The 70,532-nt window shown below is 46.4% G+C and overlaps 1 protein-coding gene across 11 annotated transcripts; it reads left to right on the top strand.

Annotated features, from left to right (window-relative positions):
- The first annotated feature begins 19,511 nt into the window (after nt 1-19,511).
- Nucleotides 19,512-63,962, top strand: IRF2 (interferon regulatory factor 2). Of its 11 annotated transcripts, none has more exons than XM_082316224.1 (13): nt 19,512-19,767; nt 24,527-24,612; nt 26,249-26,307; nt 27,487-27,708; nt 37,819-37,952; nt 38,928-39,035; nt 44,472-44,571; nt 45,184-45,360; nt 47,412-47,458; nt 51,457-51,568; nt 55,149-55,313; nt 60,676-60,722; nt 62,129-63,445. In XM_082316224.1, the coding sequence occupies exons 5-13, from the start codon at nt 37,947-37,949 to the stop codon at nt 62,438-62,440; spliced, it is 1,074 nt and encodes a 357-aa protein (XP_082172350.1). In that variant the 5' UTR covers nt 19,512-19,767; nt 24,527-24,612; nt 26,249-26,307; nt 27,487-27,708; nt 37,819-37,946; the 3' UTR covers nt 62,441-63,445. The 11 variants fall into 11 exon arrangements, with proteins under 11 accessions (XP_082172350.1, XP_082172352.1, XP_082172349.1 ...); XM_082316226.1 differs by having other exon boundaries at nt 24,527-25,015; nt 27,565-27,708; XM_082316223.1 differs by having other exon boundaries at nt 24,527-25,015.
- The last annotated feature ends 6,570 nt before the right edge of the window (nt 63,963-70,532 follow it).

The raw sequence follows: 70,532 nt of genomic DNA, 5'->3' as shown, positions 1-70,532 counted from the left end.
CCTGTCGTGGAGGTTGCTCTTCCCTTGGATTTAATAGGTTCCGGTCTTGATCCTTCTTGGCCCTTTAAAGGAAAAATGATTCTACAACTTTTCCAATAGTCTTTAAAGTAGAGCAAAACAAAATCAAAGCTAAGCTACGATGAGTAACCAGTCATTTAGGAAGACATAGAGGTAGGGCTTAGGGAAAGAGGTAATATTCCCGTCAGTCCTTTCCTCTCGGGACAAGAGCTGCATTTTACTCCAAGTCAGTAAATTCCTTCGCAGTGCCAGGAAAGCTGCTGGGTATTTCTAGCCGAGGGCTGGTGTTCCAGTCAGTGGGACTTGTGGGTAGAGACAGAGCCTGTTGGAGCAGGGAGAGGGGGAGGCGAGAACATCCTTGACCACTCACTCGGTTTGGCAAGGAGAGCTGACTAGGGCCGGTGAGCTAAGCTCATGGTAATTGGGAAAATGTGATCTAGTTGAAAGGCTGAATTTGGGGAAGAGGCAGTGGGATGGAAGATTGTAACAGAGTAAGCGTTTGGGACAGCCATGAGGAAAACAGGACAACTGAAACGGTTGTCTGTAGGGTGATGCTTGGTGTGCGAGGACCACGCAGAAATAGATGAAGGCCATAGTATAGAGGCACAATTGCCAGATAATCATTGCTGTAGGTTTTGGCTGGATAAATCACAGAAAATGGGAAGATGAAGGTAGAGGAGTGGAAGCAAAGTGAAAGGAGGGATTGCACAACGTAATCAGAAAGAGGAAGCTGCCTTAGTTTGAGTGAAGCTAGAGGAGAAAGGAGCAGGTGATTTACCCCAAAAACCTGGCAGAAAGCACATGTCAGTTTTACAACAGACTCCACCGGTAAAGGGGCAGTTGATCTTTTTACAAAAACTCATCTGTACACCCACAACAGAGCACAGCAAGACAAGGGCAGGAGGGGAAGCCCAAATAACAGCCTGCCCTGCGGGGCTACTCCAGGCCCATCACAGGAGCCATCGGCCCATCAGTGACCCGTCTCCACAAGCCCAGAGGTGCACAGGAGCGCAAGGACAGGCAGGAACCCAAATTAGGGACTTGGAGGTGGGGGCACCCTGTGTGTCCTCCCGGGGCTGTCCCAGGAGAGCCTCAGCCCCAGGATCCAGGGTGGTGTGGAACCTGGCGAGGTGGGTCAGTGCAGGAGCAGCACCTTTCATCTAACTGTGGGACGCATCACGGGATGCAGGGGAAGAGCATTTGGGGATTGCACGGGATTTATTATGGGATGTTTAGGGAAGGAAGGGAAAGGGATGGATTTAGGTGAGTTGTGGAGGAACAACTGTGGGGAAAATCGTAGAATCATAGAATCGTTAAGGTTGGAAAAGACCCTTAAGATCATCGAGTCCAGCCGTTAATCATCGAGTCCAACCGTTAAATAGAGGTGTAAGGGGATAAAAAGGGCTGGTCACATGTAAATAGTTTGCTGGTCATTATGCCCGTCTGGCCATGCGCTGAGCCTGACCAGCGCAGTCTGTCCCGACTTATTACTAAACTCTGTTTTAACTACTCTTGAGCGGGGGGCTGTGTTCTGTGGGTTTGCAGGGGGGACTGAGTGCCACCAAGTGGAGTCAGACCACAGGTCAGGGCACTTGTGGGTCTGTGGTGCAGTGACTGGAGTGACTTGATTTATGTGCCAGCAACTGGAGTAGCACCTTGGGTCACAGTGGCCCATGTGGCCACAGTGCCAGCGCTCGGAGCGAGCGCAGGTCTGGGCGCCAGCAGCAGGGCTGGGACCACAGGCTGGAGGGCCTGTGCGCCAGTGAGACCCAGCTGAGTGACACCAAGTGCCGGTCCCAGGGGTGGAAGCGGGGGTCAGAGCCCTGTGCCCATGGTGCAGCATCTGGAGCAGGTGCGGGTGTGCAAGTGTGTGCGTGAGCACCAGCGAGGATCGAGATGGGCGAGGAGGTGAAGTGGCCTCGGGGCCAGTGGTGGTGGGATGCCTACAGGCAGGGCCACAGGAGGAGCTGGATATCGGGGTGGGGGGTACCGGGAGAGTCCTGGCCAGCTCCCTGCCTGTGTGTGTCTGCGTGAGTGAGAGAGTTTGTCCCGGCACCTGGAGTGAGGCTGTGGTCTCAAAGGCTTGTATGTCCATGTGCCAGTAACTGGGGAGATTGGGATCCAGGGTCAGCTATGGGGCAGGCTGAGTGTCTATGTACATGCGTGTCCCACCAGTGGGCCTCCATCCTGCTCAGCCAGAGAGGGGAGCAGGGTGAGGCCATTGATGCTCTCTGTTCATGTGAGTGCTCTTGAGTGTCCGTCTGTTATCAGTGTGACACATGTATGTGTATACATGTGGTGATAAGTGTCCCCTGTGTGTGTGTGCCTACTGGGAATACATCAGCCTTGCCACTGGTTGGACCTGGGGACATGGAGCTGCAGTGACCTTACTTCTCTTGGGCTGTCGGATACGGCCTGGTATGTTTTTCTCGTAACACATATCTTTTGAAAAAACAATTTGGGAAGACAAACTGTCCAACAAACTTCTGAAATGTGAGGGAGACAACTGTTTCTTTTTCCAGAAGGGGAAGGAAATAAGAGATTTAAATATGAAGGTCTCCATATGGAGATCTCCAGTGGTGAAGGGCTGGGTGAAAACACGTGGATGAGAGTGTCTCGACTATACTAGCAGATGCGAACAGTTCTTCACTTCCCTGGGGAAGGCCTTCGTGCCGAGTGTAGCTGCAGTTTTCAAGCTGAGCTGGAAAGCACACATCCCTATGTTTTCACCTAAAGATACAGGTATTCGCATGGCTAACTGGTCATCAGTTAAATCACGTCCAAAAGGCTTTTTAAAAGCCTGACCTTAGCTGTTTCGCTGATTTGAAAAGCCACCAGAACCACAAGCTCTTTCATAAATCAGTGCTGAAATTAACAAAGATGGCATACGAGACACCTAACGATTTTTACTAATGTTTGCTTTTCTAGCAAAACTGAAAAAAAAATTATTTTTTTTTTAAATGCGTTTGATGCTACGGAAGGATGAAGAAAATAAAGACCCAGGCTGAAACTGGGGAGGCAATTCCCGCTGCCTGGTTTATACGAGGTCTTTTTTTATACATAATGCGTTTCTCTTGGAAGTATATATGGTTTCTCCTGACATTTTAAACTAAATTACTATATATTCATATGAAATTTATTTTTTTAACTATAATCTCACATTTATTTATTTTCTGCTAAAGCAGAAAATACAGTGTGCATATGACATCACTTTTAGAAATTTTAACAGTATGAATAATAATAGCTAAATTATAACAGTAACACCAAAAGACTTGTCTCCTCATATCCTATAAGGAATGCTTCTCATTACCTGGAAAAACTGCCTTTCAGCTGTGTGTTTCCTCCTGCCCATGACTGCAGGCAGCAGGACAGTCACAGCAGAACTCTGTTTTTTTGAGGTAACAGGCTCAGAGATAAACTACTGCTTCATCACCACAGGGCGTCACTGCAGATAGGCTAATAACCTCCCAAGCTCATATTAATGAGGAATTTAAAACCAAAACCAAAAGCCTGGTGAATGAAGCAACCCTTTCACACCACTCCGTCGTTGTTTGTTGCCTGTCAGCTTGAGTGGTTACGACAACCTGGGACTTGCGTCCCGAAGTACGTGAGAACATCACACTGCTGCTTCCCAGGAAAACCTCCCCGTCTTTCTCATCACATATCAGAGTAAACCAAAATCAGCTCATTTTGAGGCAAAAAGGGTTGTCTCTGCTGTCCTAGACCTACCAAGAGAACACTTCCAACTACGGAGCATCTCCCCCCTGTAGATCCCTGCCGTACGACTGATAGTCCTGTAATGTTTAATAAAAAAACCCACAGCACCACCCAAAAAAAGCTTCTGCCATACCTATGGTGAGGGTCTTTAAGCAGAAGGATGGTGATTGCACCATCTTGCTTTGCCTGCATCATGAAAGGCGATTGATTACTGGAAACAGAGAGAAGAACTTGCCTTGTAAGCTCTTACATTTTATTTTTACCTCTTAAAAATTGAATTCTGAAGTTGGGATTTTCCCGGATGATCATAAAACAAAAAATTAAGACCTGACTTTTCCAACCAAATGAAACATAATGTTTTTTTCTTGCTAGAGACCAAGATGGTCTGTCATGAAGACAGTCGCTTAATTAAAGCACCTCAAAAGAAAACAAGGTGCACAGCAGTCACTTTCCAAAAGTGTTTTTGTTTAGTGTTTGCAGGCAAGATTTGGCATCAGGTTCAATAGCTGGCCACTGCTGCCCCCGAGGTCAAGAGGAGCAGCGATGGTGCTCTGCCTCTGCCTGCTGCGCGCAAGACCTGAATGTTTCTGCCTAGTGGAATGTGGTGAGCTTCATAGGGACTTATCTAGTGAAATTCAATAGCATGGGGTGTGTAGAAGACCAACCCAGATGATCTAACAGGTTCTCCTGACTTCAAATTGTATACAGAAAGGGGCCATACAAAGCTGTCTCACTACCTCTAACGCAGGACCAGGTAACAGGTTTTCCTGCATATGCATAGAACTATACTAATACTATCTGAGTAGTTTGAGAGCATCTGAATCAAAGATGTACCTATGGATGAAGAGTGCCAACATAGCATTCCGCGGCCATTAAGAAAGTATTAGTTCTCATTATTTAGCCACAAGACCTATAAAGAGAGCAGTGGAAACAACCAGCGCTGTGTAATTTACACTCATCTGTACAAAAACATAATTAATACTAAACTTTGATGGTTAACTTGCAGAGGGATTCGGTTTTGTAGGATCCTTCTTAACAGACACAAGAGTTTCCTCTTTCTCTCCCTGTCTACTTCTTGTACTAAAACCAGAACATTTTGGGTTCCCTTTTTTCCCATTCAGCTAAAAGCAGCTTCCTCAAACACACAGCCCACATCTCTCCTGCATGATGCAAGGCAGAAAGGCCGGTTAAAGGTAGATGTAACCTTCTCCAGGTAGAGCGGTTCTCTGCAGAGCCCATTCACCCTTCTTTGCCCCCTCGTCCTCAGCTGGCTCCCTGTGCTCAGCTCTCCCACCTTCCCTTGGCTGAGGCTATGAGCTTTCTGGGTGAGGGCTGACCCTCAGCTGATGGCTGCTGCTGCTGCTGCTGCTGCTGCTGCTGCTGCTGCTGCTGCTGCTGCTGCTGCTGCAGGAGGTCCTGAGCCCGGACGTGCACTTGGGGGACCACGGCTTCCTCACCTGGCGTGGGTCCTCCTGGTCCCATTGGCCGGACTGCCAGTAAGACTGGTAACCCCGTGTGTGTGGCCCTCTCCATTCAGCCTGCCTGTTGTTAATATTAAGCCCTCAGGAAGGCAATAAATAACCCAAAGTGAGCTGTGGTCTCTCCTCCCTTCAGGCCTGACATTTAATGCAGACATAGGTTCACCCAAGAGTCCATAATTCTTGGTTAACCTTTTCTTGCCTGTGACAGGGTCTATACAAGATTACATGACACTAATATGATAAAAATGTCTCCTGAGATGTATGGAAGATGGGAGAAGCAGCAAAGGAAGGTACCAGCATCGAGTCTCCAGCAGCACACCAGGAGCCAGTACGACCTCTGCCATTGCTGAAGTGCTGCTGAGTAAAAGCATCTAGGGACGAAATGAAAACCAGACTCTTCCCCTGCTTTCACTGGTCCCCGTATTTTATGTTTGCAGTCCTCATGGGGGCTGTACGTGATGTATAAGCCCCCCTGGCCGGCACCCTGCTGTAGAGGGGCTTCCTGGTCTCACTGCAGACCAGCTCTAAGGGCCAGCATTGCACAGGGCTTGGTGGCCCGTGGGACTCCAGATTTCTGTATGGAAGCCCAAAGGGTGGCACTGGCTTACTTTTGTTATGCTGGGCTTGATTTGCACAGGTTTAGTGTGAGCCACAGGCACAGCTCAGCTGTGCTGGCTGCAGGGGTGGCAAGGAGGAGGGTGGATGCAGGTGGCCAAGGGGACGATGACCGTCTTTTCTGCAGCCATCATACAATTGTTCCTCACTGTGGCTGAGACATCTCTGATGACCTCGGTTGCAAACCTCATGGAAACACAGTGAGGTTTGGGGTCATGCTGAAAACAGTTAAAAAAAGACAGGTGGCTTAGTCACCCAAAGTGACCTGGGTCTGTGATGATGGCAGGGACAACACCCACCGACTGCTGAAACCCCGAGCAACAGGGAGGGACAGGAGCCTGGCGAGCATCGTCACCCATGCCATGGGTCCCCAGCTGGGTGCTGGGGGTGCACCCCTTCAGGGCTGGATGCAGGCCGGGTGAGCTGGGGAGACCCTGCTGTGATAGATGGTGTGCGGGGCTTGACCTGCTGGGGCATGTCAACGCAGGCACTTTTTGATGAGCTTTCCCCAAAGGTACCTCTGTGGGAGGCAGCGAGGGGGGCTGGGGAAGCGAGAGGGGCAGCAGTGAGGTGGGAGGCCCGAGAGGGAGGTGGCACCTCCGACTACAGCCTTTAAACACCTCCCAGCAGCTCTGGAAACCTCTGGAGGAGAGGAGGCTTTGCAGCAGTGTATGAGCTACTCTGAGTCTTTTAAGTTGGACGTTGACCTTAGGAATGTAATCAGAGAGCTGATTATAAATAGTTAGTGCAGTTGTTGATGAGATTAAAATGTGCTGCGGCAGGCGGTTGGAAGCGGAGGGTTACTCCAGTGTGTGCCCGGGATGCTGTACCCTCAGTCATCTACAGCTGCAGGGCAAGCCTGAAAAAGGGAAGTAGCTAAAAAAAATGCTCAGAAAATGGTCCCGGGGGGGGGGGAGGAGGAAGCAGCCTGGCTTACAAAACTGGGGGTGAGGGACAAAGGGGAACGGAGAAAATTAAGGAGGAGGGAGCAGAGAAAATTAAGGAGGATGGAGGACAGTCACTGCGAGTGATCGTGGTCCAGACATGGGGTGGACTTAGAGCTACAACACAAAACCATCCTGCAAGGAAAAAGACTAAACCAGCAAAACCCTAAAACCAGGGGAAAGCCCTAAATACCAGAAGTAAAAACCTCTAGGTAAACCATTGGTGTTAATTTGTGTTCAGATGGCAGTGTGTGAAAAGTTGGGAGAAAGAAAGGGCAAAGGAGGTGGGGAAGAAGTGCAAGAGGTGGGTGACCCAGCAAGTCGGGGCCCCTGCTCTAGCTGAGAGCTGTGGCAGCACCGCGAGATGGGCACAAGATGTCCCCAGGAACGGCAGATTGTATCAGCCGCGCGTTTGGGCAAGAGTTGCTGCCAGACCTGTGCTGCCCCAGCAAGTAGAGGAAAGCTACTGCCTCCTGGAAAGCCCCAAACTTTGCAACCTCAAAGACTTCACAAGTGAAGGACAGGGAAAGAGATAGACAGGCAGGTCCAGCAAAGCAGGGAAAGGAGGCAAGGAGATGGTGCTGGGCAGTGTAAGAGGCAGTGGTATCAACCGCTGTGGGGTCTTCTGCAGTTACGATGAAGAGTTTGAAGCAGAAATTGGAAAGGCACCAGGAGCTGTGCAAGATGCTGCTCTAGAGCATCATCCAAATGGGGGTGGCAGCTGGGAAGAAAGCAGAAGGAGCGCTTGTTGAGCAGCGGGGCAAGGATGGCTTTGGTGGGCAATGGGGATCAGGAAAGGCCTTGAAAGCAAAGACAAGCAGGCAATGTCAGCAAACCGTATTTGGAAGAGAACGGCGAAGCAGCAGAGAGATGCAAGAGGAACGGCGGGATGACCAGCGGTGGGCTGGGAAAGCCACCAGTACAGCCACCTCCAGGAAGCTGTTCGCAGGCAAAACAACCTGGGCAAGGCCCCAGCAAAGTATTGGTGGTGGCCGAGATGTGGAGCTCTTGAGCAAGAGTTGTAGCTGTATGGATGCCCTGGAAAGGGCTGGTCATGGGATCCTTCGCAGGTGAGTGCGTAGGTAAGGTGAGCTCTGCTGGCATGCCTCGTGGGCTGCTCCCACGTTTGGAGAGGTGCTGAGGTCCCCCACGCTGGTTCCCTGCCAGATCACAGTGCAGGCAGATTGACAGACAGGTACAACTCAGGATGGACCTGGAAGCTTCAGGCTTCCCTCTGTCCTGCCCCTGAGGACCACCTGTTTTTTTTTTTTTTTGTTTGACAGGAAAATTGCTCCTGGAGCAGAGAGTGGATCCGTCAGTCTGCAGCACAGGGGATGGAGTGGGGTTTGTGTCTGTGGATGAAGAGAGGCATGTGAGGACAAGAGGAGGAGATAAGTGCAAAGCGCCCATCGTTCACTGCTGAGAGCTGGAGGATTTGGGAGAAAAACTGCTCATCTGTGTAATTCATAGACGGGAGAATTTTGCTGGGTGAAGCAGTGAAAAAATATTATGAAGGATTAAAAGGAGTGCTCTGAGAGATGCTACAAAGCACGCTATTTTCTCCCCCTTACTTCAAAACAAAGTAGTAATCAGCCTTGTCCTGGTGACTGAAAAGCATTTCATTCAGCATTTAGAGAGCAAATGACAAATGTCATATTACTGACACCTGAGAGTATGCACCACCTAAGTGACAGCAGCAACTTTCAAAAGCTCTAAAACCCATTTAAATCAATACAAGATTCCCATTGAGCCACCCTTCCCAAGTTCTGCTGGGAGCTGTGTCCCTGCAGCGGGACTGCAGCATCTCCTGGTGTGAAATTTTAGGGCTCAGCATTACCAGGTTGTAACACTGTGGGAGGCAGAATGTAAAGCCATCCATAACCTAAGGGGACTATATTTTTCCTACCCAAGGTCTGAGCAAAGTGAGAAAACAAATGCTCTTTACTGACAAAAGACATAGCGATGGAACTAGTAAAAATAATGCTTCTATGAACGGTGAAACTTCGGTCGTCGAATTTCCTGTGGCTTTATGCTTCCTGTTTATGTTCCTTTCATGCCACGCGTACAAAGGGGTGAGCTCTCCTCAGGGCTTTTCAGGGGCTCTGCACTGCACGGTCCCACCTGCCTTGGCCGGTGGCCGTGGCGGGGCTTGCGCCGCAGCCCCCTCCCCAGCACCGCAGCTCCTCTGCACCTCCCCTCCGTGCGCTCCTCAAGTCGGACAGCTGGATGATGGAGCCGGCTGGGATGCTGAGGGCCTGGGAAAAGGGGCATTGACAAGACGCGGTCACAAATGCGGCCTCTTTTCTTTAGGAAAGCTGGCTGAAAAACTAAATAAAAGCAAAGTAGAAACCTTCATCAGAACAAATGACTCCCGTGCACATGTTTCTTCACTGGGGAGAGGGGGTGGTGACAGCTGCCATGGGTGATTTGTTCTGGCACTGATTATCACAGGGGTCTCCAGCGCCCCAGAGATTAACGTGGTGTTGAAACCGGTGCGCAGCGGAGCAGAGTGAAAGCAGTGCAAAGAGAACATGACCTTCTAGGATTCATTCGTTTTAATGCCGGAGGTGATTTAAAAACAAAACCAAACCCACATTTCACAGGATTGATAATAACCCCACTAAACCAACTGCCTTTCTTTTGCTATCTAGCGTTTCGGTTAGAAGTGCAAAGCATTGGGGAGCTCCACGGGGAGCCAATTCGCTCATTGACTTTACTCTGGGTTTAAGCTGAAAGCCACATCGCTTATAGTCAGACCTGCAGCTGAATTGTGATAGTAGGGGAATAAAACCACAGTGGTATCAAGCTTAAGCTGGGAAATGAGATTCCAGCGTGGACGTACGTGCAGGTGCTGGCACTGAGTGACGAGGCATTTCTGTGCAAGGGCCCTGCAAGAGATGGGAGCAAAACGTCACAAACCTCTGGAACTCAAAGAACTGAGTTGAAAAAGTGTAAAAATACAGAGGCAAGCTTCCTCTGCCTCAGGCTTCTTGTTTTGACTGTGTCCTGATCTCTCCATAACTGCAAGAGATAAGGTATCTGCAGTGGAGTTCACCATTTACCTCCTTTCTAAAACAGAGGATCGTTTGTTTTGCTATCTTGCAAAATGTTGCAAAACACTCCAAACACTGATTGCAGGCCTAAGTCAACAGCATTGCGGGTGCCACCCATTTCCAGGCTGCTTTTACTCCATGTCTCGGAGATGCATATGAAAGACAGTAGCACGGCCACAGCAAAACTCATTGCAACTCAACTTGCTGAGGTCCTGTGGGGGTTTTGGTTGGGAAATGGGAAAACTGAAACTCAGCTCTAATGAGATTAAAGTGAGATCCTGGGGTGGGGGAGTCAAGGAGAATTTAGCCCAGGATTTTCAACGTTGTTTGAAGGCGCAGGCAGCCCTGCCAGCCTCCCGGGCATCTTCTCAGAGCTACCTCCCGTGTCTGTTCTCTTTTGCATGTGAAACCGTTTAATGCAGCGGCAGTTGGCTTCGGCCAAGGGGGAGAAGCCGTTCAGCTGGACAGGCTGAGACTCCGCGCTTGGAGAAGTGAGAGATGTTGCTGCTGAGAGGGCCGGGTGCTAAAAATCACACCGTTTTGGACAACCAGCCATTGACCAGCATCTGCGGACGAGCAAGTACTCGCAGATGAGCTGAAATGTTCTTCTTAAGGAACAAGATTCCCCAGGTTGGGAAGAGAGGAGAGATAACGTGATGAAAACTTCAAATACCCAGTTGGAAAAAAGAGGGGAAGCCTGTGCAAACACCACCAGCAGATCTGCTGACAGCTTTTGTGTAAATGTTCTCTGCAACTATTCCACAAACTATTTAAAACTGGTTTATGTGCATTAAGTGTTGGCTTGCCAAGCAATGAAACATTACCCTTTCTTTGAAGCTGACTGGGAACTATTAACACCTGCTTATCAGGCTTCTACATATCTAGCCCAAGGTATAATTTTATAAGCCTTTCCAACAGAGAGAACTCTTGACTCTTCAGCCAGATCCGCTCCACAAGTGAAATGGTGGTGCGGGAGGAAAAGAAATGCAGTGAAATTATACATAATTGCTTTTTCTCCACCTCTATTATACAGGGAGCAGGTGAGTCAGCGTTCCCATAGAACTACTTTACTGGGAAAGAAGGAGCTCTGCCTCGGCCTGGCAGCTGTCTGCCCTCGCCTCTGCTTTTGATACTGCATACTAAAACTTTCCTGCAGGGCTGGTTGCTGCTTATCAGCACCGTAACATGCATACCTGTGGCGTACTCCTTTCTTCTTTCATTAGAAGGAGGATTTGCCACCCCACATGTAATTATGTAAAGCAAGGTGCAAACAGGCAAAAAGGAACCACAAGCATCTGAGTTGTGTTTTTCAAAATAGTCGCGCTCATTTAATGTACTACTGAAGTTCAGTTGGGTTCATGGGTCCAGGTGTCATGTCATGCCTTACAGAGCTAAGGAAGCAAGCCTTCTCCTAGCTTTAAATCACCTAAGTAGCTGCTTCTGGTTGTTGTTGTTGTTGTTGTTTATTTCTTTGAGATACTGAAAATGCAAGTAGTAATAAAATGTGCTGCTGGAGAACCACTGTACAGAGCAATATTATTTCTTGTAGCACCGTCTAAGAGCAGAGTTCCTGAGAAAGCGAGACATGTTTGTACAAGGTACTGTAAAAGTGAGTAAAGCGAGACAGCTGTTAGCTCCTGGAGCTTATCGTCCACACGGACATAAAAGACAAAGTCTGAGAGAAATAAGAGTAATGAGGAAACCTCACGGCGGGCAGGTAACGCTGGGAAGGTAACTTAAATTTCCTGAGTCTGAGCTGGCACTGACTCCACTAGCCGATATTCAGAGACCGTCTCTCTGAAGATCAAGGTTGATTGATCTCCTGGTTATTTTTTAATTTGGACATTTTAGCTCGGCCTATTTAAAACTCCGCTGCACGGTAATGGTTTTTTATCTGTCTGCCTCTCTCTGATCTACGCTTGGGAAGTCAGCAGGTAGAGTGCATCGCGAGCCTTGCTTCTGCATTGCATGTCTCTAGTGAAAGAAGCCATTCAAAATAAAGCTCCTACTCCTATTCTCTATTAATAGCCAACAGCTTTCCTCCTCCCTCCCCTCCCACGACCTCTTTCTTTTAAAGTGATAAAGCAACCCTGCCCAGGGTTTCGAGATCCCTTGCACTCAAATACCAACTCAGCACCTTTTCAGCTGCATTACAGCAGCATTCCCCAAGGTGGTTTCCCCAGAAATATGCCCCATCGGTAGCCCAGTAGCCCCATCAATACCCTAGTAACGATGGCAAATTCTGGGAACAGATGACTTAAAATTGACGTTGGCTTTTACTATGCTCTGAAAGGTTTCTTGTTCAGCTTCTGACACTGATTATCCGCTTGCCTCTGAAAGAGTCTCTCCTCAGTTATATGGGCTTAGCAAACCTGAGAGCCAGGCAACGGTCAGAGCGACAGAAATGACTTGTCAAAAGAGAAGTGCAGCAAGATGGGCTGCAGGAGAGATGAGTCATGGGTGAGTTGCGCTCCAGAAACAGCTCAGCAGGGCCAGCTGCTGCCTTTCAGAAAATGAACTTGCTGGACTCGACGGGCTAGCACTGAAGGTGCAACAGAGGAGCTCTGCTTCAGCTAGTTCAGTGCATTCAGAAGAAGCTGCATCTGCTCTTGCTTTGGGAGGACGGTCAGTTGGGTGTGCAGAGGCTACAGAGAAGCTCTCTGGAGATCGGTGTTGCCAGGCCAAATACAGGCAGGCAGGCAGCAGACAGGACTCGTTATCCAAAAACTACTCTTCTGTTAATAGTTAAACACTGATTAGGAAAGACAAAAGAGCCAAAGCTTGAAAGAGGGTGCTGACTTGGAAATGGATTTGTAACTTGCAGTGACCATTTTAACTTAAGGTAGAAGAGCCTTAAATTAAATGTTTATAATTGGCTCTTCTTTTTTTTTTTTTTTTTTTTGGAGTCACATTGGGCTGTCCCCAGGCTGTGTTGCAGTATGAGCTGGGGAGTGCACCGAAGAGGAAAGGCTGGAGCTATATTTAAGTAGCCCCCCAGACACGTAGTGTCAGAGGCTGCTGCAGGGTCAGATGAGTTGGGGGGCACACAGAGCACTGCCTGTTTTGCCAGCAGGAGACCTCCAAAGCAGGACCTCCCCTTATTGGCATCTCTCTGCCTCTGCCACCCTCGAGGGGGCTGGTGAGGTGGCCACGTCCCAGCACCTCCTGCCTCTCCTCCTGAGCTGGGCAATGGTCCCTGCCAGCCCCCATTGCCCAGCATAGGGGCGCGCTGGCTTGGACCGTGGGAGGCAGGAGTGGGAGGTGGGATGTTGGTTCACCCACGTGGGCACATCTGCCAGGTGATGCCCAGAGCAGCCTGGGAAAGGTCCCACGGGTGGGTCAGCTCCCCCTGTGCTCCCATCCTCCAGCTCTGGAGGGGAGGAAAACACCCCTAGCACGGGGTGGGACCTTTCTCCCCACCAAAGCCACGGGACCTTGGCAGGATTCACGGAAGAGTGTCGTCTGCTTCAGACGGTGAGTGATGGGGAATGTGCCTTGTGAGCATTTCTGTGACAAGTGTCCCTGGAAAGGCTTCTTTACATGTGAAAATCCACTACAAACAGAAAGTGAAAAGAGAAAAAAGTCTCTTCCCCCTCAACAAAGAGAACTGACATGATTTTCATAATAAATAAGTTTTGAATTAATAAATCAAAGCCTGTGTTTACACATGATATGAAGCAAAGCTCTTAATATCTCATTATTATCCAGAAGAAAAAGTATTTGTTCTGCTTTGTCAAGCCAATAGGCAATATATCACTTATCTTTTTATTCTACCTTAGTTTCACTGGGAAAATTGCCATAAAAGCTTCCACTTCAGCGAAACGCTCTATTAAAATAGGGCTAAGCAGGATCACTTTCAGGTAGGATCTGCTGAAGCAGCCTGGCTCCTGTCCAGGTTTTCTCTGCCAAGCTCCACTCCAGCCCTGAAATGTCAAGATGCTGTACATGTTTTTAAAGGGCTGCTTTCCTCCCTAAAATTTGCTGTGAGGGCCAAGAAATGCGAGTAACTAAAACCGTCTCACAATGCTGGTGTTAAGCAAATTTCTTGTTCCCTCTCTTCTCTCCTGCTAAAGCAAATTAACTGGGTAGAGCAGCTGAGCTGGCAGAGCCATGGGCTGAAGTACGGCAGCCAAATAAAAGCAGTGACGAGTAAAATGAATAGGCACTCTAGCCCTCAGCGGTGGTGTTCTCTGTCCTACATATGTTGTTGGCTCAGGAGACAGGCTCTCCCCACCTACCTGTCCTCCTGGAGCACCTGGGCGCAGCCAGACCAATCTGGTCGGGAAGGTATAAAAATTCCTTAGTGGAAAAGGTGTCTGTCGTGGGTTATTATTTTATCTTTTGGCTCTTTCTGACTGAATTGGCTAAGGGCTGGATAAGGCAGCACCTTAATAGGGACACTTGCCTTTACTGAAAGTGTAAGAGGCTTTGAGTTGTGACAGAAAAGTTTTATTTGGCTGGCTAGAGAAGTCACTGTTCAGAGATCTGGTCTGAGCAAATAGATTTTTCCACCCTGGAACAGTTTCCTGTAATTATTACTTTAATTATTACCAATAAAAACAAAGCAACGCTCCCACCATCTAAATTCTTAGCAATCAGAAGATCAGCACAGCTGGAATATGAGAGCTGAGAAGTACTTGCTAATTTAAACACCCTGTTAAGCCTCTCAAGGGTAGGTCTCCCCGCTGGTGTAACCCAACCGAAGACAAAGAAATTACCCCATGGATGGATTTGCTCTGAAATGCGTTAAGGAAATTCCCTTTTCGTGCTGTGAATAGCGTTGGGGTGGTGCTGCTGGCATACAGTACTGCTGCTGGGGGTGGGTGCCTGCTCAGGCCACGCTTCTGTCCCCTGAGGTGAGTGACATGGCTGAGCCCCACCAGGAACGGGCAGGGGTCCACATCCCATGGAAGCAGCCTGAGCAAGCTACACGCCACCCTACAGCTGTCAGAGCGGGAAAGAAAAGGAAGAAAGACCACAGAAAGGTCGAGTTAAGGAACCTGGGCAAAACGAAGGCAAAGAGAGCGAGCTGGGAGGCTCTCCCCATCCGCCCTCCTGGGTGCACAGGTAATTTCAGGTGTGCAAAGACTCTCTGAACTTGAGAGGAATTGCTCATGTCCTTGCATTTAAGGGCATATTTGCTCGATTGGGACTTAAGTCAGTTAGTTTTTTCCCCCCAGGTGTTGCCTAAGGAAGAAGAGTCCCAGCTGTATCTCCAGGGCTCCACGCTTGCTGATGGCCACTGCTCTGCCCGGCCCCCTCCCCATGCCACGGCTGGGGTCACCGCAAAAGCAACAAAGGAGCAACAAGCTTGAGTTTCTATTGATTTTAACAGGGGCATAAATACTTTTAGAACACTGCCGAAACACCAAAGACCAGACAGTCCTTTTATTTACAACAGTATAAACACAAAGTAAATCAAACAAAAAAAAAAAAACCTCCAACAAATAAAACTGATTTCAGAGGAGAAATTAATTACAAGCTGTTTAAGTGTTAGCCAGCATTTTTTTCCATTATACTTGGGGTGATTATTTGTGTTACAGTAATATGCAAATACTTTAAATTCGTAACTATAATCAGAAATCTCACGTTTTGTTTTGTTTTGGTTTGTTTTTTTATAACAAAGGTGCCATTACTATGTAGTATCTAAAAATACCAGTGCTACAGATTACACCAGCATCAGAATGTTTTTCGCAGGACAAATGAAAATTGAAAATAAATTTCACCATGCATCATGATTAAAAATGCGTGTAGGCATTCAGGAAGACGTGGGTAATAGTATTAAAGTAAGAATTATAGGACTCTTCCAACTGATTTATTTTCGTGAAAAGCACTGGCCTATAATGCAAATTACCAACGTGGTTTCTGCTGGAGAGCTTTCCTACTTTAATGTACCAGAAAAAGAAACAGGTCAGCTGTGGGTGAGTACATAAGCTTGAGGCCCAACTCCATGAGAAAATTCAACTGCTCTAATTCTATAGATAAAAAGTCACGATGCCTGTGACAGTGGTTTTAAGAACCAAACTGATGGTGTAGTCAGCTCCGCTTAAAGACAGTGTGAAGTCCCACAACAACAACAAAAAGAGAAAATTTCATATATTAAACTTTTTAAAATATTATTAAACTTTAAAAATAAGCTGGCTGGCTTATTTACCTTCTGGAACTTAAAGCATTCCCATTTTCAAGTTTTTTCTCACAGAAATGAAGGCCAGGCCAGAATAATTAATCTTTTGTGAAGGAAAGGCGGGATGCTAATGGAAACAACCGATTCCAGTAGCTGGATCCCTAAGGAAGGTGATTAAAAGAGTAAGTTGCAAACTTTGGCAATTCTGCAGTGAAAAAGCTGTGGATATTTGATGCTTCTGGGTTAAATTTTCTGATTTTAAAGCTGCCAGGTCTTACTGAAACAGCAAAGTCACGAGAGGTAAAAGTCTCTTTTTGGAGGGAATGAGTCACCGCTGAAAGTTAAGTTTAGAAAACAAAAGCTGCCCATTCCCATTGCCTTTCAACATCAAAAAAGAATCACAACAGAAGATTTAACTTCTGGCATATCCTGTGAACTTGTGATGCTAGAAGACGAGGGAAATGCCTTTGTTAATGCCTTGAATGCATCCCCTTGAGATCCTTGAATGTGCCCCATTGAGATCAGCTGAAGGCGGTGGGAAGAAATGGCAAGAGTGAGCTGCAAATTCTGCTCAATGGTTTGGCTAGCGTTTCTCAAGGAAGCCAACTGTGTTTTATTTGACCAAAACTAATTAATGTCATTCACGGCGTTGCCACTTGGTGAATAAGCAGTCCTCCGAGTGTGATATTAAATTATTAATACCATGGTAAGCATGTTTTCCCCACAATATCTGCTGATACATGAACTACAGTCTTTTTCACAGCTGGCTCATTCTGTGAACAAATTAAAGCACGTATTAGAAACAACAACAGCCACTGAGCATTGCAAGAGCCAGCCCCAGCCGCTCCTCCCTTTGCTGGGAGGGAGGTGTTGGAGCAGCACTGGGCACCTCCCCTGGCCTGAGCCATTTGCAGGCATTCCCAGTCAGGCCTTTTTCAAGGCTTAGGACAAGGGCATCCTCCGAACACCTTCTAGCCCCTAGAAATTAGTGGCTTAGAGGGCTGCTTGAGGCAGAGTTGGTGTCTTTACATTTAATAGCACCTCATGTTTTTGTTTTTTTTTTTTTTTCTTCTGTGAATGCATATGGGTGCTTTTTTGGGCCCCCTGTGAACTTTTGGCACCTCAAAGCAGGACGCCCCACTGTTTAATTACCTGCTGCGTGAAGATCCACCTCCTTCTGTTTGCTTTAAATCTGCCACCTGCTAGTTTCACTTGATGCTCTCTAGTTCTTATATTTGAAAAGTAAGGAAAGGAAATAATCCATCCCTACTCTTCTCTACTCGTGATTTTGTATTCTCTCCTGCCTGGCCGTTTTCTGTCGGTTATCACTTCTCCATCCTATGTAATCCTGGTCACTTGAATCCTTGAATCACTCTGACGTTGAGGTCGCTCCATATTTTTAGTTATGTTTGTTGCTCTTCTCTGGATCTTTGCCATTTCTGTTACACATGGGCCAGAGCCGCCGGAGGCAGGCGCACTGCAGCCCTCCCCGTGCTCTCCATTATGCTCCGTCCTGGCACGTCCCACCAGCTTTGCGACAGTTTCTGAGTGCCGAACCGATCCTTCCATGGAGTTAATATGACTGCAAGATCTTCTTTCTGAGTGGAAACAAGTTGGTTAGAAATGTCTCGCTTTCAATCACTTTATTGCTCTCTAATCACACCCGGCGTAGTAACCGCCTCCATCCTGGTCAGAGGGTCATTAATACCATCTTAATACTAATGTTTTCCTAGTTAGACCGTAAGTCTATAAAAATTCAGCTTTAGTGGCTGGAGTTAGCTGATTTGACTCTTTCTTCTGGCACAGAGCGTATAGCCCCTTTCCTTCCAGCCACAGCCTACTCTGACCCTCCTATACAAGCTGCGTCCTGTCACTGCCATCCCCTGCCGATTATCTCCTCTCCCCGTACATCTATTCAGTCAACATGCCAATTCAAAGCCAGGTGTCCCAGGTCCCTCATCCTCATTCCACTGTGGCTTCTCTTCTGGAAGTATCTGGGGGTATCTGCCATGTGAATATGGCCCTGCCTCGCTGCTCCTTCGCAGCTGCTCTGGGGACCTGTGTCCCTCCCCATCGCGGTGGACCTCTCCATCCTGCTGTGAGTGTTTGTGGAGAAGTTTTGGAGGAGATGCTTGATTTTACCGTCCTGCGTGGCACCCTACACCTTGCTTCCAAAACCTCTCCCTTGCCCTTTCCTACTTCGCTGGTGCACATGTGGACCACAGTCACCTGCTAGGCCCCAGCGTTTTTTGAGAGGTGGTGGAGGCGGATTCCTGACATCCATGGGTCCCTTCCAACCTAAATTGTTCTGTGATTATGTTCTCCTCAGCGCAAGGAGAGCACTTTCCAAAACAGGAGGACTCGTCACCCACAAGGGCGGACTCCCCACCCCGCCGCTAGCTCGGTGTCCTCTGCACGCCCAGGGCTGCCACCGCAGAGGGTCCTCACAGCACCTGGCACCTGGGGAACACCTCCCTCTCCGTCTGCCGTCCCGCCGGAGAGCAGACTGCTCCTTAACCACCCCCCTCTGCCACCCCCCGCACAACCCCGCCGCGTCCCGGCAGTCCTCCCACCGCTGATGGCTGTGCATCACGTATCTGCACACGTAGCTATACCGCTCGCTTACCTGGATATATGTATGTACGTACATATGGCATACGTATGGATATGCCTGCATCCCCCCATATGCAACCTTTTGTCATGACTCCATTTCGTGCCTCCCCCAGTTCCCCAGTGCTTGGGGCCTTCATTGCCTTTGGGTAAGGCTAGGAATGATGCATTGCACCCTCTCCTCAGTCAATTTTATACGTTGTAGTTTGCATCGGGATTAGCTAAATTCTGTGGAATACCCTCGGTCTCTACACAGACTCCACGACCAACAGCAGTTTGCAAAACCTGTTGAAATCCAAGAGCTTTCTCTTGAAGCAACCCAGCTGCTCGAGACTCGCCGGGTTCAAGGGACCTGGGCTGAAATTGCCCTCCTCGTAGGGCTGTGAGACAGTCCTTTTTTAAAGGCAACGACAGTCCCAGCACGCGTGTGTACCGGACCGAGACCCCTTCTCCCCGCTCCGAGGGGGAAGAGAAGCAGGAGCGATGCCGTCGGTGCTGGAGGAGCTGCAGGGATCCCCGGGGGAAGCCTGCTTCGAGCCACGGCCTTGCGCACCCCGGGACAGCGTCCCCCCACCCGCTCCCGCACCCGGCGCCGTGCGGGGGCGGCCAGCTCCAGCTCCCGGCCCCCCCCGCCGCGTTAGGGCCGGCCGTCGGGGTTATGTCACCCCCAAGTCAAGCTACGAATAAAACGTGAGATTTCCACAGGCAAGCCAGACCTTGAATTACAAATATGTAACGCTGCTGCGGCGGGGGTGGTCCTGAAATCACCACCGAAACGATCGGCCGAGACGTCAGGGGGGGCTCGGGGGGAGGAAGGGGCTACGCGGGACGACGGGGCCGGGGGGAGCGGGGCCGGGGGGAGCCGGGGGGAGCGGGGCCGGGGGGAGCCGGGCCGCGCCGTGCCGCCGCGGTGACGGGCGCAGCGCGCTTCCGCGCCCGCCGCCGCCGCAGCCCTGCCCCCGCCGCCTGCGCGGCCGGCCCGGCCCGGCGGGGAGGCGGGGGGATTTCCAAGCGCCGGCGGCCTCGCCGCTTCCTCTCCTTGTTTTGCTTTCGATCTGGACCTTTCTCCGCCGGGGCGGAGGCAGTGAACTTTTAGTTTTGCTCCCGCGATTATTCAACGCCTGTTTTCATTTCCATTTCGCGTCCCCTGGCAACGGCGGTAACCTTGAGGAATTATATAAGGGCCGCGAAAACGGGCCGGCAAGGTAATTTTTAAGTTTTTCTATTTTTTTTTTAATTTTTAAAAATTTTTAGAATTATTATTATTATTACTGTTCTCCGCACTGCTGCTGTTTTCGCGTGGGGGGCGCGGGGCTGCCGGGGGGATGCGCATCGGTTTAAAAACAAAAGGTCGGGCTGCAGCGGCCGGGGCCGAGCCCGGTTCCGCCGTTGCGTTCGGGAAGGGGCATTGGCGGGAGGGAGAGGACGGGGGGGGTTGCGGCGGAGATTGGGGATGGGGATGGGGGGGGGGGTACCCGCCGCCTCCCGGGCCGGGAGCGCGCAGACAAAGGCGGGGGCGTTGGATCTGGAGGGCCAGGGCGCGGCGCGGGCCGGGGTGGGGGGGGTGTGGGGGGGGGGCCTCCGCACTTGTTGCGGGCTCGGTGGCTACCGGTAGCCCCGGTAAGGGAGCGGGGTTGGCGCAGGGCGGGCGGAGGGGCTGCGGGCGGGGGTCGCGCTGTGCGGGGGGGGGGGGGGGGGCGCTGCCCCCGCGGGTGGCTGGGGCCGCGCGGGGGAGGGGCGGGCGCGGAGGGGTGGGCGGGGCCTCGGAGAGGCCCCGCCCACCCCTCCGCGCCCGCCCCTCCCCGCGGACGGTCCGTTACACAAGCGGCGGGGCGGTGCCTTCGCGCCTCGCCCGCCGCGGCCTCCGCCTCTCCCCGTCCCCGCCTTCCTCAGGCCCCCGGTGAGGGGGGGTGTGTGTGTATGTGTGTGTGTGTGGGATCCTGCCCCCGTGAGGGGACGGCACCCAGCGAGGGAGGAGGAGGGTTGGGCGCGACAAGATGGAGCGGGGCCCGAGGGGCCGTTAGGCCGGCGCGGGTGGGTTCCGTGGGAGCAGCGGAAGGAGGAAGTCCTGCGGAGCGCTGCGCTGGGCAGGCCGCTGATGGGCGGTGGTGTTTCCTCGCTCCTGTGCAGCAGCAGGCCTTTCCGCCTCTGTATCTTAAAGTAAACACGCCTCTAGAAAGCAAGCATTTCTGTTTTTTTTTTTTTTTTTTTTTTTCTGTTCCCCACCTACTATATGATCCGAATGAATCCAGCATTAACAAGTGCATCATTCGCACACTTAACAGCCTTGAACCGCGCTCTCCGTTCTGTTTTTTTCAGGAATAGCCTCTTGCCGCGTCGCGGCTCCTTGCGTGGCGGTTTGCAGAGCGCTGTCCTGCTCCATGCCACCAAGTGGAGGGCCAAGCCCTGGATGTCTTCCCCCAGAGGAAATTTATGAACAGGGGTTTTGTTTGTGTGTAGCGCAGAGGGTCAAATTCCAAGCGCCTCACACCGTCTGGGGTCAAAGTTGCAAGAACTTGAAGAATTGGATCCCTCAGCCCAGGTTCCCAGAGGTTTTAGGTCTTTCATTCCCATTTTGATTAGCGTGCGCACCTAAACAGCAGAGTGTTTGAGGCTTATTTGTTTAGACACAGAGCTCGGATAGAGGAATTTCAGAGTGCAGAACTTGTCTGCCTGTTAGTGTATGGTTATAATTTATAGCCCAGCTTACCATGCTAAGATCTTGCAGACAGCACTCTCTTGAATGTAGGAGCAATTGTAAACTACAGCCTCGGTTTCTGGAGATGAAATACTGCATGTTTAAGTGTATGGTTATTTTATTTAAGTCTTAATGGCTTTGCGTATAATAACCTTTGCAGAATGCCTGCGTTAGTACCATAAAAAGAGAGTTGAGTGGGGCAGCAACATTTAAATTCACCCTAATACGGAAATGGTGACATAAAAGTAGCAGAATTGATTTGTGAGGCAGGTGGTTTCCATCTGAATCGCAATCTTTCCGTGCCACCAGCCCCTTCAGAGACACCACTGTCCTTCTCTGGCCCCTGTTGGTAACGTCCCACAGGGGAATTACTTCACGTGTCCCTCGTGTGCAGCAGTTCCTTTTCACTGGTAAATGGTGGTGGAAGGTCTGAGAGCGCCGACTCCTTTGACGTGGTATTGCTTTGTCACAGTTGTATGCCACACTGCAGTTCTTCAGCTAGGTGCTGGCACAGCGAGGTGTCAGTCCACTGACACCAGTGGTGTCCCTCTGAGGCTGGGGGTCCCAGCTGGTCGGCAGAGGTAGGTAGAGCGGTCAGCCATTGTATCTGACATATGTATCTTTGTGGTGCCACCCGGTTACCTGCTGAGTGCAAAAGTGGCAGATTGCAGAAGATGTCAGGTCAGTCTCCTGAGCTGTTCATCACAGGCCACGTTATATGGAAAGGGGTAGCTAAGATGTTTGAGAAGTAACGTACAGCCTGTTAGGAAGGGGGTTAGAGACCCCAGTCTGCATTGCGTGGAGGTCTTTACTCTGATACGTGGGACCAGGTGGAGTTAGAGAGAGGCAGAATCTTAATGCACAGTTGAGAAAATGATGCAGAAAAAAGGAGCTAGGATTCAAGAGGAACTGGAAGTATTTTTTGAATAAAAAGGGTCTACATTAGAAAAATGGACTTTATGTAAATAAGTTTCCATCCAGGCTATGTTTGCCTTAAATGAAAACATATATTTATTTAGATATATAATTTATATATAAAATTGTAAGTTTTAAAACAAAACAGTGGGGAAAAGCTGACAGGTGAAAAAGAACGTAAAGTTTGCCAAGACACATACTCTCTTGGAGGGGATCATCATCCCCATGGTATTAAAGCTGGTATTAAACCATCTCCATGGTATAATACTTGGAGTATGAGAAACTTTGTGGAAGCTCAGATATTGTAGTGACCGATGGCATAGAGAGGAGAGAGTAGCTTGCACATGTATGAAGTGGGATACTTTTGGGTAAAGAGCAAATAACTGTTACGGGAAGTAACACGGGATCTTATGAATTGATGTTCCAGGCCTAAATAGGAGGAGTAGAGATGAGGGCTATATGGCTGTCTGCCCAACCAAGATGTTGACAACGACTGTCATATATTAAGGGAGGGTAGAAAAGCTACAAAAGTAGGAAATGTGATAATGGGAGGCTTCAGTTGCCCCCACTTAGATTATGTCACGCTCCAACATGAAATTTGCCTGTATACTAACTTTTTAGATGCCAAAAAAAGCTGCTTTCTAGGTGTAGCTTGTAAGGGTGCTCTGTGGGTAGCAACTCTGGACAAGGTCCTGGCCAGCAAGAATTAAGTTTAGAATTTTACATTAAAAATGCCAGCCAGCTATGACGTGACAGTGATCATAATGTACTTAGACTCGGTGTTGCTTCAGGAGCAGTAAAGCCAAGAGCTGTTGTGGCAGTCTTTAATTTTCCAAAGTAAATATTCATAAAACAAGGAAAACCATGAATAAAATGGTGAGAAGCAGCCAAAGTGAAAAATACTTGCAGGCGGCATGTAATTCTTCAGAGACACTGAAGAAAAGGCTCAAAGCAATTGCATGGCATCTGTCAGAAACACCAAAAAAGTTGAGTAGGCTGACAAGCAAAGTAAAGGAGCTCAGTAGAAGCAAAAAGACATCTTTGAAAAAGTTAAAGCTTTGTCTCCAAATGGGAAAGGTGGAAAAGAACATAAAGGCTGTGTTAAACACAATAAGGTAGGCCAAAAAGAGTCACGGAACAAGTTGCTAAAGGCATGAAAACAATTAGTAAATCCTCTTTCAAATGCATCAAAAGCAGGAAGCCTGCTGATAAGTGATCCATGCGTAAAAGGAGTGCCCAAGGAAGATAAAGTCACAGCAGAAGAGTGAAAGAAATTCTTTGAGCCTTGCTTCACTGAGGAAGGGTTTAAGGAGATTCCCTTGCTAGAGGCTTTTTTTAAGGAGTGAGCACGTTGGAGGATTTCTCCCAAAATCAAGTGTCTGTAAGAGAGGGTATCAGAATGAACCGTTGAGGAGAAGGATGAAGTAGATGGCAGGAGATGATACTTGTTCATGAGTTTTGAAGGAACTTAAAATATGAAATTGCTGATACGTTGCCTGTTGTGTGTAACTTGTTGCGTAGGCCTGCCTTGGTGCTCCAGGAATAGAAGGTGACAAATGAGTTGTCAGTTTTTCAAGGTTTCTGGGGAGACTGAGAACTCCAGGGTGGTCGTTTTTGCTTGCTCGTTTGCCAGGGATTAGTGAATGGGATTAGTGAACACGGGTATAAATGTGATACATTGACAAAGAATAGGCCTGGCTTTTATTGAGGAAGAGTTGTAAGTCAGGAGTCTTCTGGAGTTCTCTAAAGGCATTGCTGAGCTGTTGTTGCGGTCTGGTTCGTACAGTCTTTCTTAAAGCAGGGCCAGTTTCAAAGTGGGATCAGATTGCTCCGGGTCGTATGGTCACGGTCGGTTTGCTCAATGAAACGAGGTTGTCGGTTGCCCCCACGCAGAGTCTGCCCAGGGTCTATGCCGTTCAACGGATGGAGGAAGGGATAGGTGGTGGTGTGACAAGTCTGCTGGTTTTATTAACTCATTCGGAGCAGTAAAATCCTGAAGGCTGAACCGCAAAGACTCCAGAAGGATCTCATATTGAAATTCCAGCTCTAAGTTTGCAAATGAAATTCAGTATAGACCAATGTAAGTGTAATGCACATGGAAGGGAATGGAATCTTAACTTTCTGTACATGAGGATGAAGTTTTAACTGACTTTTTACTCAGGAAAAGATCATACAACACAGATAACGCTATGAAAAAATAAGTCCTGTGCCCGGAAGTGGCTAAGAGAGGAGAAGGCAGGTTAGGAATTATTAGGAAGGAGTAAAAAAAGAAATAGAAAACACTGTCATTCCACTATAAATCCCTACTGCTCCCCTATCCTGAAAGGCGTTAACAATTTTTGTTCCTGCAGCTCAAAAAGAATGTAGTGAAAGTTGATGAGCTACAGAGAACGGCATGAAAGACAATCAAGGGTGTGAAACAACTTTTGTTGAAAGAGTAAGTAGCTTGGAAAAGAAGTGACTGAAGAGGATGCAGGGATGTTCTTTAAAATTATTAGTGTCACGAAGAAAGTGAATAGGTAACAGTACAGATAAATGCGACCCAAATAAAACAATTGGGAGGCAGCTTCCAAACAACAGGTGTTTGTCCTGCAGTCCATAAACTGTGATGCTCATGGCCACTGCCTGTATGTCAGGGGTTTACATGGGTTCACAAGTGATTAGGCAGTCTGTGGGAGAGAAACTTGCTGTGCAACTTAAGAGTCAGAACAGTTCAATATCAAATTTTGGGCACTGACTGCTCACAAAGAATTACCGCACATGCCGATCAAGAACTACTTCTGAAAACTGCAAATAGAAACCTTCTCCGCTGAGAAGCATAACCTATGGTCCATTTGCAGGTAACAGAGAAGCAAGACCATGTGTTGCCCTTTGTTATGTGAATCTTGTGGCATAAGATCTTACGAAACTTCCAGCAAAAAAATGTTTCTGTGATGACCCTGTTTAATCTGTGCTTGTTAGCCCTGGACTTGCTAACCTGACACAAGTTACAGTCAGGTTAAGTGCATCCTGTATGCATTTAACATTGCATAGGAGTGGTACCCCAGCAAAACTCCTCTGATGTTTGCAGGGTTAGAACCTCAACTTACATTTTGTGGATCTTCTATTGAAAGTGATGGTCCATTTGTAGGTAAAGAAGTAAAACTGATCACGTGTTACTCTTACTTGACTCTGTGACTCGTTTGTGACGATTGCCCTTTTGAAACTCAATTCTTCAAAGGCCTACAATGATTGTGATATTGAGGGCATAAACCATAAGGTAGTGTTTACGGAAGTCTTATTACAGCTTACGGTGCTATAAACTGTGATTAGTGTAAAACATTTTCTGGTTTGTCCTTTGAGATCACAAGTGCAAAAGCAGAACAACAAATAAGCAAGCCAAAAAGATTCTGGGTACAGTGAACAAGAGGAACAGATTTATTAAGTTGCATATTCCTCAGGTATGAGTAACATTATGGAAAAAATCATTCAGTGTAATTAAATAATTTCCCGTTCTTTATTTCAGAAGTTTTGTTGGAACCGTATGAAGGTTCTTCCTTGTATTGACTATGTGTGAACTCTTTGTGTTAAGATTAAAACAGATCAAAATAGCCAGTAAGAAAAACTGGAATCAGCAATTAACAGTTATTAACAATTAGTGGAAGGGAATGCATGCTAACAGTTAAGAGTTTAATGTCTGCATATATATATATATATGCACATATACATATCTACATATATATAAAAATATAAAATTAGATGTTTTGTATATAGCATAATTAATACATTGTACAGCACTTGTTTCTTATTGATAGTGTGTAAAACAGTTTTAAAACTTGCTCTTCCGGTTAGTGCCGGATATGTTTTCAGTTTCTTGGAAGCTGATGAAAATTTACTGGTTTTTTGAATGAGCTAGGGAGAAAAGAAAGAAGTGGTAAGCAGTGAAGTAATGTTTGCTTTCTTAATGCGTAATATACTGCAAGCGCGGCTTTGTGTATATTGGAAATCTTCTGACCCCTTTGTTTGCCTGGGGGCAGATTGCAACAAATGTACAGCAGTCTTTAGTACAAGGCAGATGTTTTATCTTGTTGCAGCTTGGACACAGGCATCCAGGAGCAAATCCGCCTGCATGTGGCATGTTGTTTCACCCAAGGTACAGAACTAAATTCTAACTTTAAATTATTTTAACATTCAGTTGTTGCTATATAGGTTGCTAGCTTTCAAGGTAAGCTTGGAAGTAATAATTTCCATATTCTTGCACCTTACAGAGTAGAGCAGATTACGGTTTGATAGTTTTTCAGCTAACCTTTACAGGTTTGGTTTGTAGCTCCCAGCATCTCTGGTGTTAGGAATGGAGTTAAGCTGCAGCAAAAGCAAAAGTGTTTACATTTGTACTTCAGTTTGAACTGCACGTGACAGTGGATGTTCTCTAACCATTTCCCTTTTGCTGTAAAATTACTTTAAATACTTTTTCATTTACAGACTTACATGCTTAACATTGATATTGCACAAAAGAAGGAAGCATTGCTTACTGTTTGTTTTAAGAAAGTCTGAAAGTGTGGTTAAGTTCTGCTTTTTGATGTGTGTGGAGGGATATATGTGACTTGGGCTTGATGAGCGCACAGAAAACGAAGTCTGTACTGTAGTACTTCTATTGGTATTGGACATTGCTTGACAGCATTACGTGCAAACCTTTTACAGCTTTGTCTAAGCAAGATAATGCCTTAATTCCTTAGTAAGTTCATGTAGCAGTAAATTTAGGTCTCTGTGCATTTCATGCATATATATAACATGCATTTCGTGCGTGATGTGGGCTTTTGTGCCTTTGGTGTGCTGGCTACTCTTTTAAGGTGTTTTGTTGAATCATGTAAATGTGCTTTATATGCAACTGAGAGATTAATCTGGTGGAAAATACTAAACTACTGAATTTAATTGGATGTGGCATATAAATTTGTAAAAATGAAACAATCCCCCCCCCCCCCAAGCATTCCAAAATTGTGACAGCATCTTACAAAGTTTATCTAAAATAAAAATAATTCCACAGTAAGAAAAAAGGTGGGATAGGAGACAAATATTTTAAAATTACTGAAAGCTTTCTTGCAGGATCTCAAATCCCAACGGTGTTACATAAAGAAGTTGAAAGCAAAACTTGAGGATAAAATTGAAACCAAATATAAACAAAAGTGAAACCGACTCCATTGGTTTTCATTTCCCAGCTGGCAAAAATGAAAGAATAAACACAGAGTAAAGAAGCACGAGAGCTGAACTTAAAAAATTATTTCAGTTTTATTATTTGTTTCATCTCTTGGTAAATTTGACTTCTGCATGACAGCACTCCTTTAGCAGACTACACAGCAGGGAGTAGGAGTTGCTCTCCCTGGTTTGTCCAGCTACCGCTTTTCCCACCCAGGGGTCTGGGTGACGGCCCTGCAGTACGGGAAGCTGCGTCTTCTTCAGTCATGGAAGTAACGTTGTGAAATGCGGTGGCAAATGCGTACAGAAAGTACGGTGGAGGCGATGACATCCAGTGTGATGAAAGCGAGTAATTTGGCTGGTAGGTGCACTTGAAATTTATTCATGTTGAGATGTGAATTGCCAATAGGATCAGATATAAAATATGTGGTGGGGTTTTTTTGCCCCTCACCTTTGGGATCGTCCACTTAGATCTGGGTCAGATCAACAGTAACCAGAAGATGTTACCTGATATCAGCTTTGCTGATGACGTGAAATGACTGGGAATGGTTTCACTCCATTTCCACAGATCAGTCAGCAGCTAGAAGGTCCTTTTTGACCTTGAGAACTAGCTGCTGAATTAGTCAAAAGATGGCCAAACACTGGGTGGCCGTGGAAGCTCAAATGAATATCCTTCTCACACATAGAGACGCGTGCTCCTGGGCTATATCAACAAAAAGCCTGGGTGTTGAGGAGAAGCTTGGACGATTGCTGCGCTGCTGAAGCTGTGATAGGGTGAAATGAAAGATTTCAATTCCAGAGGTCTAATTCTCACACATTTGCAAACATTGCATTTGAGCATATCAAAACTAAATTCTTTGGATGCCAAAACCGTTCTGGAGATTTGAGATTGATGAGGGAAGCTGATGAAGACTAGCTTTGTTTAGTTTAATAATATTTATCCAGCTTAGATGAGAAATGAAGATGAGTTCAGTGGTCTCACTCTAGCTCAGTAGTATTTTAGGAAACTTCCAAGATAGAAATAGCTGCTGCAGATCAGAAATTGAGGCTGTCTCATTGCTGTTGGTCTGTGGTCAACACAAAGACTTTAAATTAAGAGCACATTTTGTAACCGATCCTATTTAACTATTCATATCTCAACATGAAAATGAGTTAAGAAGTTCCTGTATGTTCTGTGGCAGTGGAAAGAGTAGCATTTTTATAAAAAGGAGAATTACATCATACCATTTCAACAAGCATCAGTATTAAGCGTTTAATACTTAGCACTCTTTAAGTGCAAGCATTTAAAGCATATGTACAAAAGAAAGACATTTCTCTCTTAAATTCTCCAGAGTCAAGCAATATCTCTGTAATAACTAATTCAATTTATTTTTTGTGCTCAACACATCTGCTTCTTTCATGGTGCTATTTCTGTAACCGTAAATAAGTGCATGTGACAGACATGTTTCCAGCTCGCAGTGTGGATGATTCAGAGGATCCCAGCCCCCAAGTCTGTGCCTGCTGTGGTCTGTCTGTAAAGCAGGCATCTAAGTAAACTGGAGAGTGTTTTTTACAAATCCGAAATAGCATATACTTTTCTTTAATACCTTCTGTTGGAAGTAAAGGAGAAACTGCTTTCTTGAAAGGGCTGGTTTTGGTGCTCGCTGTGAGGTTAAAAAGAGGTTACGTCTTTTGCTCTCGGTTCTAGGTGCTGCACTAGCGATTAGAAGTTCGGGTAGCAAAAGTGTAGGTGTGGGTTAGCTATTAACTTCAGTGGTAGAAACTGCCCTTGCCCAGACAATAAAATGAAAGCTTTAAGCAAATATTAAATTGCACTTTAGTGTAGTGTGCAAATAGTTTTTGCTGTGAGTTGCAGAATAGTATGTTACACAAACAAAGGTAGCTGTGAGAAACAAGCCCAATCCGAGCAAGGTGGATTGCATCAAGCGCAGGTCATGGCTGGTGAACATGAAAACTCTTCCTTGAACGCATTTCTCAGTGTTAGCTATCTGGAATAATTTTTCTGCCTCTCTGAGTGCCTCTAAAATGTCATTGCCTTCTCTGCAATCCTGCCTGAGCCTCACAAGCCTCCAGTGTGGGAACATTGAGATTAAGGACTTTTTTTTTATGATGGCTGCTTTTCTTATATATAGCACCCTATAAAGCACTGACCCTGTACTTAGGCAGAAGAATGCTAGACAGGACGTGGAGATAAAGTCTGCCCAGGCTTTAAAAAGTATTTTTACAATTTAAGATCCTGATCTTGCAGGTACTTTCATGAGTGATTTTCCACTGCTTTCAGAGGGACACGTGTAGGAAACATGCTGTGCTTGTTAAAAGTTTTAGGGATGTCTCCTGTAAACCTAGTCACAGAGCACGTAAGACATAGCCATGGAGACATTAACATAGCCATTAACATAGCCATGGAGAGACTTAAATGCTGCTGAGTTGCATCAGTATGATAAAAGAAGTGATTCTTGATAATTGTTTGAGCCTTAATAGCCTTCTAGTTTTCACAGGCTGGAAAATTCTTCATGAATCAGGTGTCAAATGATGAGTTTTCCTGACAGCTTTCAAGAACACACAGGGTTTGGCTTCCGTGGATACTGGCTGACACAGCTAAGCAGCAGCAGCTATTACGTGTGGGTATTCGGGAGTGGATTCATGTGTGAGCACTTAATTCCGGAATAAAATTGATTTATTGGGGGATAACTGCTCCCCAATGCAAGGAATTAATTATTCCCTGACAACCATGCCAGCAATTTTCTTGTTGTAAACAAGCCCTTCCCAAACTTGTCTGAGTGAAGTACAGCTTTATTACTGGAAAGTCACCACCTCTCTTCTAGGCAGCTTTTCGGGGGAAATCAGACTTCCCAGATATTGAAGACAAATCTTTATCAATCATCAGATGTAACACAAAGCTTAAGAAGGAAATAAATCAGGTAAAAGTTATGGCTGCTTTTGAGACTCCTGGAGGAGGTGGCAGGGGGAGAGTTTTCTGTAATCACATGCTGTTGACTATCACTTGCATAGACCCTTTGTCATTCTGATGCCACCAGAATCTGGCATCTCCGGTCTTTGCTCCAGGCAAGACCTGTGAAACAAATGAAAGAAACCCCCAGGAAACAAAGTATTCCTTTAAAGCTGAAAGTAAAGCAATCATTTTGTACTGTCACCAGACTTGCAGACATTGATGTGTGTTCAGATGATTATCGTGGCAAGGATACAGCGGTGATGATCTTTAACAATCTATTTGTTAGAAGCCTGGGCCAGGTTCCCAACTGATGTAAGTCACGGCTACGCCAGAGAAGCGAATGGGCTCATCCACAAACATCGTGTTGTTTGAGTGTCCTGATAATGTTCAACACAGGAGCCAGTGCGAGGGAAATTTTAGTGTAGGTATTGAGAGGTTGAAGCGTTGTTTCATTACGGCTAAGTTCAGAAGCAAAAAACCAGCCTTCTGGTTCTGTTGTATTAAAATAAGATGGCTTTTCTTCAGTGCGGTTCTAGTCTGCAAATCCGAGGGCTACCTTTAATGATGCCTGAGATCACTGCAAAATAACAACTCACGTCTTTGCTGCTGAGGGAGAATAAGCTTTGCATGGAAACCAAAGGAAAGAGTCTGTTTTGATGTGTAATGTCTGAATCCCAGCCAGGGCATGTTAACACCCTTTGGGTGGAACAGAAATGCTATAGGGCTGATGAAACACACTCTGTATACAGTATGAGTTCCCATTGTACATTTTCCTGGGCATGTTTATCATGCAGTTTGTAATGCTGTTTTCAATACATATTTGAGGTATTTGCTGCCTTTGTTTTGTTTCGGTTTTTACTTTTTTCGCAGGGAATGTTGGGTTGATTGGGGTATTTTTCACCCTCTGTCCCTTGAGGACACAAGGGCTTTTCTCTCTTCTACCTTTGTGTATCTTTCTTGGGTACAGCAGCAAAAGAGGAGAGCATGCTGAATGCTTCCCTCCTCCTCCAGCTACCTTGCACCTCCCTACAGCCCAAGGTGGGTGCAACCTGGCCCCTACGAAGCAAGGGCTTGGGAAGTTGGGTAGCTGTAGCTAGCTTGAATCCATCACACAGCAGCCTGGGTTCCCAGGTGTTTCACTACCCCGCAGAGCTTTGCCCTTACCAGCCATGGTCCTGTGGTAGGCTTACCACGTTTGGTTTGGGAGCATAGGGAAGCAGGTGAAATATTGGTCATTGATTGCCCATGCAGATTCTTCCTAATGGCCAAGCTGTACCTTACACCAGTCTGCCCAGGACCTGTGCCTGCTCTCCAGTTCTTGGCTTTCCAACCTGTTTTGATGGAGTCTCCTCCTTCCTGCAGGCACCTGAGCAAATAAGATACCACCTTTCCTGCCCATGGTGAATTATTTTTCTTGGTGATGGACAGGAAGGATGTAGCATGCTTACCGTGTCTTTGCTGCTGCCACCAAAGTGCCAGTAAACAGCAGGAAGAATACTGCCTACAGTAGCTACAACGTGGATCAGGAGTATAGCCAACAGGGGAGCTGGGGCTGTGAAGCAGTCGGCCATGGGGTATGCTTTAAGGGAGCAAAAGGCAAGGGGAGCTTAGTGATAGGCAAATCTGCCAGCAGAGCTGTGGTGTTTCCCCCATCCTTCCCTGTTCAACAGGGCATCACTGTCGGAGTATTCCTAGGGAACAAAAGAGGCACCATAAATACATGCATTTAAAAGACCGGAGAGGGTAGGTTTTGCTGTCTAGCTATCCATGAATCCAGAAAGTCTTCCATAGGGTTTCATGTGTTTTCTTGCTTCGTATCTCTGGTTTTCAACACCAAGAGCTTCAGGATTTTATTTTGAACCCTTAACTCTTGCACCTCTGAGAATGGTAGTGCCCACTTTTCCTCATTTATTAATGCTACTTTAATTACGTGTTTTGATGTTGGTTCCAAAAAGTATATGGATATTTGCATAACATGGGGTTACCAGAAAGAAGGCATGTTAATTCTGCTTCGGTAGCATCAATGGCGAGATTCTCTTTCTCCTCCTGGCGGATGGGAAATGCACCGGGCAGAGGTCTGTCTCCCTGCGGGCTGCGGGCAGGAGGATTTCAGGTGTCTGCAATCAGAGCAGCTGAGTAAAGTACTGTTCAGTTGTCTGTGTTTCAGTGTCAATCTCGCATTTCTGAAGTATTTCTGAGCAGGTGAGGCTAGCAGGTTTTCTTAGCCAGGAAAAGTCTTTATCCCTCTGACTAGCTTGACTTCCAAGCAGGGCTTTGCTTAGAGTCCATATGGTTAAACATGTACTTTGAAATGGGCATCCACTGTGGAATAGTTGAAAAGAGTGGTCAAATATGCAAAATCCTGTATGAAGGCAGAGTCCGAGCTGTGACCGAGGGACAGAATTTTGCTCCAAGTACTGTTCCTTAAAATAAGATCATGTTTCCTTGTATCCTGGAACAGTCTTGGCACAGGGACAAATACAGAACCCAGTTCTCTGAATCCTAAAATTAGTGTATGGTCTCATTTCAGCATATCTGTTTGGTCACACAGGGTGATTGATGCTTTTCTGAACTGCATCAGTGTTAGCAAACAAAGGGAATACTTTAAAAGATTATCAGCAAAGTACAGGTACAAGATAACTTTTTTTAAAAAAATACTGTCAGTTCTGTATTTGCAGAGAAAAGAGAAATAGATACCACGCAATATTCTGCGCAAGTCCTCTGGAGAATGGCTGTTTTTTCACAGCTCTGGAGAAAGGCTGTGACCTGCTTCACGAATGCACTTCAAAGTATCTTATCCCGCCTTACCTTCTCACAACCGTTAATAGCATTTCCATATACTGGCAAATCTTTTAAGTGGATACTTTGTGATGGGGAAAGAAAAATTGCTTTTTCAGATTGCTTTTTTTTGACTTCCCTAGAAATTATATAGAGTAGCTTGTGTTTTTGGGATAACCTTTGTGCCTTTTCAATTATCCAGATGCTGTCAGAGGGAGTGAAACTGAAGGGAAGAGAACATCTCGTACTGCTCAGATTTAATGCCTGCCATGCTGTTGCTTTCACTTTCTGTCTACAGCTGCCATAATTCTAGTGAAGAGCTCTTCATTCTCAAAGGTTACACTTTCTGTATGGCAGGAGTGTTATCTCCATCAGGGAAAAAACAAAACTCAGACTTACTAGAATGTTTTAGCAGAGAGTAGGGAGGACTAGAAATTCTTTATTGAACATTATGCAGTGAAAATATTTATGCATATATATAGATTGCAACCATCACTTATGTCTTTTCTAATGTCTCTTTAAAGACGAGTGGCTCTTGCATAACAATCTTAGAAAAATACATCTTGCGAAGTAGTACAGAGCTGAAATTCAGTATGATTTATTGCATCTCAAGGATGCTGTGGTGACAGCTACCTGCTGAATGCCCTTTGTGTGGCTACTCCTAAAAACGTTGTTGTACCTGTGCTTCCCAATCTTACACCGTTGTGACTCTTCTTTCAGCCGTGTCTATCCTAGGAAGTTGGCTCACATGCTTCCCACCAGGCTGCTGGTGTGATTCCCATGTAGAAAGCTCATTTTCAAGTGGGCCATGTGGTAGCAGGAGTGGTGTTAATGACTGGCCTCCCCGGTCTCGGTGTTCCTAACTGGGTTATGCTGGCCTGGCTTCAGCAGGTCCTGTGCTGTCTGCCCTCCGCAGCATTCTTCCTCTGAGTCACATCTGCAGGATTAGGAGAGTTTATAGCTCGTCGGGGGGTAGCCTCCACCATGTTTTTGCGGTATCTAGTTGCAAAAAAAAGGCTGAACTGACTGCAGGACTAGCACAAATAGTACGGTAAATAAACCTTCGAGAAAGGTCAGAATAACTCCTCCATAAACTGTGGTGTCGGTGCATCTGTGGGCCATGCTTCTTGTGTGGGGCTTGGCTCCTCACAGGCTCCCGGTGGCCTCCCCTTCCAGGCAAATGCTGTTGAGTTGGGGTTAGTGTCTCACACGCTTGGCGCCTGTTTGGGAATAGTTTTATTGATGTCTTAATGTCTGTCGATACATTTAAACTCCCACCACTGAAAAGGCAACCACCCCTGACTACAGCTCCCTTTAAGAAAGAGGCAAGTGATAAAAATGGAGCAAAAAAAGAGAATGATATTCACGGAGCTACCAGCCTTAATACATTTGGAGGAGGTATGGTTAAAAATTGTGGCTCTTGAAGGTTCTGTGTCTTGTTAAGAATGGCAAGCGTTCATAAAATGAGTTCCCGGCAGGTAGCCCTACTTCCATGTCTAAATGAGCTCCCTTTTTCTTGTAGGGTGGAAAACTGCTTTCTTGGGTCCCATCTGCATTAGCAGTTGACTGTGTTTCTTGGCCATTATTCTTCCCTTCCCCCACCATGGGACAGTGCTAAACCAGAAGAAAAAACAAACAATTATTTTCGATGTAATGCCAGAAAGTTTGACTCCAGCATGGGTCTCTGGGAGTGTTAAGCATTTTCCCATGCTCTCCCCAAAGAGGTGCTGGGGTTCAGTAGAGTCCAACTTTGAAGCTGTGGTTTAAAAGCACAGGGGCTTCATTAGCGGTTTTGGATTAAGGGGTTCCACCCTATCCTCCACAGCCACTCGTTCCCACTCCCATGCCAGAGTGCCCTCCCTTCTCGGTTGTGCTGTCACGCACGTCTTTGAGCAGGATGAGAGCCATGATCCGGGTTCAAACAGACAGAAAAAGCCTTATGGAAAGAGGTATTGCTTGTAAGCCTGCTAAGTTCCCTGGTCTTGTTCACAAAGCTGCCTATGCAAAGAGCAGCATTAGCATGTGACAGAGTTGGGATGGGTCCAAAGGGTGGGGGTGATGGAGTGAGAGATGCTCCTTTGCTGCTGGTGGAGCTGGAGCTGCTCCTTCCCCCTGCAGTCCCAGCCCGCTCCGCTCCTCTCCCCTGCCAGCCCAGCCATCTCCAGCCATGGTCTCTCTGAGGCAGAGGAAGATGGTGCCAAGTGACCCAAGGCAGGCATTAAGTCATTTTTCTTCCAGTTAATCTGAGTGTGAAGGTCCAGGCTGGCAAAGGTAACCGCGCTTCTGGAGAGGTTTGCTTAGGGCAGCGGATGGGTGCCCACGGCTCAGGAGTTCACAGTAGTGGTGAAGAAAGTGGGAACTGGATGCCTTGGCAGCTCTGAAAATACTGGTAGGAGCCCAGTTGTCCTGATGCAAAAAATACAGACGCCTGCACATAGCTTCTTCTACATGTAAATGTGCAGGGGAAGTGCAGTGTTAACATTGACCAGGAATGGAAGATAGGTGCATAGGTGCTCCCAGTTTCACAGCCTGCTTCAGATTATAAACATTGATGTTTCGTTCTCTTTACTAGGATTGACTGTTCCTGCTTTTTCCTTTCTGCTGGGTACACTGGAGAGAGGCTGGAGCAAAGGAACTTGGCAGGCCTGCAGTTTTGTGTGGCTCACCTTAGTTTCTGGTTTTGTAGGTTTGCTTTATGATTAATTTATTCTGATGGAGGGTGAAGCTGGCTTGACATTAGGTGATGGCCCCTGAAACTTTACATGCCTTTGCTGCCTATTTTGGAGAATTTCAAAGGTCTTTACAAACTTGAATGACTCTTAATGGCAGAAGGCAGTTGTCCCCTACTCACTGATGGATGGACTTCAGGTTCTCCCACCTGGAGCCATCAAAATAAGACTCCCAAGTGCACTTATTTAACCCTGCTTAGGGACAGACAGAGGCTACTTTTAAGGCACTGCAGAAGTTGATGTTTCTTTCTGTAGAAATAAATCATGCATTTGACAGCTCTGGAGGGAAGCTGTAGCACCTTCATTTCCCACAGGCAATTACTCGGTAGAGTTGACTTGGTGTTTTCATCACAAGGATGTCATTGGCATGCAACTGCCAAAAAACCCACTGCATTTTAGCACTGTTGTGGTCAGTGCTGTCCTGAGGCAGACAGGTCTGGGGGTGTCTTCTGAAGGCATCGGGCTTTATTCTCTGCAGCATGTGCTCTTAGAGGAGCACGGGGTGTGTTTTGATGAGCAGAAGCATACTGTGCTTGCCTCCATGTGAAAGGTGTTCTCCCATAAGATGCCCACCGTTCCCTCCAGCTGGGCATCATTGCAGATTATTTTTAGCCAGGTTTAGTTTTACTTTCAGGTAAACAGATCTTGGGAGCCACTCCTCCCTTCTTGCAAGCCAAACCTCTTTTCTGATTACCTTGGATTGATTTGCCTTTGTGTGGAAGATGGATGTGAAGGTGTGTGCTGACAGCTGGAGGTGCTAATCCCAGAGGAGTCCCAGGGTGCCAAAAAGGAGATAAGCACTCCAGTATCTGCGGGAGAGCAGCTGGGGAAGCCCCTGGGGACGTGGGCGGGAAGAGACTGACTGGCTCGACGGTGCTGTTTTGGACAAGACCAGCTTCCTTGTAGTAGTGATGTTGGCAGCTTTCTCGTCTCCTGAAATGCATTGCTTTTGCACAAAGGCAGCTTCTGTTTCTTCCACGTTGCCTGTCCCAAGTGGGATTCATTGCTGCTGCTTTCAAGATGACTTTTCTCCCTTCTGTCTAATTTGTTCATTCAGATGGGCTTGAAATTTGTCTTAGGGGCTCATTACCCAGAAGACAAGACGAGTCCCACTGCTAAATGGGAGCACTCATGTACTGAATGCTGAAGATGATGCAATGTTTCCAAGAATTGTCTCAATGTGCATGCATCCTTAAAGATATCTTACAAAGAAATCCATCTATGATGATTGTTGCATCTACTTGTTTCTTCCTTGGCAGATGAATCGAAATTTGCTCATGTTTTTAGTACATTGCCATTTGCATTTTTCAGCTTTGACCCAACGTGTAGTGGGGGGAAGATAGTACAGATCTCCCGTACACGCTCTGCAGCCTGGATGGGAATCGTTGGTGCCAAGCAGAGGGGGCTGCAGTGGCATGGCCAGCTGCTCGCCACCATCCCAGGGGCCAAAAAAGATGCACCCATGTCACCCTCGCCCGGAAAACAGCTTCCCTCTTGAACAGAGAGGGCGTTTGCACAAGGGCTCAGGCGCTGTCAGGTTCTGGGATTGGCTGTTTCTTCGTGTCTGACGTGAATCTGAAAGGGAGCTGAGCAGTTGCAACCATTTTCAGAGCTATTTTAGAAATTCATAGTCACTGGAAAAGACTGCGGCTGAAGCGCGAATGACCAGCTCCACACAGTAGTAAATAAAATGCCAATATGTTTGGTAAGAGATTAGTGTGAGCATGGCTGCTGGTAAATTCTCTGAACACATCAAAGAGCCTTATTGTTGCAGTCAGGTTTTAATTCCTTATTAGTTTCAGGAAATACATGTCCTCAGAGCAATGAGAGGAAACTTTGAACGTTTTTCTTCCTCTTGTGCTGGGTGTGGGCTTGGTACTGCCTAATTGTTAGTCTGGCTGATGCCTGTACTCCCATAGGAAGCAAGAACCCATTTACATTTGTGTCATTGCTGTGTGCTTTCAAATACGTGGCCTACTCATTCTTTTCTCTTTTTTTTTTTTTTTTTAAGATCAAAGGTGACAAGAATAGCGGAGCAGAGAAGTTAAGAATGATGCAGAGAACACAGATGTGAAGAACAAAGGAGAGAGGAAGGAGCTGAGCCTGGTGCAGAGGGGGAGAGGAGAAGAAGCAGCCTAAATGCAAGTACTTGAACATGGAAATGATGGGTTGCAGGCTGCTTAACAGGAGTTTAATGCGTTGCTTTAATCTGCATCTAGTGCCAGTTGGCACTTTCAGAGCAGTGCCTGAGATAGGTTAATGTTTTTAAAATTTTCTGCCTTGGGTTCAAGACTTTGGACTCTTATGTCAATAATTTACAGCTCTAAACAGGGAAGTGGCATCTGGGTCACGTGTGTGTGTGTGTGTGAGAGAGAGAGAGAGAGAGGGAGAGAGAGAAAAAAGAAGTCAGTTTGAGTCTTAACTGAATAATATAATGTGGTGTGGTGCAGCTGAGGGGGCTGTAAAGCACTCACTTCCCAGCTAAGCAGTATCGAAATGTAAAATAGCAGCTAAAAGATCAGTGACTGGGTTGATCAGAGAAAGCTGGCGGGAGGGGGTCAAACTACTCAGCCAGAACCAAAGTGGTCTGATAAATTGCTATGATGTAAAATGTATTTTTCATAATTTTAGTCAAGTTTATGGGACAGAAACAGCCATTTGAAAGCACTCTCGTTAGCAGGTGCATCGTTTTAGCTAGTACAGTGATGCCTCCCACATGTGGATTTTTTTGGTTACATTTTTTTCCTTGGCAAAAAAAGGTCTTGTGCAAATGCAGGACGAGAGCCAAAAAGAGGTCTCTTCAGGAAAGTAATTATTTTTCTTTGCGGCCTCTGGTGTCCCGCCTGTATCAGCACACAAGCTTTTGCCAATATCATGTGTCTTCTTCAGGTGAAGGTTTTCCTAATCCAGGTGTACCAGAAGAGTGTTTTTTGCCATAGAGAACACTTTGTGATCTCCGTTCGTCTTAGGGGAGGCTTCTGCACAGATCCAGAGTTACTATTATATTTATAATTGTTCGATGCCTGCAAAGCTTTAATAAGTCTCTACTGTGCATACATGGGGAAACTGCCTGGGAGTTCTGCCTGGAAAACAAGTAACCTTGTCCCTTGTTCCCTGCAGCTCCTTCCCGGGCTGGTGACAATGCCTGTTGAAAGGATGCGGATGCGCCCCTGGCTGGAAGAGCAAATCAACTCTAACACGATACCGGGGCTGAAATGGCTAAATAAGGTAAGGGGTGCGCATGCACGCCTGCGTGTACATGTGCTGAAGAGGGACTTTGTAGCAGTGCCTGAGGTTTGGATAGGTAAATCAGCTCATTCCTGGTTTTCAAAGGGGTGACATGGGGAGGAAGGGCAAAGCTGAATGCTTCCTGCTGAACCTGTTCCTCCGGTGTCGCCTGCCAGATCTGTGGCACCCTGCTTTGGCCTGGTGGATTTGTGGCTCCTTTGAAAGCATTTTCCAACTCTTTGTTGTTGGAGCGAGCATTTCTGGAGACTCCGCTACCTTTTTTTTTTTTAAGCTGGGAACAGATTGCTCACCAAGTAGCATCAGAGGGATGTGAAAAAAATGCTCTCCCGAGGTGGAAGGCTATATTCTGTGTTAGACTCTGGGTTGAAGCAACGATCTCCTGTTTCAGACTTGTGTGACTTCTCTGATATTTCTCAACCTCGGAGATAACAGGGTAACTCTTCCCCTGCCAGACCCAAACGTAATATTCCTGGTCCTGAGCAGTAGACACTTTGATAGCACAAGCATGGGCTCCAAAATGTCAGCGCCCAATATGATTTTTTTTTAATTGGGTCAATAAAACCAAGGACTGTATTTGAGACTTTGAACAGTAGTAAACCCTGGAAATACTGCATGTGTTCTGCAGTATGCAGGAGAGTAATTCACCACACTGAAAAGCACGAAGCAGTTTTGGCTACAGAGGCTACTTTATATCAAAATAGGTGGAAATGCACAAAATCAGGTGCAGAAACATAGGAGCTGCCACTCTGGTTACGACACTAACCCAGTTAGTCTGGTATCCTCCCTACAGCAGTAGTTGTGGTGCTCAGGTGTTCATTTTTAGAGCTGAAAAATGGCAATTGAGATTACTATTTCTTATTTCAGCTTTCAAAGCTATAAATGCTCATGACTATAAAATTATTAGGAGCCCTTTAAATTTCAGCTACGAATCCTGTTTCTCAGGAACTTCCTGCATCAGTGACTCTCACATGCTGTGGCTGGGTAAATAAATATTGCTTTATCCATTCCCTAGTTAGCTTCCCTGTGAATTTGAGTAGGCCCTTGTTCTTGCATAATGGGGTCACAGCTGAAGAGGAGGAAGAGACCAGTTTTTACTGTTGTCTTTGTAATTTGAGTCCCACATTCAGGTCCCTATGGATTCTTCTCCTTGAGTATCTCTACTTCCGTGTCAGGTCTCTCCTGCTGACAGTCCATCTCTGCTGTCCTTTGTTGGGCATTCCTACCCAATCCTGAAATAATTTCTCTGCACTTAGTAGGGCACAGTATTTCAGATGTGAGCATATTACCCTTAAATATAATGTTGTCATCTGTAGGTTATGTTCGTATGACCTTGTTCAGTACACCCCAGGAATGTACTTGCCTCCTTTGCTCTGCAGCGTGAAAATGCTGCCACTGCGCTAAGGGCGTCATTCTTCCAAGTTCAACCCACCAGCCCATAAAGGCAGTTGCAAGGCATGTCATGTTGTTTAATGTTTGCAGCCCTCTGATCGTGGTGTTACAGCGGTTTCTGCCTTGTGCTTCTGGCATAAACTGTTTGCGTGCAGGAGTCGGTAGGAGATTTTGTCTGTAGTTAGCACATTCTATATTGACCACGGCTTGTCTCACAAATAAAGTATTTTGAAAAATCTTTTTTTTTTTTTTCCTAAAGCAAAGCCCTGGCTCCTACCAGAAACAGGATACCAGGCTAGGTGGCCTGCCTTGAGGTTTATTAAACTCTGATTCCCCACTTTTACCCTCTGATTTGGCATCATTCTGGGTTGCCTTTGTTGTGCTCAACAAACTAATTGCACTTCTGAGCATTTCTGTTTAAAAATGTTTAAACGTTCATTCCAACAATGAATCATTAAACCAAAAATATTTCTATTTTTACTGTAAATCCTGACCATAAACAAAGCCATGCATGGAATCAATGATACAGTGTCATGTGTATCACAGCCCATTTTGTACCCACAGAATTGATTCTGGAGGCTGTAGGATTTGGGGATTTGTATATTTTAATCAGAGTTTGGCAAAGGACAGTTCACAGTACAGAACAGAATGTGGGTCAGATTAGCAAGAGAATGGCACTCGTGTGTGTGCGCACAGCTTTCAAGGAAATAAGATTTAAATGCTAAAGAAATTATTACTACTCTGGGTTTGTCATTGGCTGTCTCTTCTTGGGGAATTTTTCCAGACTGAGAAAGGAATTAAACCTCTCTCAGTTAAAAATGACAAATCAGGTACAGCTGGCTTACCTAATTCATTCCCCTACTGTCAGTTAATCACGTTATACCTCCTGTTTTGTGTTCCCCTCCAGAACAGACCCCTCTCTACAGAGCTTAAAAAATAAATACTTGTGTACCTCCCTGGTGAAAATGTTATCCTGCTGAGTGGCATGAGGGAGGAAGGGAATTTCTTTACCTCCCCAGAGAGACAAAACTGGGAGGTGTGAAGGATATTACATCGTTCAGTAGAGGGCAGAGGTGGTGTGAGGAGGGGGATAATGAGACGTCAGTGTCCCTCATGGATCTGGAAAAGGAAATTAGAGTGGAAACATTCAGAGTACCTGTAACAGGAGTCGAGAGGCAACCTGCTGCTTTGATGGATGCTTGGAGTATTACCCTCCAGACGGATTCCGCTATTTAAAATTTGTCCTATGACTTTCTAGCTAGTATGTGATCCCATGGTCATTCACCTGCTTGGAGCATTTTGCAACACTAGGGTTGCAAGCGTTTGATACTATTTTCCTCTTCCTGCCTGTTTCTAAGAATGCAACACCTTTTCCCTTTTGATGTCCCCACTGGAGTTTCGGAGCAATTCCTCTTAGGCTGCAAAAGTTTTGTGGGTTGTGCTTTTGACTTAGGTGAGGCTAATTTTTAATAGAAACACAAGACTCCTACACAAATGTCCAGTGATAGAGTGCTGTACCAGGCAGCACATGGTTTTCCCAGTCTAAGAGAAAGCACTGATGAGCCTCTTCCTATTAAGGTCATTATTAGGAAGCATCGACTGAAGAAGGATATAGGTAAATGTTTGATAATGTGTGAAATCAAAAATTAGTATGTAAATAGAAAGCATCTAGGTAAACTAGAGCAGAACACAGAACCACGTGGTATTGCTGCAGTCAGCAGTCTTGCGGGATTTCAGAGAAGATTAGATATTTGATAGTTGATAAGAAAATCTGTGGTTTCTATATAGGTATGTAAAATTATCATGTATTATAAAATTACAATACATGTAGATTCTATGATTTTGTTATTTATATTAGAATTTGCTATAAGTCTGTGTGCTTCAAGACATCTGGGATTGGGAAGAACTTTCTGTAATGAGCAGAAACACTGTAATGAACACTTAAGACTGCTGTTCAGAGTGCCTTGGCACCTTCCTGTGAAGCAGTGAGTACAGCTGATGATGACAGGGTGCTACGTCTGGAGTCTCGTTCAGTCTGCTAGTTCCTATAGAACTTTTTGAATCATCATATGGAATATGAAATCCATGGTATAACCTGCGTGGCATTGTGTAGCGTTGTTCAAACCTCTCCCCATCACCAAGCATGAGAAGACTTTTTAACCTGGTCAATTCTTAAAGTTCTCGTTGATAGAAATTGTTTTCTATGGAAGTATGAATTTTTTTCCATGCTCATTATAGTCTATGGGAGAGTAAAGGCAAGGAAGCTTATTCTAGTTCTGATGAATACAGTAGTGCTGTGGGCCACAGGGTAGTGTGGTTGAGGCTTTCTTTAGACCACTTCTACTTGGGGAAAGAGGAGAGCATCTCTGTGGGATGATTTAACTATATAAAGGGGGAAGCGTAAGGAGGCAGAAGGCACATGAGAGAAGTGGTGGGAGTAGATTAAGAGGAAGAATGAGAGTGTGAGGGCTTGAAGGGGAATGAGGAAGGTATTAAATCTGTGCTTTCACCAAATTAAAGAAAAGATGAAGCCAAGCGAGAAGGGAAGAATGCAGTTCTGTACAAGAGAATGTAAATGAGAGAAAGGATTGAAGTCAAGAGTTGAAGGACGATACAAAATGCAGGCTCAAAAAAGAAAAGATAACATGGAAAGGAAGGGAAATAAACCTAACCTTGACATTAGTGACATATTAACCAGGCAGACAAGGAAGAAAAGTAGTTGTTGGAGGAAGGGGAAAGGGCAAAGGATTCATCTCACCTGACCACAGACATCTACAATGCAGTCATTTAAATGAGAGCTGGCTGCCTAGAGTTGTTTGTAGTCAATGGAGAGAAATAGGCTCATTTAGGGTGCAGTTCAGTTGGCATAGCTCAGGTGGCCACCTCTGGAGAAGGGTGCATTTTGCCCTGGAAGTGCTTTTCTCTTCACAGGCTGAGAAGTGGATCTAGTGGCAGTGTTTATAGTGCAAGATGTCTGCACGTGAAGCCAGATAAGATGTATTCCTCCCAATAGGGGAGAAAAAACAAGTGTTGTGGAACAAACTGCTTTTGTATGGCTTTGCAGAAATGAGCGTGAAGAATTCTGAAGCAGCCCTGTAGATCAGCACATAGGAATTCGTTCCCGTGTTGTATGACATAAAAGCACATTTGACCCAGCATCCATCTGGCCCAGTATCCTGTGTGCTAAGTGCTTGTGGAAGGAGTATAGGAAACATGCTGTTCAAGCTCTGAAAGCCTTTGGGCTCCCAGAGCTGGAGCTGCATCCCAAAACTATCATCTTTAATAGTCACCAGTGTGCTATCTTCCATGAGTTTTTCTGGTCCCTTTGGGAATCGGTTTATACTTCCACCACATAAGGCATGCCCTGGCTTAACTACATGTCATATGTTAAAAAAATAATTAGGAAAAAGTCTTCCTTTGAATTGCTTTAAATGCAATTCTCTTTGGCCTAAAGTTTCTAAACTAAAATACGTTCAACTATCTTCAATGCCACCACTTCACATGGGTGTCTTGTATTTTGTATCCCCACTGGAGAGATGTCTACAGTCGATACATTCATATGTCCGTTTGCTTGGCATATAAATTTGAGAGATTCCTTCCCTTCACCATGCTAGTATTTTACTGGCTGAATTTAAATCCCTTGAATTTGGTGTGTTCCTATGGTTGTTTAGTTTGATATCTAATTTTTCTAATGATAAAAGTGTCTGTGCTGCCAAAACTAGCCTTCGTTTGAATGTTTAGAAATGTGTAGCACTGCATGTTTTATCCATGTGTCAGCTTGAAAAGCTGCCAGGCTCGTTGTCTGTGAAGGGGCTTCTGAGTATTTGATATACTTAGGGCTGTATTCTGCTTTCGGTGACGCCAGTGAATATTTTCCTATTGAGTTCAGTGACAGTGGCACTGGGTTAGAAGGCAGCAAAACACTTGCAGATGCTAGAAGTGTGCTTTTAAATAAGTGACTTAGAGTCATCAGAAGATCACTCAAGTCAATCAGTGTTGGCATTTCCTGTTTGTTTTCCGTTCCAGGAGAAGAAGATTTTTCAGATTCCCTGGATGCATGCTGCAAGACATGGGTGGGATGTCGAAAAAGATGCTCCCTTATTTAGAAACTGGGCAATTCACACAGGTATTGGAACTCTTTTTCTGCAGGACAGATTTTCCCGTTGTTTTCCCTTTTAAAGTTACGTTTTCCTTCTTTCTTGTCTTTACTCTTACTAACACAGAGATTAAATTTAAGTTTCTAGATTTGTGGGAGGCTAAGTGCTTTTTTCAAGGCCTGCAATACTCTGCAGCTTTATTGAAGCACAATAACTCATTTGCATTGAGGAACACAGTAAAACTTAATTGATTTAAACGTTAACAAGATTGGGTTCAAAATTGTCGGCAGTAGAGCACACTCAGCACTTTGTAGACTTGGTCCCTTAGGCTTTTTATGCCTTTCTGTGGATTTGAGCCAGACATAATAAAGGTAAATGCTGTGCAAGCTTTTCCACATTGTTGTGGAGTCACATCTGATCTCCAGTGCCCTGGGTCTTTCTTGAGCAGAAACTGTTCATCATGTATTCTAGAAATGTGCATGGGAATGAGATCACAACACTCCCTTGCAACCTCAGCTACTGTTTGAATGCTTGGTGTGGGAACCGAAGGCTGATACCTTGAAGTTAACCTACGCTGTTATTAATTCGCCTTAGGTTTTCAGTTGCATGTTGTGTGTGCCTAACTTTCTTTTCTTGCTTAGGAAAATACCAGTCAGGAGTAGATAAACCTGATCCAAAGACGTGGAAGGCAAACTTCCGTTGTGCTATGAACTCTCTGCCTGACATAGAAGAAGTGAAGGACAAAAGTATAAAGAAAGGAAACAATGCCTTCAGGGTCTACCGGATGCTGCCGTTATCTGAAAGACCTTCCAAAAAAGGTAGAGGGGAGAGCTTGTCAACATGAAAATGGTGTTGGGGGCATTATTATTATTATTTTGGGGCCTGCAAAATGTGCCAGTTCTACTTCTGCTCTGAAGCTGGACATTTTTATCCGGATGTTCCCCAGAACTTAGGAACAGCTGTATGACAAATGGGCTACATTCAGTTAAGAGAACAAGCCACTGGGAGAGAGGATCGACGAGATGTGATACCCCCAAGATGGTGATGTGTGTAAATTGTGTTAGTTCTGGTAAAGCCGATGGAGTTGTGTTCAGATGCTAGTCCCAGGTCTCCTTCAGTGAAGGAAGATGATTAGGGGGATATTAGAGATCAGTGCATTTAACTCAGTAGGGCTCATTGAGAATACAGTGGCAGACGTTTTGGTATCTTTTTTCAAGCAAAGGTAAAAATAAACTGGCTCTCTGTTGAGCTGAGTGGGAGCATACACTCTCTGCTCAGAACATTAAGCTGTGGAACCACTTTAGTAGTTATGTAGCTACACTAGGCCATGAAAAACCAGCCCCCACAGCATGATAATGGTGAAATGGGAAACTATGTTTGAATCTGCAAATTTAGAGATTAAGACTCCCACCTACCAGGAGAGGACCTAACCACCAGGTCAATCTCATGAGTATTTGGTTTCTTATGAAGTAGAAACATTGGCTTCTTTATGGCTCATTGGCTTCCTTATGGCTTCGTTACTGGTTTATGGAGTAGAACGATGGCTTCCTTAGTCCTCTGGTGTCCTCTGGTGTCTAGGATTTTTGGACAAAAAGATAACCTGCAAACCAAATGCATGGTGTTCCTCTAAAATGCAGTTCCGTTCACCTGTAGCTCAGTTTGCCGTTTTCTTAAATTGAGACGTGAAAGGCACGTCTTCAGTTTGAAGTCAGTGTGATTAGAAATGATGAACTCTGGCATTTTTGGGGCAGAATCATACTATGAAAGGGAGATCAATCTGCAAAAGGTAGAACATTTGCTTTGAAACTGTTTCCAGTCTCTTGTCAATGGTGTATTTTGTATGTTCAGGCATATTTCCCTGAACCGTAACCTGTCCCATTGTGGTAGATTCCTCTCATAGCTGTAAGAACTAAAAAGTTCATTATGAAAGCTGAGATTCTGGAGATGGGGGCTGTAGCAGGAGAAGATTCTGCAGCAAGTCCAGTTACTATAAAACTCTGACATATTTTGGGCCCTGTATATATTCTCACATGCCCTTGCTACGTGGCATGTGGCTAAATTAATGTGTGAGTGAGAGCAAAAGAATTTGGCTGCAAACGTTCTTAATTCTCAGTGCTATCTTTTAGTAGAGATGGGAGAAATTCCTGGGACACGTCTGTGCAAACAGTGGGGTAGAGCTGAGCTTGCACCGGCACGTCTGAGCTTCCACATCAGGGTCTCGTCAGATCAGAGCAGGGGCAGCAATGCTGGGGTCTGCCAAGGCACGCGACGTTCTGTGAGGGTCATATGCTGTGTGGTTTTCTGGATTCTCAAGACCAGCATGACTGCATAAACCACTTTTGAATGAATTATAATATATATTCTGCCCCCCAGCTTGCAACTATTTACAAAAATATTTGGTGAAGCTTATTGTGATTTCTTTTCATGTTAAATCAATGAACAATCTCCCTTTTCCTATTGCTACAGTGAGAGTGTCACGTATGTGATAAGACATGTACTTTGATTTTTTTCCCTTTAAGAGTATTTTTCTCTCCCTTCCTTCTTTTTTTAACAGGCCTTGTTGCTTAGTTTGTCACTCTTCCATATTTTTCACCTTGATTTTTTTGACTGCAATTGCTTTCCTCAGTCCCGTTGTGGTTCTTTTTTGTAGCCCTTTAAAAACAAAACACAAAGCCAGAGTGTTCAAGGTGAATTTTTGACTGCCCAGGCCTTAAGGGGGTTTAAAATTAAGCAAAATGTGTTCTCCCTTTCCTAGGAGGTGCTGCCGTTTTGAGGCACGTTTTGGGGCTATTTGTTGGTGAATATAGAAAGTGTGAAGGATAACTCATGGCGCACAGGACTTTAAGAAATCTTCCTTCTGTTGTTGCAGGAAAAAAAACGAAGTCCGAGAAGGATGACAAATTCAAACAAATTAAGGTAAGAAGTGGCTGTTTAATAGTGTGAGAGCTTGTGAAAGCAATCTGTTGCAAATTTTTTTAATAGCCCCAATAGTATATTGTGGTGGATATTTGCATCTCTCTCATGCTTGTGGTTTGGTTAAGTAGCTACAGTTACATGGGATGTTTAGGTTTTTGTTTTTTTTTTTAAAAACGTGAAGGCTGTTAGAGCTGTGACTGACGTCATCAGTTGACACAGCCCTTGTGTTACAATGCCTGGAGGTTGGAAAACTGGCAGCCTCAGCAATACATTTGCCATTTGTTTGTCTGTGTAAGTAGAAATACAGTAATTATGGAAGGAATGCTTCTGAACAATAGAGCTAGCTTTTGGAGCAATTAATTTCTGTGCGTAAGGCATTGGAAATTCATTTTTGTTTAGGGGAGGGGGAGAAGTTCTGTCAGAGCTGCACCTTCTGCTCATGTTTTGTCAGTTAGAAGACCTCAGTTGTAAAGCTCCTCAGTCACTGCCTGAGATTTCTGCTTGTTCAGAGCATGGACCCAGACTGATGTTAGCTTTCCCTACAAAGCATGGTGTTTCCTAGCTTTCGCACCTCTGCCGAGCGCCTCTACGAGGTGGTGAGTATTACACACCGGCAGGATTTGGTCCGCCTTTCCTTTTTTCAGGAAGCAAATCACAAAGGTTTCAGACTTTCAGCCTTCAGTAAAGTTGGTGTTCTTTGGTTGCACGGAGCAGCTGTGTCTGCAGCAGAAGGGCAGCTTGGTCCCCTGCTGCTCGCTTGTGAAGGGATGTGCCACCCACGCCTGGACGCAGGTTCTGTACCTGCTGGCCAGGAGATTCGCTGGGCCAGATGAACCTGGAGGCCTGGGAAAACTCCTCCATTGAAATCAGGTTTGGAAGGCAGACGCTGTCCTGGTGGTTGTGACTCGTGGAGTTACACGTCAGAATACTGTGATTTTTAAATTGTCTTAAAGGAACCGCTTTTTAACCATCCTGTCAGGATGACACAGCCACGTGTGCTTGTTATAGCTCTGGTGGTAGCCTGTGTTCAGAGGGAGCCAGTAAACTCCTTTGGTCAGAGCAGAGTGGCGTGTGATGCCTGCCAAACCTGGCAGCAGCACTTCACCATTCCCTTCCTTCATAATCTTTCTTTCAGTCAAAATATTAAATGCCTAAAAAGCTACAGAGGTGCTTGAACAATCTTGTTCTCTCCATTATGATTAATCTGACAAATAGTCGTTGCTAAGGGAATCCGAGTGATGCCTGGGAGATTAGTACACATGGCGTTAGGCCTGGGAGTAGGTGCCAGTGGGGCGATGCTCACAGCTTTTGGGAGCGCTTTCGTCCAGCTCGCTTGCCCTGAGCTGCACAGAAGCCTTAGGCCAGGCGATGGAGGAGCAGTGAGCTGAGCTGGTCCTGCCTCCAGCACGTGCACCTACCAGCGATACCTGCTACAAGCATACGGCTCACCAGCCACCAACTATGGTATGGCCACTTAGCTCTTGTAGGCTTTGAGCTGGGGCCGGGTAGTATTCCTGTCTGTTCCCTCTTATTCGGACAAATGCGTACATCAGCTGGCCTCCAGATATGCCTGGATTTTAAAACAGATGCTCCTTCCATGCTCAGCTACTGTTAGACTGACTATTGAATGTTGAAGGCTATAATAGTGGAGAAGGGTGGTGGATGAATTAATGCAAATGCACATTTCTGAGCTTTGAAAGCTGCTTATAATTGATTTGCTCAGTGATGTGAATTCCTGAGGTCCGAGTTGCATATTTTGCATCGAACACCTTGCAGTTAGCCTGAAGACCTCTCTTTAGTGGAGGTAGGTGGGAGGCTGCTCCACTGTCTGCCTGGTAACTGCAATGGGGTAATATCAGCAGAGGGAGAAGCTGGGGATCTGAGTGCAGATCTGCGAAGGGACTTCAGCGTATCAAGAGTCTCACATTGAGCTCCCCGCTGTTGCCACTGCCAGACTCTGGGCACCTACAGCAGCCTCTGGTGGGGGTGAGGAGCCCTGCCAGGCCTTGCTGAGCTTGAGCAGGGTGCTCAGGGCACTTCCCTGCTTGTCCTCGTGGATGTGAGAGACTTGGGCCTTACCAAATCCCTGCTCTGTGTTAGGCAAAGGGGCCTGCGAGCAGGTCTCCCACCTCACAGGTAGATCTCTAACCACGGGGCTTTGGGGCAAACAGGGTATCTCCATTAAAATGTGTATTCTCAGCAATGAGAGGAGGGCGTAAGTGTCTAAGTAGCCTAGATAAAAATAGGGTCTTTCCTTTGAAACAAAATTAAGGGCTGAACTGCCTGCCTGAGGCTTAATTTCTGCCTTATCCTAGACTATGCCTATCCTTTTGACTATGCATGCTGCTCCCTGTTGAGACATTTTTCAAAATCTAAGTGACACCTTTCCCCATGCATTTAGCTTAGGCTTCCAGCAGGCATCTGGACACTGAAAATTTAGGTGATTTAACAGCAACTGTGCCAGTGTCCAAGTGTCCAAGTCCCTTCGTCGATCCATCACCATCACCCGAGTTGCAGGATGCGTATTTGTTTCTGCAGCTCGAAAGGGGCTACTAAATACATTTCACTGTAACCAGGCTTCAGTAAAGCTGAGCATGGTGCTGCGTGCGCAGCAATCCCATGGGGGCTGCTGGGTTTGCTGGGGCATTGCACACCACCAGAGGCTCAGGGCTCCAGTGTGCAACCCTCACCTGTCTCTGCAGTCAGTGATCCTCAGTGGATCAATAGCAGCTAATTTTATCTGTTCCGGCTCTCCAATTCTTTGACCTGTGGGTCAACACAACTGGCACAGCTCATCAAAGACCTAGTTGCCATTAGCACTAACTTTGCACTCTTCTGATGTGCAGAGAGGCCTTGGGACAGGGTACGTGTTTGCCTTGCTTAATGGCTGGGAAGCTGCAGACTTGTGTCGAAGTGACAGCTCTTTCTGAGTGGATCACAATCACAGTGTGTGGCATCCAGGAAAGACCTGTCACGCTGTCCCCGGTTTTTCATCCCCGTGATAACAGTTCATACAGTTAGTACTGTGAAGGGCTGGCACCACAAGTCTTGAGGCTCACCTTTGCCCTGCCCTAGCTGAAATGCTTTAGAGCAGTGAAAACGGGCATGGCGTGGCATCACATCCAGTTGGCAGCTCTGCACCTCTCTGCAGGTGTCTCTGGGTCAGCAGCGAGGCAGAACTTCCCTCGCAGGGCTGGCGCTGCCAGACCAGAGTAAGAGCAGAAGACTTGAGACTCTGTAACCGATAACCCGGTAAGGGAGCCAATACTGGGGAGGAGGTTGGACCTGTAGATAATCCTTTAAACGTGTTTATAGCTCTTTAAAGAAATCCTGAGTTAATGGAATTAGACTTTTTGGTGTCTATTCTGAAGGGAGTTTTTTAGGTTCCCACTCGAGTGTACCAGACCTAGAGAGATGCGTCTTATGGAAAGCTCAGTCTATGTAGAACAGGTGGTGTTTTCCCAACACTATTGCCCTGTGGTAATGTTTATGATGTGATCTAAAAGGCTGTATTTAGTGTAAACACTTTGGTTTGCTTTCAGGCATGCTGAAGAGAAAAATTAAGGCTAGAATTTAGTAATTGCTGTACAGAAACTAAGGCTTCCTTTCAGAGAGCGCTAAGAGATACAGCATGTTTGGAAGGCAATGAGGATGAATATTAAATAGAGTACTGTTTTAAAGCAATGTTTCTTCCTTGTTTGTTCCAAATGTTAATCTCTTGCAGTAAATAGCACACTAATTTCTTGCTCTCTGAAGGCTCACTCTAAATCTGAAAATTAAAAATAGCTTTCGTTTCAACGGAGAAGATTTGGAAATGGAGTAGACTCTGGCTTCTTCTCAGAGAACGAAAATATTCGTTCTAAGACTGTGTCTAGCAGAGAGCAGGGGGTATATGGCAGGCAGAAGCGATACGAGTTATTACCATCTCAGAACAAAGAGGTGAACTGAGGCTCCTAAAATAAATCATACCTGACCCAACTGTACTGTTTTCATTCTAGCAAGAGCCAGTTGAATCATCTTTTGGGATTAATGGGCTAAACGATGTCACTTCTGACTACTTCCTGTCCTCCAGTATAAAAAATGAAGTTGATAGTACAGTGAACTTTGTAGGTAAGTACTCCTATGCTTTTCTTATATGCTAAGCATACAGGTGACTTCAAAAACTTTTTTGACTCTGCCAGCTCAGCTTTCCGTCAAGATTTTGCACTTTGGAGAACACCATGGTTACAATCAGGTCAACACATTTTTCACTAGCCCAAGCCACACGAGGTCGTGGTTGCAGGTCAGCCCCACTACCTTGCAGAGACAGCAAGCAGCACTGTGGCAGCGCGGTGGTTCCCCTGAGAGCAAAGCACTTAACAGACATGTTCAGGTGGCTTTTCCTGACATGAACTTACTCCACAGGATAGTCCTCAGCTATGGGAGACTGTAGCCAGCGTCATGTGGGAGTTAAACTGCAGTTGGATGGTGGTTTCCCATTGCTCAAAGCAGAGGTTTGTGTAGGGTACCGTTTTATTTGGGTGTTTAAACCTGCAGACGAAATGGAGGAACTCGGTTCTTTTTACTGGCACCTCAGTAGCAGAGTTAGTTCTTAACGTCACTGAACTAGCAACAAGGATCAGCGAAGACTGCATTTAGAAACTGGTACATTAAGAATTAGCTGTCATCTCAGCATGTGAATAATTGGTTCTCAGTAGAATAATTGGGCTGGTTTTTGACAGCTCATTTTTGGCTGAGGTTGTCACTGCAGTGAGGGCTCCTAGAAATGTGACCATTTTCTCTAGAATTCGGCTTTTATGTATGTCGGAAAAGTGCTTGAAAGATACATTAGTCTTCTGTTTGGAGAGGTGGCAGAAATTACGTGCAGTGACTATTTTTGATGCCCATGCCTTAGGTCACAGGGCTTTGCATAGTCATTCCCCTCAAGTACTTCTGTGGCTGAGGAGTTCGTGAATGGTTTTCCTCTCTTTATGGCAGTTCATTTAATCAGCTGTTGCTTTGTAAGAGTGTTAGAATGTGGTTGTTGCTCCTACTATTAGAGAGGGTTTTATAACTTGAAGGAATAGCACTGTAGTGCTATTAGTGCTTCCTGTTTACTGACTGACTCATAAACAAATCTGAAACACTCCAAGGCCAATATGCAGTCCCAGGGAAGAAGCTTCATGCACTTCTGCTTTATTTTACGGTCTTACAGTCAAACAGAGATCAATTAACAGCAGTCTTCAGAACGTACCTAATGTTCCTCAAAATCCACTAACATCAGAGAGAGTCATTTTGCTGCAGACATCTCAGTTTTCTACAGTACAGTGTATCCTGAACTCCTGTTTGATTTTATGATGAGGTGAATGCATGTTGCACCTTAGAAGGTCTCGGTAATTTACAGGACAGGACCCACAGTGGCAACATCAGCATCTAAGAATGGTTAAAGGTCTGTTCGTGGAAACCAAGCAAGAGGTTCAGAGGAACAGAACTGAATTTGCACCTTAAGGGCTTTCATTTTTCTGTGGACTCACAGAATCCCATTTTCAGGGGTAGGACAGCAAGGCTCGGGTGGGTAACTCTCATCCAGTGTTGTTTAATTAATGGCTTGTGAAATGTGCTGCTTATCCAGACTGGAGAGAGAAGTCCGTATTTAGGACTGCAAGCAGGATTTTAATGGAAACAGGGGGAAAAGGGTAAAATAGATCTGTTTTGCAGAAAGGAGGGAAGTCAGCTGGAGGTGAGGAAAGACAAACAGCAGCTGCGGTGTTTCTGACATACGTGCAGCTCATGGGAAAGTGGTGGCATATTGCTCAAGTGAGCAGTAATTTTTGCTGTGCAAGTTATCTCTCAGGGTGGGTAAGAATTCGTCAGGTACTGAGGAGAAAGATAAAACTGTGCAGATGGCCTGCTAGTACCCTGAAGGAGTTGCACAATATTGGTTTCTCCCAGATAAAAATTAACTCTGTGTATGTGTGCTTTTGCCCCCCACACCCCACTCAATAAAAAGCAGGTTGTTTCAGAACCAGGGAAGGTGGAAATACAGGGGAAACAAAATATCTGGAACAAAATCGTAGTAATTGTAGTGATTCAACTTCTAAAAAACCACCATCCACTATTTATGTAATTTTCTTCATGCTGGAATTGTCTCGTAAAATACACATCCAGCTTTGGGGGACTTTCAAGTGGCTAGCTGGCACTTCACAAAGCAAAATGATATGCAGCTTTTCTCTGGGAGAAAAACCTGTCACTTTTCTTTTTCAAAAAGTCATGTTCTGGCCTTGTCTAAAGATAGAAGGCAGGAATGGATTGTGTGTGTATACATGTGCATTCATGTATATTTATCTTAGTTCATCCAGGAATAGATGCTATCTTTTGCTTTTTTAAAAATTAATAATTGGAGTACTTAGGTCACTTAACAGAAGAATTTCAAGATCTGCTGTGTTTCATTGCCTACATTTTTTCCTATCATGGGTCTTGAAAAAAATGTACTTTCTGAATTTCTAACAACACAGCACTGTGTTTGTACAGAATTTGTCTGTATGAAGATTGTTCCTTTGGAAGCTTTATGTTCCAGTGAAAGAATATCTATAGTCCTTCCCTTTCTCTTGGACAACTGTGGATTCAGGATAGCCATCCTCTGATAGAGCTCCATCCCTGTGTGCTCTTCAAATCTAGCTAGTGGCTCTCATCTGCGTGCTGGATTAATGCAGTTGTCATGTGTTCATACTGCTGGGATCGATACGGGAGTTTTACAAGACAGAGGGTAATTGTCTCAAGCAGCTCCAGAGAAATGAGAATCTGGCTTTCACCATAGTTTTGCTTTGCTCAGTAACTTCTTGGTACCTTGGTTTATTCCTGTTTCATAAGGGTGTTGTGTAGCACAATTAATGTCTGCAAAGCATTTCAGGACATTTGCAAAGCATCCATGGTGCCTTCACTTTGTAGAAATAAATAAAGTTCCTTTCATATTAAATATCCTGAGTCTGGGGGAATGGGGAATAGGAAAACCCTCTGTTAATAACTAACCAGGCTGTAGCTTTCAGTCATAGACCATGGGGATTACAGACTACAGATAAAACTGTGCTTTTTTACATACAATCACTGGCATTGCAAGAATCAGTGAGAATAAGCATCTAATTGGAGGAGAAATTTTTCACGAATTCATGTCATGTGTAAGTCAGAGTCCCACCATGTTTTACATGACCACGTGGCCAGTTTTTTGCATGCCAGTTCTGGTCTTCTGGTGCATAATTTACATGAGAGCATCCAGAGGACATGGGATGTTGGCAGCTTGCTGGGTGAGGATGCTTTCCCAGATTAGGAGAGATTGCTGTGGTCCGTATGTCCTGGTGAGACCATGTTTCTGGGTGGAGGAGGAGCGTGGCTGTGGTCTTCCCTGGGAAAGCCTCTGAACAGCCGCTATGTCAAGGAGGGCTCAAGGATGTTGTGTGTGAGAGCCAGGGGAGAGTTGGGCATTTTCAGTCATCACAAAGGATGAAAACGATGTCTCTGAAGGTGATGGAAACTAAATAAATCACACAGGTTTCCTTTAGAAGTCCCATTGAAAGCAGGTGGTGGGCATGGAAGAAAGTGCTGAGACAGTATTGAAGACTCACTCAAATACCAAGCAGGCTCCAAGGACAGGCTCTTAGAGATCCAGCGGGGTTGAGGTGTTATGAGTAATCAATTTTTTATTTCTAACCTCAAGTTGTAGGACAGCCGCACCTTGATGGCAACAGTGAGGAGCAGGTGATAGTTGCCAATCCTCCTGATGTTTGCCAAGTAGTAGAAGTGACAACAGAAAGTGACGAACAGCCCCTCAGCATGAGCCAGCTGTACCCCCTACAGATCTCCCCTGTCTCGTCCTATGCAGGTAAGCATCCTGGCATTTCTTTACACTGTTTTTTTGGAGATGTTTGGAAGATACCAGGGGAAAGGGGGCTCTTCCAGGCTGGCTGGCAAAGATCCAGAAATGTCTGCTTGGCTGTCTTCTGCATTTTTAATGAAACTCAAAAACTCACAGTCCTCTACTCATTTCACCTTGGGAAACAACTCGGCAGATCTGAGGTTGGAAATGTAAGCTGCAGATTTTAGCCTGTGACTAATGGAAAAAGAACCTTTTTAGATGTAATGCAGAGAGGTCTTTTCATCTTTTATTAGACAAGCATTTTCAGTGGTATAAATGATGTGCTGCAAATATAGTGTGTCCTCCTTGCCCCCTGACTTACTAAAGATTAAAGGTCTCTTCTGCTGTATGTTTCCTCAGTGCCTAGCACAGTGGGGACATAGTGCTAAGGGCTGCACTAATGGTATATAATGCAGACGTGGAGCTGAGGGCCCTGGGGGAGTGGATCTGTCTTGTTACAGATAGTCTGCAGACTAGAACAGCCGTGTAGCGACTGATAACAAGTGGTCCTGCAAGCAGCAGAGCTGTGGACGTCTGGCTTCCAACGTCTGCCTCCCATCTGCATTCTCTGATATCTAAAAAGGGGTGAGATAACAAGCTTTTCCCTGAGTCAGAGTGCTAATGGTTTCTCTTTTTTGTCTGGCCCCTTATTTTCATAAAACTGGTAGGAAGTTAAGAATCTTTGGCACTCATTTATCCCTTATCCAAGTCTGAGAGTGTGTTCAGAAGTTGTTAGGGGAGAACAGACACAAATGCACACATGGGCACTCTATATAGAGTCCCTGCAATCATATAAGCCTTATTTCCGTAGGAAAGAGGGCAAAGCCACATTTGAAAGTAGAAAAAGTTTCAGATCTAACCTGTCCTTCCTTTTTTAACATGTTGCTAACTTGCAAGCCTCGGGAGACTGGGTAGAAACACAAATGTCATCTTTTTAGGCAAACTTACGTGTTAATTGTTCCCCATGCAATTTATTATTTTACACATGGTTTTGCCTTTGACTCATTAGGCTGAAATTACTTCCAGACACATTTTTATAAAGTATGTATTCAGCAATTTTTATCTTTGGGTCTGGGTGAATAGTATGATGTTCTTTTGAATAGCCTCCAATGTTACTCACACATGTTGATAAACGATTATACTTCCCAATGTGTTTAGTCTGTAATGGCCAAAGCATTTAGAGGACGTTGCAAAGCATAAGGTAGGGGGATCAGAGTGCTTTAACTTATTAGCAGTTGGGAGACAGGGCCTTTGAAACATTTGTCCTCTTTCCATATGCTTCTTGCAAAACTTTTCACATCCATGTGAACACGACCATGATGCTTTCTTTTAACCTCAGCTATAGGATCTGAGTTCTTGGAATGCAAAAACAAAACAAAAGAAACAAAAGAAACAAAAGAAACAAAAGTCACTGTCTTGGTCTGGAAGTCATGGTGGTTGCTTGGGCTGGGACGATAGAGATGGGTGGTCTGATGACAGGAGAACCACCCTGACATGAGCAAGTCATGAGCTACCTTCCCTAAAGTCAATGCAACAAGCCTGCATAAGGAAAATGAGGCATGACTGAAGTACTTCTGCTGTCTCCTGATGTTGTCTTGGTATCCTGGTGGCCTTCAGCTGTCTTAACTTATACCAGGACCTGCTAGCCCATAACTTGGATAACACAGAGATGATTTCATGCCACTGACATGCTTTTGAATACATCTCAAGGCAGCTCTTGATCCTGGTTACTCTAGCTAGAGGCCAATAAAAAGTGGAGGACTGCAAGGGTCTGTCCTGGGACAAGTCCTATTTAATATATGAATGAGCAGAAGAGGTGTTGGAATGCATGCTTGCAAAGTTTACAGGTGACACCAAATAGGGGACACCAGTCGATATACTTGAGGGCAGGGCCACCATCCAGAGAGACCTGGAGAGACTGCAGGAATGGGCCAGCAGAAACCTTGCGAAATTCAGCAAGGACAGATGCCAAGTCCTGTGCCTGGGAAGGAAGAGCCCTTTGCAGCGATAGAGGCTGGGGCTGATGGGATGGGGAGCAGCTCTGCAGAAAGGCAGGTGGGCAGGGAGCTGAACGTGAGACAGCAGAGCACCCTCGCCACAGAGAAGGCCACCAGCTTTCAGGAGTGTGGCCAGTAGATCTAGGGAGTGATTATCCCCTCTGCTTAGCACTAGCACTACTTCTGGAGTATTTGGGCCAGTCTTGATCCAAGAAAGATAGAAACAAACGGGAGCAAGAGCTGAAAGGGGCTACCAGGATGATCAGGGGCTGGAGCACTCACTCTGTGCGGAGATACTGAGGGACTCGGTCTTGTTCAGCCTGGAGAAGAGGTGGTTTTGAGGACCTCATAGCAGCATGCCCCTACCTGCAGTGATGTTATGGAGAAGGCAGAGCCAGGCTCTTCACAGCGGTGCATGGTGGGAGGATGAGAAACAGTAGGCATAAATTGAAACAAGAGAACTTGGTCCACCTGGATATAAGAAAAAATGTCACCTTTTTCACCACAAGGACAGTCAGGCAGTGGAACAGGATACTCAGAAAGGTTGTGCTGCCTCCATCCTAAGAGGTTTTCAAGACCTGACTGGATAAGGCCCCGAGCAGCCTGATCCAGTCCTGTAGCTGGCCCTGCTTTGAGTAAGAGGTTGGGCTGTAGACGTCCTGAGATGCCTTCCAGCCCAAGTTATTCTGTGAACCTCTTTTTTTTTAAATCATGCATTTGCCCTTGAGGCAGGAGTGAGGACAGGGTTCTGTGGTTTGCTAGAACTCTGAAACTTGTAGACACTCTTGTGACTATTTTTGGCTTTGTCTTGCTCCACACAAATGTGTACAGCAGAACCACAGGAGCCCTGGCCCTGTGCTCATGGGTTTGCTGTGTAGAGCTGCCTGCTCTGTCAGGTGCTACCGCTGAATGGCAGGAAAGAGTATAACCATAACAGCTGTGCAGGAACAGTTAATTTAGCTCTTCTGAAACAACAACAACAACAAAAAGTAGCCTGAGGTATCAGCTGTCCTACATAAATCTGTTTTATTTCAAATACACCTCTAGTTCCTTTCTGAAGTTACTCAGGCAAATGATATGAGTGGCCCTTGTGAGTTTTCTCGTATTTCCACTGACGTCTATGAAATCCATTTTTTTTAGTACCAAGGCTGTTGTCAACCTCCTCTTGTATTTGACACTGATTCAAATAACCTCTTGATTGAAATAACCTCTCTAACTTTCCATGCCCGAGTGGCTAGCTTCCCTGGCTTTGCTAACTATAGTGCTATCTCTTGCTCAGCATTTTGTTATGTATAAACACCAAGGATGGATTCCTTTTCAGCTGCATCACTCTTTTTTTGTTGCCACATGTTTCTTCATGTCAAGGAATATCTGTTTCTTGTCTCTATGTGGATTCCTCCTATTGATTGTATCTCCAGGGCCATTTCTCCTTTGCACAGATTAATTTCTGCCTCTCCTCCCCCTGGTATGGCTTAATTAGCCAGCTGAATCACATTGGCACATCTCTCTTTACCTGGGCCAGTGAATGAGAAGCCCTGCAGAGTGTTAACTTCACAGGGCTTCCCAGTTAGATTTAACCTTTCAGGCTGCTCCTCTGCTTACTGCATGCTGCGGCGGAGACTCTGGAGTAGGGGAGGTGCTGGCTTTGGAAGTAGTAGTCTGGAGTAGCTGAGCTGCCTGCTTCCTTGCTTCAGAAGGACTTTGGGTGCACTGGGACAAGGCACAGTCCATGCACCCTTAGCACTCATGTTATGTCCAGTGCAGAGCACAAGGTTGCTCTCTGGGAAGGCAGGATCGTGGTTTATGGTCACAGGGGTGCAGGGGCTGTCCAAAGCAGTCTGCATGGGCTAAAATATGTAACACAGAGCGGAGAGTGGAAATTGGGACTTGAGAGCTCCCTTGCCTGCTACAGTTACTCATCACGTTGTTCCTTCAGCTTTGTAATTTCTGGGCTCCCGCTGGCTAAGGGAGTGGATGAACCCTATCTGCTCAGCCCTGGTGGGGTCATTGGAGAAAGACCTCTTCCTGTCAGTAACCTGATAGATCATAGAAACATAGAGTCGTTTAGGTTGGAAAAGACCTTTAAGACCATCAAGTCCAACTGTTAACCTAACACTGCCAAGTCCACCACTAAATCTTGTCCCTAAGCACCACATCTACCCGTCTTTTAAATACCTCCAGGGATGGAGGCTCCACTACTTACCTGGGCAGCCTGTTCCAATGCCTGACTACCCTTTCGGTGAAGAAATTTTTCCTAATATCCCATCTAAATCTCGCCTGGCACAACTTGAGGCCATTTCCTCTTGTCCTATCGCTTATTACCTGGGAGAAGAGACCAACCCCCACCTCGCTACAACCTCCTTTCAGGCAGTTGTAGAGAGCAATAAGGGCTCCCCTGAGCCTCCTAGATGCCTAGTGTTATCCTCCCAGGAAACAGGAAGGCACAGACCAGTCCTGAAAAGAGGGGTTTGTGCCCCATCTCAGATGTATCTGGGGCACGGCACTCTCAACCAGCCCATGGACCAGGAGCCTGACTCTCAGATGCTGGGAGACCTGCATTCAGACACACTTGCTTGGAAATAGTCAGAATTCCTGGATTTCAGGCTCTTCCGCAAGGGAGGGATGCATCTGCGCCCCTGTGTTTACACTCTGGTTGAAGTGATGAGGGTGAGGGAGGCCATGTGTGGCGGGAGGAGGTGATGGGGCTGGAGACAGTAGTATTTCTATGGGCTTGAGTGGTGGGTGAAGCGTTGAGAAATAGGCTAGGGCAGGCTGGGCATGGGTGGCAAAAGCGAAATGAGAGCAAAGTATAACAACAGTAATAAAGCACCAGAAGTGACAACAAGCCCTTGAGGCGGCAGGCTGAGATAACAGTTCATGAAACAAAAACACACTTATCTCCTCTGGGGTGGAGTTGTTGCTGGTTTTGCAGGGAGATAAAAATAAGGATTTGGACAGAACTTTGCTCTTTGCCAGGCCTGGAGCTGCCAAGAGAGGGCGAGGGGGCATCCCCTGCTTGCAGGAGGCTCTTCCCTCTGCCCAGAAAGGACAAATCTACTTCTTCCCTCTCCGTTGCTGTCTTTTCCAGGGTATAGCCATGTTAACTGTGATAACCATGTGAATTTACGTCAGTTGTTCAATGCAGCTGTGCTGCCTAGCGCTTGGATTGCTAGTGCTGCAGCAGGGCGTCCATGCTTCCCCCTTGTTTTCCGGTTGTTTGGCTTGACTGTTTGCTTTCACTTGTTGGAAGTGGATGAGGCCTCTTGAGCTGGATTTTGCTACTGTAGACAGAATAGTGTGAGTTTCATTTTTGTTTTTGTTTTGTTTGACAGAAAGTGAAACAACCGACAGCGTTCCAAGCGATGAAGAAAATGCAGAGGTAAGTTTTCTGGATCTTTAGCACTTTGGAGCAAGGTCTCAAGAACAATATCCTGAGGTATTCTTCCCCCTTTTCCCTTTGCAACTGTCTACCAGTGGAGTATTCATTTTAATAATAGCTGGGGGAGAAAAACAAACCAGGAAGATTCAAAGCAGGCAGACATTTGGATGATTGTCTGGCAGAATGGATAACTCTGCAAGTTCTTTCCTCCTCATCTGTCCAAACTACAATGAGATTAATTTGCATGATAAGATGTTCTGGAGAGCCATCAATAGTGCCAGCTAGTTTGTTAATATGATGAATTGACATTGCTGGGTAGTGAGTATTTTATCTTGGTTGAAAGCATGCTCACTTTGTTTTCCTTAAATGGCACCTGAACTCATACAATTGGAGGAAATGCTTACACGTATGATAGAAATGCAGCTTGAATGTCTGAGGTATGCGAAGCAAAAAGCTTTCCTGAGCAATCAGTTGGGTATTGCTGGGTGAAAGGAATCCGTGGAGAAAATACCCACCCTGTGAATGTTTTCTGAGCTGCACCTATGCAAAACCAGCGCTCCTCTTTTCTTTTGGGGGTGCAATTGAGTGACCAGACCTACTGATCTCCGTGAGTACTTAGAGGCCAGGGGCAGCTCACTGAGGGAACTTAGATGCCCTATGCTCCAGCTGCATTTTTGCAGAAGGCCTCTTGCAAATCTTTCTACTGCTGTGCGCTCCAGAAAGCCCTCTGAATCCTCCTTCTTGGAGAACTGCAGGTTGTGCAGCTGTATAACAGCACAGCTAACCCTCTTGGTTTAGTGTCTTGTGCCTTGGTTAGGGTAGAGCCCCTATGTAGACTGCCAGTAATGACTCCCCAAACCTCCTTTGACAGAACGTGCCATTGTGGCATGTGTGATGGGGAAAGGACTGGATGCTCATCTTTCCTTGGCGAACCTCCTACCAGTGATGGGGGATACACCAGCAAGTGACAGTGGTTTTCCCAGCAGCCTCACCTGTGTTGACAGTTTGGGCGCTGCTGTTTGAGAGGTGTTGAGTCTCTGTGCCTGCCTGTTGCCAGGAGGATGCTCTCTGTTGGTAATGGAGAAGACACTTCCATTTCAAGCTCTGAGTGTTTGATCCTCTGTGTCCATTTTTGTCTCCAGCATACTGGGAATAAGGCCTTTAGTTTCCATCAGAAGAGTGGGCAGAGCCTCTTGAGTGCTGGAGAGCCACCAAGGTTTAGACACATAACTTCAGAAAGGGAGAAGTGGCTGAGAGCAAAGACATTCAAAGCCAGCAGCTAGAGGCTCAGGCTTTTAGAGATGGAGTAACTCCTGTGCAGTTTGTGGACATTTCTGTCTTCATCTTATTACTCGGAGCACTTTGCAAAGTTGCATTTGCTCATATAGTCTTTCCTCCTTTTTTAGGGACGACTTCATTGGCAGAAGAAAAACATTGAAGGCAAACAGTATCTCAGCAATCTGGGAATGAGGAACACTTCTCATATGCTTCCCAGCATGGCAACTTTTGTAGCCAACAAGCCTGACCTCCAAGTCACCATCAAAGAAGAAAGCTGCCCACTGCCTTACAACAGCTCCTGGCCCCCTTTCCCAGACATCCCTCTGCCACAAGTAGTGTCCACAGCCTCCACGAGCAGCAGCCGGCCAGACCGCGAGACACGGGCCAGCGTCATCAAGAAAACGTCAGACATCACCCAGTCGAGAGTCAAGAGCTGCTAAGCCTTTGACGGTGTGGTTTTTTAGCTTTGTTTTGTTTGGTTTTGTATTTTACGTTTCTCTAGGAGAGGTTCATCCCTTGACGCACACGAGACAAATCTAAGGTGAAGCCTTGGCAATATAAAACATTGCTGTGTCCGACTCCAGTGCCGGAGTGTTTTTAACTCAGGACTCCAGCTGTCAGTATGTACACCTGAACCCAGGCCGACTTCCAAGGTTGCTACATAGGAAAAAAACCCAAGAACTTAGGCCCACTCGCAGGTTCCAGTGTTTCATAAGAGGACCAACCGACCACAAGGGAAGTGGTGCTGCTGCGCTTCTTGCTGTCAAGGCTGTGATGGAACTGAAAGCCTCAGAATGGAAGAGAAAATGTGAACTAGCTGGAATATTTTTAAATAAAGAAAAATCTATTGTGAATATTGTACATAGTGCAGTACTAGCAACGTTGCAGTCTGCTTCTGCACCTTATTAAGAAAGCACTTATGAAAGGCCTTTTATTACCTTGCTCTACTTAATGGCACATTGAAGGTCCCTCCCCACCTGTATTCTTTTCCAAGGCTATTCTTGCTAAAGTGTCTTTAAAGAATAGAGGAAAGGAAAGGAAGTTAAAACTTCCCATGTGGATTTCATACGATTTAAGACTGCTTTTCTCATGTTTGTTTCTAATCTGCTATGCTTGAATGCCGCGTGGTACAATAGGAAAAAAAAGAAACCTATTACAGAGATATTATGCAAATTCCCAGATTTAAAAAAGAAGAGGAAAAATACTCTAATTCTAACCAGAGCAAGCTTTTTTATTTTTTATACAGGGGAATATTTTATTCAAAGTAAAATTCTAAAGTGAATATAATTTTTTTTAATCTTTTCTACAGCAAATTTATAATTTTAAGATTCAGTCCTTGGTTATCAGCAGTTATTACATCCTTGTGGCACATTTTTTTTTAATTTTGTAAAGGTGAAATAGCTTTTATGAGCTCATGTAGCAATCAGATTATCCTGTGGATTGATAATAAATATGCTATATAGTTAAATTTTTAATAATTCTCTTGTTTGTCTCTCTTTTTTAATCTTTCAGAAGCCCCAGATGGCATGGGTTTGATAGGTGAACGTGACCTCTCGGAGTGAGCAATTAGCGTGAGCCGCCTTTACAATTTCTGGAGTACCCATCTAACAGGATGGGAAGTACTGTGCTTGAGACAGCTCAAGGTGGAAAGAGGAACTAGAGCTTAGAGGTGACGTACTCAAGTTTGGCCTCACGTGCAGAGGTTGGGAATTGGGGCACCACTTCTGCTGTTGTTCTGTGGTTGGGCTTTGAACAAGTCACCTCATGGAAGGGACCTCGTGAACGTCCAACCCCCCGCCCAACGCAGGCTCAGCTGTGCTTGCCCTGTTCCTGGTAGATCTCTGTTTAGCTTGCTCGCAGTTTTCTTGTCCAGAAAAATCTCTTCTTGCAGAGTTTCAAGCAGTAACTCCTTATTAGTGGAATGAAACGAAAGTCAAATAAACGTTGCCCAAGGCTTTCAACATCTACCACATGATGGCAAGTTCTGATTCCTCTGGGTCTTCGGGGGAAGCTGCTGAGTATCTGATTAAGGGTGTGCAGTGACTTACAGGGTCGCGTAGTGGTGGTGGACGATGAGCCACGCCATTGCCTCTGTGAAGTGCTGTATGCTTTGGGCTGGCACTGGCACGGGCACAGGCAGAAGTTGAGAGTACTTACCCTCTTGCAGTTTTTCAAGCTGTTGGAAGTTGAACAGATTGATTCAGGTCTGTAAAATAGGTGGACACAGGTGTGATTACCATTCTGATACCAACCCAAAAGATAGCTGAGCTGAGTGCCGTGTATATTGGGCTGATGAGCAGTAACATGCACAAAAATGGCTGCGTCACAGGGAGATGTGCTAACTGGCTGTTGAAAAGGGAAGGCAAACAGTTGGATTTTGCTGTGTTCTTAACCTGATGCCACAATTCCAAATTTCATCACAAGTCCGTGTGAAACTTGCAATTTTGTCTTGCCAACCCGCTGCCCGGTGGCCTGGGAAGACAAGGCTAGAGCTTTGGTTAGGGCTGGGAGGAGGAGGAAGCCCCGAGCAGTATTTGAAGTGAGGGTGAAAACTCGTAATGGTTAAAATCATTGTATGTAAACTTTCTGGTCTCTGTCCCTTTCCGTTGTTGTGTGCTCACAGTGGCCCACTAGGCCCAGAGGCCATGAGATTTCATTTTCTTCAAGGAGGTTGTGTATACGCATGTGCGTGTGCACAGGGGTGTTGCAGTGAGTCTCCGGCATCCCAAGTCCTTTGCCAGCAGGGTTTTGAGGCTCGTGGCAGGTTTCTTTTTGTTGGTTTTGGGGCTCACTTGGGATTATTTTTACATTTTCTTAACACGGTCTGCTTTGGTTCTTGGAAGTTTTTCCAAACTTCCAAGCTAAAGTTTGGAAGTTGCTCTGTAGCATCTCCTAGCCCCTTTTAAGATAACGGGCTCCTGTTTGTTAGGGAGGGACCTCATAGGGTCAGGGCTGGAAGGGACCCCTGGGGCACATTGGGTCCAACCTCCTGTTGAAAGCAGGATCTTAGAGTGGGTTATCCAGGGCCCTGTCAAACCAAGTCTTGAACATTTCCAGCAAGGAAATTCTCTTCTAGGCTTCATGAATCCCTTTCTTCCAGCCTTTCTTCATGCCTGGCCTGCTGCTAGCCCTCAGGGTAGGGATGTGGTTGGGGCTGGAAGCTGCAGGTGGAGAGTGGCTGGAAAGGGGCTGTCTGGGGAGGCCTGGGAGCCATCTCCTGATGTATTTTTAGTGTGGGGAAGGAAGAGTTGGGTTAGGTAGAAGAGAAAGCCCAGAGCTGCAGTTGTGCTGAGGCTGGGAAGGGGCTGCCAAACTCAACAGAGGGCTGATGCTTGAACCCTCCTCTAGGAAAGGTTTGTTTTTTGGAAAGGAAGGGCTGCAGTGCCAGGGCTGAGACTGAGCCTAGGGTGAGAGTCAGGGCTGCAGGAAAGAGAAAGCCCAGTCGCATGGGGCTGGAAACATCACACAGTATAAACTAAGTGCTGGCGTTCGTCTTCTCCTCTGAGGAGTATTTAGTCTGTGGACAGAGAGAGGCTCTTGCCTCTGGCTCAGCCTGAGTTTAGCGTTAAGAGTTAAGGCTGAGAGAAAGCCCAGAGGTAGGTTTGTGTGGGGGCTGGAAGGAATCTTCCAAAGTAAACAGAGCTGACTCAAGGCTTTTGCTTTTCTGAAAGCAGGGCTGTTGTTTGCCTTCGCCATGGCCTGCTCTCTCCTCACCATTAGATTGGTGGTGTTAAATGTTGGCACATTTCTGCAGGCCTCCAGGCAAGCAGCCGTGTCCTGTGTGTTACATACTGCGAGAGGCAGTGGGCTTTCCTCGTTCATAGCAGCAGTGTGAGCTCCCTGCCCCTCACCCATGGCACTAAGGAAGCATCTCAGGAGCCTTGTACCTTCATGCAAAGCCCCGTTTTATGTCTAACCTTCTTGCACAAGTGCTCCCTGACGTCAGTCCTGTGTGTCCATCTGAGAGAGGGAACACATTCGCCCTTTATGGCAACACATTTTGGCTTTCTCGGCCCCCGAGGCTCACCCAGGTGCCTACATGGAGCCTCGCCTCCAACAGGGCTGCCAAAGAGGAGTGAGGACTGAGCTGCCTTTTCTGTGCGTCCTGCGTGACTTTGGGTGAGAGCCTGCCTTCAGCAAGGGGTGCTGGTCCCTGGGGAAAGGAGCTGGTTTCCCAAGGGCTGCCTGAGTTTTTCTAGGTATATAAATGTTTGTCTGCAAAGTGAACTGTCACTTACCAGGAGAAGGATTTGCTACTCCTAGCTTCAGCCATCTGAAAATGAAGAGTAGTCCATGGGGAAAGGCAGGCACCTCCAGTTTAACCCATGCATTAACCTTTATGTAGCTAAAGCAAGTTACGTGGTCGCATCTCACCTCTGGTTGTTCCACGTGAGAGTTGGCACCAGCGTGCTGGTGGCCGGGTAACTCGGATCGCTCTCCCCTTGGTCCTGCAAGGAGGGCAGCTGAGCTGCAAAACCACTAACCCCCACCCTGCTCCGGTAGCTGCGCAATAGGAGACACACACACATACCTCTGGGAACGGTGTGCATACTCGGTAAATTCCCCTCTTCCCAGGGCTTATATGTTTGAAGCTCTTCCAAGAGGTATCCAGGCATGGGAGTTAGTTACAGTACGTATCCGTAACACTGTTCCATCAAAGAGAATATCCGCCGCGCAAAGGCGGTGACGCCTCTGCAACTTGCTCGGTCCAAAAGCAGTTGGCCAGCCGCGGGGTGATGTAGATGCAAAGGAGGATTTCTTCGGGCTGGGGCAACAGACATTTATTCTGAAATGCAATGTTTGATTACATTTGTTATCTGTGCTTGCAAAACTACGTAGTCATAAAAAAACGTACAGCCTTTAATAGCGCAGCCACCAATTCAGTTCTGAAACACTGGAAACCAGATGCCTTGCCCTTTATCACTACAAGTAATACCAATTTAATCTCGTCATGCAGTTTTGTGATGTGGTCAGCAGGTGAGCCTGCAGGAATCTCCCTTAGCAGAGGCCGGGAGGGAGGTGAGGGCCAGGCTCTCCCCTTGCAGCACCCACACAGCTTGTGGCCAGGGTGCTGCCTGTGCTCTGCCGGCACAAGCAGCCCCCTTCGGGGGAGCTCAGCTAACGAGGAGCTGTGATACCAAGGTCTCTGGCAAAGTCTAATCCCCTTGAAGGGGCTGTCCACGGGGCTCAGGTAGGAGAAAAGTCATCTGGGGAGCAGCAGAACCAGAGAAGACTGATTTGCTTGGGATCTGGGCTGTGTTCAGAGGTGTTTCCTGGGGTGTGGGATATTGCTGAAGTTCTCCTGTTGGTTATGGCACTTACGCAGCCTTCCTCTCTCCCACCCACCACCTGGTCTCCCTACAAACTTTCTAGTGAAGGGTTAACCTGCACAGCATCCTCTTCCTCCCCGAGGACCTAGTGAGAGCTGTCTCTTCTACCCAGGCACCCATTTTCTCAAACTTGTAGGAACTTCTAATCCGTAGGACATGTCCCCTTCTCCCCTTCTTTCAGAGCTGATTGACAGTAACTGCAGAGTTGCAGAATGGTTTGGGTCAGGAGGGACCTCTGGAGGTCACCTGCCCCAACCCTTGCCGCAAAACTTCAAAGGTAGCTCAGGGTGCTCAGAGCCTTGTTGGGTCAAATTTTGAGTATCCCCATGGATGGAGACTCTGCTGCCTCTCTGGGCCCCTGCTCGGTGGTTTCACTGTGCCAAGGGTGTGGGGGCACACAGGCTGATGGGTTCGGCATGATGCCACGTCTCGGATCCTTGGGAAATCAGGGGTTTAGTCTCTGGAGCTGAAGGCTCCCCGAGGTATCAGCCAGGGACCTGGCTGCATGAGATACTGCAGCTGCAGAGCGCGCTGCTTTGAAGTCTGAGAAAAAGTGAGGAGTGGCGGTATTTAGCGAAAAGGGGATTATAGAGCACAGGCTCTTCCTGTATTTGCAGATTTACCACGAGGGGGATCGCCCCCCTTTTATTACGGGTGCCTTTGCCCTCGGCTATCGCTGACATCCATTGCCTGGGCTTGTGTTTCTTGGGTTTTTCAAAATTGACTGGAGTCAGCCTACCCTCACTCGGAGAAGGCACCAAAGTATAAATACTTCTATGGCACCTGAGAAAAAAAAGAGGTAAAGTACAGGGTCTTGGGGGGCACTTTTAAGGTGCAAGTCTGACAGATGCTGTGAGGGTAATTTTACACGCTCTTCTGCTCCCATCCCAAACACGATTTTACTGAGCGGATGGTGCCTCAAGGTAGATGGTATTTCCATAGAGGGAATATATATACCTGTGTGTAGGAGATGAACTTACAGACAAAGCAGTTAAGGGAAGTTGGCTTAGATCTGTTTGGAGGGGATCTGTTCCCTTGCCCAGAAAAGCTAAGCCCAGGAATGTGCATTTTTGCAGGAGAGTTAATAAACAACTTTTTTCTTGGGTTCGGAAGGGGCTGCTGGAGGACTCCTGGGAAGGCAGGATCATCCTTTCTGTAATTCAACTGAAATAGTGGAAAAAATGAGGGAGAACATGAAAAAAATTAAATAATGGCCCCAAGCAGAAATGTATCCAGGTGTGCTTATGAGTCACACAGTGTTACAGCCCAGGTTCCCGCTGGTGTCTGGGGCTGCCACTCCTGACGTCCTCCCGGAGCCTGGCAGGATCCTCGCGCACAAAGGCATTCAAATCCTGTTCAAAACGATGAGAGGTGAGTCAGCTCAAAATTCCCCAGGATCAGGCCCTTACTTTTTTCCCCCAGCGTGTAGCGATGGCCGTGGTTCCTGGTTGCGTGTAACCACCTGGCCACCCGCCTCGTTCCCTCCCTCGCACACACGTGCTCCCTTGGTGGGGTCAGCATCGGGGCGGGCGGCGAAGCTTGGTTTATGTCCCGACACACCGTGCTTTTGTTGGAAGTAACTGGGAGGCAGTAGTTGCGCGTAACCTGCGCACCTCTTCGCCACGGGACTGCACAATACATTCACTCCGCACTTGGAGAAATGGGAGAAAGACGCATCCGTAGGAAGTGTGAAAACCGCCCGTGCCCGTCCGTGCTTTGGGTTTCCTCAGGGCTCCTTGGAGTCACCTTTGCTGCAGGGCTTCAGCCTGGGCCAGCAGAAACCAGCTTTGCCTTTAAATCATTTCCCTCTTGCCTGAGGTGCTTCTCTTTCTCTTTTCTTTCTCTCCCACCCTGCTCACAGCTGGGGCTTCCCCCAAAGATGGAGAACCGGTGCTGCCATACGCCCTTTGCTCCAGCCTTCCCCTCCCCGTGGCTGGCTCTGGTCGGCCGCCTGATAGGGGAGCCGGGAGGTGGCCACGGCATGGGGCTGTGTGATGGTGGCCTTGGAGGGCGCGCGTGTGGGCCGGGGGCCGGGACCCCCGGCTCGCGTCCTCCAATGCCTGGGGGAAGCACTCCCTGCCCCTGCGCCCCTTATGGCAGCATCCCACCTGGTAACACAGGCGACAGGCGGATTAGCTTCGTCCCCGCTGCCTCACGTTAGTTGTTTCTGCTATCTGTTAATTACTTTTGCTGACTGGCTTTCATGAGTCGGGGATGGTGGTCGGGACTTGCCGGCCCATGTGCGGGCGCTTCTCCTGCTGGAGAGGCTGTGCTGCCTCCCTGCCGATGCCGTGGCAGAAGAAACGGCCCGATGACCTTTTCAGCGAGCGCCTGGAGGAGGGTTTCCTCCTCTGCGGTAAGAGCAGCAGGTGCAGAATTTTTCTGTCAACAATAATGAAAATAGTGGTGGGGAGGAAGGAAACCACAGGGGCCAACAGCGCCCGCTGCCACAGGCGGCGCTTTGTCCGGGACCCTGGGCTCTCTGAGGAGGAGAAGGCGGTTGCAGTAAGGCTTGGGATGTATGAAATTCAGCTACTGGACGTTACAGCTCCTTGAATGAGCTTTTTTCTGCGTGTGGCAGCTTTAAATAAATCAGCAAAGGCAGAGGAAGCCCTATCCGAGTTCAGTTTGTTATTTTTTGATGAGTAGCTGATGATAGGTAGCTCCTTTGGGCCAGTTCTGCTCTCAATTACACGCCTGCAGACTAAATAATTCAGCAGCAGCTAAAAGGTGCGCTGTCGAGCTGCCTGCAGCTGCTGCTCCGAGCACTGCCCAGCCTCCTCAATGAATTTTGTGCGGAGCTAATTTTGGACTGGCATAAGGAGGTGAAACGTCAATGGAAACAGTTCCTTATTTTGTACAGGCTAATGTTGGTGTAGGGATGGTGGAGAGGAATCAGTGCTACTGTTTTTATTTTAATTTTGTAAGGACTACTGCTTTCAGGCCCTAGTGCCGTAGCTTCTCTCCGGAGGATACCCGACAGCGCTGCCTTCATTCCCTCCGCTCATTTGATGTATGGTTTCTCAGCTGATTAATACACCTCATCCTGCCCTTTAAACTTAGTACCTCTGCATATGTTTTTCCAGACTGTTTCTTAGGAGAAGGTGAACTTTTCAGGTGTCCAAACCCAGGCGGCATTCGGGGATTTGCCAGGGTGCTGAGTTATTAACCCCTTGCAGTTTCTGCCCTGAAATGTAGGGGA

The sequence above is a fragment of the Platalea leucorodia genome (assembly GCF_965183815.1).
Source record: "Platalea leucorodia genome assembly, chromosome: 6".
Taxonomy (NCBI): Eukaryota; Metazoa; Chordata; class Aves; order Pelecaniformes; family Threskiornithidae; genus Platalea; species Platalea leucorodia.
The sequence above is the reverse complement of the archived record's forward strand: the minus strand, read 5'-3'. Positions and strand labels throughout refer to the sequence as shown.

Excerpts from the sequence above, each read along its gene's own strand:
- IRF2 (XM_082316225.1), top strand. Across the intron at positions 44,572-45,183 it reads AAACTGGGCAATTCACACAG|GAAAATACCAGTCAGGAGTA; the intron begins GTATTGGAACTC and ends TTTCTTGCTTAG. Across the intron at positions 45,361-47,411 it reads TGAAAGACCTTCCAAAAAAG|GAAAAAAAACGAAGTCCGAG; the intron begins GTAGAGGGGAGA and ends CTGTTGTTGCAG.